We start from the raw sequence: 72,089 nt of genomic DNA, 5'->3' as shown, positions 1-72,089 counted from the left end.
GTTTATGAAGTCACATCTCCTGATCTATGTCTTATACAATGGTATAATACTGAGGGTACATTCAGCGGAGTATATGGATATTCTCTGCAAAATGTGTTGCGAATAGAGTTGGCAGCAAAGACGTAATAAACTTAAACATCATGCAGAACGTAGTAGTTTTTAGTTTTTGACCTGTCTCTTTGTTTATGATGTTATAAACTCGGTACGTTCCGCCCAACGACGTAATCGTACATTAAATGACAATGACGATTCATTACAGTTGGAAATAGGTTCAGCATCTGCTTTGGTTATATAATTCAATGAATTCTTCCTACTACGGCATTTTTGTACATCAAATACACCGTTAATGCTACCAAACATAAATTCGAGGCCTGTTTAAACGTCATACATGATGCGGCAGTCTGTATGCATATCAGTGTTTATGAAGTCACATCTCCTGATCTATGTCTTATACAATGGTATAATACTGAGGGTACATTCAGCGGAGTATATGGATATTCTCTGCAAAATGTGTTGCGAATAGAGTTGGCAGCAATGACGTAATAAACTTAAACATCATGCAGAACGCAGTAGTTTTTAGTTTTTGACCTGTCTCTTTGTTTATGATGTTATAAACTCGGTACGTTCCGCCCAACGACGTAATCGTACATTAAATGACAATGACGATTCATTACAGTTGGAAATAGGTTCAGCATCTGCTTTGGTTATATAATTCAATGAATTCTTCCTACTACGGCATTTTTGTACATCAAATACACCGTTAATGCTACCAAACATAAATTCGAGGCCTGTTTAAACGTCATACATGATGCGGCAGTCTGTATGCATATCAGTGTTTATGAAGTCACATCTCCTGATCTATGTCTTATACAATGGTATAATACTGAGGGTACATTCAGCGGAGTATATGGATATTCTCTGCAAAATGTGTTGCGAATAGAGTTGGCAGCAAAGACGTAATAAACTTAAACATCATGCAGAACGTAGTAGTTTTTAGTTTTTGACCTGTCTCTTTGTTTATGATGTTATAAACTCGGTACGTTCCGCCCAACGACGTAATCGTACATTAAATGACAATGACGATTCATTACAGTTGGAAATAGGTTCAGCATCTGCTTTGGTTATATAATTCAATGAATTCTTCCTACTACGGCATTTTTGTACATCAAATACACCGTTAATGCTACCAAACATAAATTCGAGGCCTGTTTAAACGTCATACATGATGCGGCAGTCTGTATGCATATCAGTGTTTATGAAGTCACATCTCCTGATCTATGTCTTATACAATGGTATAATACTGAGGGTACATTCAGCGGAGTATATGGATATTCTCTGCAAAATGTGTTGCGAATAGAGTTGGCAGCAAAGACGTAATAAACTTAAACATCATGCAGAACGCAGTAGTTTTTAGTTTTTGACCTGTCTCTTTGTTTATGATGTTATAAACTCGGTACGTTCCGCCCAACGACGTAATCGTACATTAAATGACAATGACGATTCATTACAGTTGGAAATAGGTTCAGCATCTGCTTTGGTTATATAATTCAATGAATTCTTCCTACTACGGCATTTTTGTACATCAAATACACCGTTAATGCTACCAAACATAAATTCGAGGCCTGTTTAAACGTCATACATGATGCGGCAGTCTGTATGCATATCAGTGTTTATGAAGTCACATCTCCTGATCTATGTCTTATACAATGGTATAATACTGAGGGTACATTCAGCGGAGTATATGGATATTCTCTGCAAAATGTGTTGCGAATAGAGTTGGCAGCAAAGACGTAATAAACTTAAACATCATGCAGAACGCAGTAGTTTTTAGTTTTTGACTTGTCTCTTTGTTTATGATGTTATATCTCTGGAACTATGTTTGTACCACGATATAATTTCTTGGGTGCATTTAGCGGCATTTATAGCGAAATTTATAGCGATGGAGTTGGTAGCAAATAGGCAATAAATTTAAACGTTGTGGGTGGTGCAGATGGGTTCATGCATCTTATTATTTATGACGTCATACCTCGTGAACTTTCGTAGGAAGGTGGTTCTCAACCACACATCGATTGTTGACTGATAGCATTTGTGGAAGATACACACACACACACACACACATACACTTGTTTATATACTAGCGAACCCAACAATGCTTTGTAATTGCTATATATATCCTAAATTACTTGTCCTCCCTCTCTCTGCCCATCTTATTCCCCCCTCCCTCTCTCTGTGTACATTTCCACTGCTCTGGAGAGCCTGCCTTCTGTTGGCCGTCTAATATACTTTCAATTAAGTGTAATTGTTTAACGAAGTTGCTGAAGTTTCAACTTCAACGTAACTTTCCGATTACAGTTGGCAATTGAGCGTTCTGCGTACAAGCTGGCTGTGTTGTCCGGCTTGAGCAGTTTTAGCTAAACTTGACTGTATCAGAGTTGCTGTGTGACTTCGCTTGTTAAAATGAATCACTGTACCGTCAGTGACTGTGTGGCGAATCTTCTTCGTCTCCCTCAAAGGCGCATTTGTATTGATAGGAAGTCTTTAGTCTGGAACAACCAGACCAGGATAATCTGTTTCGGGCTATACTCGTGACATTATCATCGCCACGACGGGACGTCGAAGCAACCAGCCATCGCCTCTGGTACGCCAGATCGTGTCCTTGCAGTTAAGAAGACAGCTTGGTAATGTATGTCCGCAGCACCGGCAGATTAGGGAATTTTGCTCTGTGATAATCAGAGCTCAGCAGAGCCTGTCTGTTCCCGTCTTTTCTTACGTGGTTCTGTCTTGGTTGTGTAGTGTCACCGCCAGACACCACATTTGCTAGGTGGTAGCCTTTAAATCGGCCGCGGTCCGTTAGTATACGTCGGACCCGCGTGTCGCCGCTATCAGTGATTGCAGACCAAGCGCCGCCACACGGCATGTCTAGAAAGACTTCCTAGCACACGCCCCAGTTGTACAACCGACTTTGCTAGCGATGGTCCACTGACAAAATACGCTCTCATTTGCCGAGACGATAGTTAGCATAGCCTTCAGCTACGTCAATTGCTACGACCTAGCAAGGCGCCATTACCAGTTACTATTGATACTTAGTCATGTACAGTCAAGAGTGACGCTCATCATTAATGGATTAAAGTTAAGTATTCCACCAGCTACGTCCGTTTTTCTGAAGTGTAATTTCCTTGTCCTGTTCCAGACCTCACGCCAGCCTGCGTGAGCTAAAACGCGTGCTTCCTCTAGTATACCGGTGTTGGCTCTCCTGCCAACCCACAAAATTGCCGACGAGGCAACACCGCATTCGTAACCATACTGCCCTGATTTACTTGTGCAATGGCTTCGCCACCATGTCCAGATGTACTGTCCGAATTTTATCGTTTACAGAATCAGCAGACGCAGGCCTTAGTGGATGCCCTTGGACAGCTAATCCAGGGTCAACGTCCAATGTAAAGCGACGCGGCAGCCGCCGCTCCACTGCTAACGCAGCCACAACACGCTGTTGCACCAACTTTTCGTCCATTTGATGCTGCACTGGAAAGCTGGACAGAGTGGTCACGCCAATTTGGATTCCATCTCGCCGCCTACAGAATTCAAGGTAACGAGTGGCAGCCTTTTTTATTGTCCTCCGTCGGGGTGCACACGTACCATGTGATAGTCAAATTATTTCCCGGACGCGACGTCGCAACTCTGTCCTACGACGAAATTTTGTCTGCATTAGATGCATATTTCAAAGAATCAGGCAATGTAGTTGCGAAAAGGTATACCTTCTTTCGTACAAAACGTATGGCAGGTCAGACTAATAGGGAATGGGTTGCAACCTTGCAAGGCCTTACTAGGGATTGTGCTTTTGAGTGTCAATGTGGACTCCCTTATTCAGATACTATGGTATGTGATGCAATTGCACAGAACGTTTCTGATGTTCGTATAAGGGAACAGTTTTTGAAACTAGTCAGTCCCTCCCTTCAAGAAGTGATGGACATAATGGATCGGCAGGACACACTTGACTTTGCTCAGGAATCATTTGAAACTTCGCCAGCCGTGTGTCAGGTTAACCGGCCCGCCGGGTTAGCTGCACGGAGCAGTAAACAGTCCTCGCGCCCGACCGCGCCGCTGCCACCAGGCTCTCAGCCACGTGTACCGCACCGGCAAGCAAATGCAGTGCTAAAATCATGCCCGCGGTGTGCTACTAGACATTCGTGTGAGAATTGCCCATCACGCCAAGCTATTTGCTTTTACTGTAATAAAAAAGGAGATGTTCAAAGTGTTTGCCAGAACAAGCTCAGATTTGAAGCTCAAAACCATTCCAGGCCCTTTGCTTCGTGCTGGAATAGGAATCGAACCAGGGATACTCAGGCACGCGAAACTTCGCTCATGGAAATTCATATCGTTCATTCCACTCCGCCCAGTGCCACTCTCTCTAAAAGTGACTGTGGTCGTCCCACAAATAATGTGCGTCGACGTCGCCGGCACTCCCGTCAAGTCGCAAGTGATTTTGTACCACTGTCAGTTCACGTTGCACGAGACAGTTGCTCTTGTCGTCAGCAGGACAATAAACTTTTTGTGGACTTGGATATTAATGGCAAAGTGATACCATTCCAGCTCGATACCGGGGCTGCAGTTTCACTGATGAATCAAGACACTTACAAACTGCTGGGCACACCTCCGTTGCATGCCGCAAATGTTAAGTTAACTACCTACTCAGGTCACAAGCTCCCTGTGTTAGGACAGTGCAGCCTTCTTGCAACATACAAGGGACAAACAAAACTGGTGTCATTTTACGTCCTTTGTTCTTCTTCTGCAGTGAACTTGTTTGGTTTCGATTTATTTCAGTTGTTTAACTTGTCTATAGTAAATCAGGTCCTATCAGTGCACCAGACTGTGCCTTCAGACAGTGTTTCTCGTCTATGTGAAGAATTTGCAGACATTTTTGCACCTGGCCTCGGTTGCGCTAAGAACTATAAAGCACATTTCAACTGAAAGTAAACGTGCAACCAAAATTTTTCAGAGCGCGCAATGTTCCCCACGCATTCCGTGACGAGGTCGCAAAAGCATTACACGATTTGGAATCGCAAAGTGTAATTGAACGTGTGCAGGCTTCTCTCTGGGCATCACCCTTAGTAATTTTGCCAAAACCTTCCGGAAAATTGAGACTTTGTGTGGACTTCAAGGCAACAGTGAATCCACAATTCAGGTCACAAGCTCCCTGTGTTAGGACAGTGCAGCCTTCTTGCAACATACAAGGGACAAACAAAACTGGTGTCATTTTACGTCCTTTGTTCTTCTTCTGCAGTGAACTTGTTTGGTTTCGATTTATTTCAGTTGTTTAACTTGTCTATAGTAAATCAGGTCCTATCAGTGCACCAGACTGTGCCTTCAGACAGTGTTTCTCGTCTATGTGAAGAATTTGCAGACATTTTTGCACCTGGCCTCGGTTGCGCTAAGAACTATAAAGCACATTTCAACTGAAAGTAAACGTGCAACCAAAATTTTTCAGAGCGCGCAATGTTCCCCACGCATTCCGTGACGAGGTCGCAAAAGCATTACACGATTTGGAATCGCAAAGTGTAATTGAACGTGTGCAGGCTTCTCTCTGGGCATCACCCTTAGTAATTTTGCCAAAACCTTCCGGAAAATTGAGACTTTGTGTGGACTTCAAGGCAACAGTGAATCCACAACTAGTGACTGCAACTTTTCCTTTACCCCACCCGGAAGATCTTTTTGACGAACTATGCCTGGGTAAATACTTTTTAAGTTGGACCTAGCAGATGCGTACTTCCAAATACCGGTGGACGAAGAATCCCAGCGCGTTTTGGTGGTTAACGCGCGTCTTAGTTTGTATCGATTCAAACGACTGCCATTCGGGTGTGTATCCGCCCCTGAATTGTTTCAGCAATATCTACAAACTGTTTGTGCGTCGGTCCCTACGGCAGCAAATTATCTGGACGATATTATGATCTCCGGCAAGACGGAAGAAGAACATTTAGCCAATCTCAGGACATTATTTCAGGTCTTGCGACAAAATGGTCTTCGCTTGCGGAAGGACAAATGTGTGTTTTTTGCTCGTGACTTACCCTATCTGGGACATGTACTCAATGCCCAAGGCATACATCCCAGTCCAGAGCACCTCCGTGCCATACAAGACTTGCCTTCGCCGCAGAATTTGAAGCAGATGCAGAGTGTGCTGGGCAAAATTCACAATTACCATCGCTATGTTCCCCACGCCTCTTCCATTTCAGCTCCGCTTCATCGCTTACACCGTAAAGGTGTTCCATTCTTCTGGACGACGGAATGCGAACGCGCCTTTCGCCAGTTGAAATCGGCGTTGCTTTCCGATACTTGCCTTACGCCATTCGATCCCCGGAAGCCCCTTTTGTTGATGGTGGATGCATCGAATTTCGAGATCGGTGCTGTGCTTGCGCACAAAGATGGTTTGCACGATCGCCCTATTGCTTTTGCGTCCAAATTACTCTCGTCTGCACAAAGAAATTATTCACAAACCGAGAAAGACGCATTGGCTCTCGTATTTGGTGTTACAAAGTTTCATGATTCCTTGTATGGTCGTCACTTTACCATCATCAGAGACCACAAACCTTTGACGTCGCTTTTTCATCCAGCCAAGCCTGTACCTCCACGTACAGTGCAGAAATTCATTCGCTGGTCTATTTTCCTCTCGCAGTATCGCTACGATATCTTGTATCGGTCCGCTGCTAAGCACGGAAACACCGATGCGTTGTCCCATTTGCCTGTTGCTGAGGATAGAGCATTCGATTCCTCCGAACTTGCTTGCATGTTCATTGATTCGGAAACCGATGACGTGGTCGAATCGTTTCCGATTGATTTTCGTCGTGTAGCTACAGCCACAGCTGCCGACCCTGTCCTTGCTACCGTTCTGCGTTTTGTTGCTACGCAATGGCCCTTGTCAAAGTCACGGATCGGGAATCCGTTGGTTCGCCGATTTTTTGCTCACCAGGAGAGACTTTTTGTACGACGTGGTGTTTTGCTGTTGCGTTCAGATAATGATCAGTCCAGGGTCGTGGTCCCACGTTCGTAACAGTCCTCTGTCTTACAGCTTCTCTACCAAGGACATTGGGGTATAGTGAGAACGAAAAACTTGCTCGTCAGCACTGTACTTGGTTCGGGATCGATGCCGCGATTACGAATGTGCTCTTCTTGCATGGTGTGTACCGAACAACAATCAGCACCACTGCGGAAATTCTTTGCATGGCCAAAAGCCACTTCCCCTTGGCAACGCTTACACATCGATTTTGATGGTCCATTCTGGAATGCTCGATGGTTGGTTGTGGTAGATTCATTCAGTAATTTTCCTTTTGTTGTCCGGATGTCTTCCACGACGTCGTCTGCCACCATCCAAGCGTTATCTGCTATCTTTTATCGTCGAAGGTCTTCCACAGACTAGTGTTTCCGACAATGGCCCACAATTGATGTCAGCAGAATTTCAGTCATTCTGCTAGGCCAATGGTATTCAACATCTGACGTCCGCGCCGTTTTCGCCACAGTCAAACGGTGCCGCTGTACGATTGGTCAGGACTTTCAAGTCACAGATGTTGCAGTTGAAAGCGTCGCATTCTCGGGAGGACGCGTTATTGCTCTTTTTGTCCTCGTATCGCTCTCAGCCCCAAGATGGTCGCTCGCTGGCTGAGTTGCTCCACGGTCGCCCTCATCGAACCTAGATGTCTTTGCTAAATCCACCGCATCAGGTTCCTGCGCAGCAGCAGACACCTGCTTTTGCCCCAGGCGACGTTGTCTACTACCGCATCTATCGAGGTTCACGGCGTTGGCTCGAAGGGCGCATTCTTCGCTGCCTCGGCCGCGCTATGTATCTGGTTTTGGGGGCCTCTGGTGAGATGCGTCGGCATCTCAATCAGCTGTGCCTCTGTCGTCGCACGGGATCTGCCGCTCCCCGTCTGGTTTCAGCGACGGTGCCGCCCGGTCAGCGCCCTGGGGACCCATCTACTGGCTCGCCTCAGCCCCAGGTGTAACCGAAGCTGCCTTCCATTTTGCCATATGGCGACGCGCCGCCACCGCCGCCGCCGCCGCCGCCGCCGCCGCCGCCGCCTGTTCTCCCGCCGGCGACGCCCGCAGTGGACACGTCGCTGCAACCGCCGGGCGCCTCCCTGGGTCACGCGCCGCCGATCGCTTCCCGTGACCAGCTGTCCTCCGACATGGAAATCTTGCCCGCCCCGGCCCGATGGAGGTCCACCCTTCGGCCCCTCCTGTCACTCTACGGGCGCATACACCGCATGTTGGCGTGCACCCTGGAACAGGTTTTCAGGCGTTTCCTAGCTCCCCACGGTCCGAATGGCAGGGTGCGGGTGGCACAACCTCGCCTGTTGTTAGGCTCCCCACCTCGTCGCATACGTCAACAGGGGTCCTCCTCACGGCGGGCGGAAGCCTTATGCCACAACCGTGCGCCGATTTCCGGGGGAGGAATGTGGTGTCACCGCCAGACACCACACTTGCTAGGTGGTAGCCTTTAAATCGGCCGCGGTCCGTTAGTATACGTCGGACCCGCGTGTCGCCACCATCAGTGATTGCAGACCGAGCGCCGCCACACGGCATGTCTAGAAAGACTTCCTAGCACTCGCCCCAGTTGTACAACCGACATTGCTAGCGATGGTCCACTGACAAAATACGCTCTCATTTGCCGAGACGATAGCATAGCCTTCAGCTACGTCAATTGCTACGACCTAGCAAGGCGCCATTACCAGTTACTATTGATACTGAGTCATGTAAGTCAAGGGCGACGCTCATCATTAATGGATTTAAGTTAAGTATTCCACCAGCTACGTCCGTTTTTCTAAAGTGTAATTTCCTTGTCCTGTTCCAGACCTCACGCCAGCCTGCGTGAGCTAAAACGCGTGCCTTTCGGCTTCCTTTAGTATACCGGTGTTGGCTCTCCTGCCAACCCACAACAGGAAGTTCATTGTCTGAATTCTCACTACTGTAGCAGCAATTAATGCTGGGTTGGCTGGGTGTTTCTCTTAAGATTTGAGTTGCAAGGAATTGGCTCCACATACCTGTTGGTCATAAACGTCACAAGCTAGTTTATGGACAACTTTACCTTCACAGCATTTTTTGAGTATTCAATTTGACATATTGTAAATGTTTAGGGTGTTTTGCTTATTATTTTGAGTTCAGTCATAATAAATCAAATTGTTATTTCATTCTGTGAATCGGCAAACCAACCCTTTCAATTCTCACTTCGTTAATGAAACTTTCCTGTATCAAAATTATTTCTATCAAATTAAATTATTTCAGGCGCCAAACTCTTTTCTACTCCACTTGCAGGGTCGATTACAGTCAGGTCGCGTTTCTTCTTAATGCATGTGCAACAGCAAAAGTCAGAGTTAGAAAAGGGGGGGGCTTAGAGCATCATTTCCGAATGAAGATTCTAGAAGAATTTAGTGTTAAGCACACTGCTAGCCCCGGCACCTTGCAAACTTTCAACGGGTTCTGCACGGAAGATGGCATTCCGATCAAAGGACAACAACGCCAAAGATGATGACGTCAGGGCACCTATCAAACGGACAGTGTTTTCCGAATAGTCCTACATCCACAGTCACTGTGTACACATTCAAAGTCCTTGCAGTACGGTACAGACGCCTATAAGGCTCTCTGCGGTGTAGGGCCATGGGAATAGTGGAAGGACAGTCGCAAACTGACGTGGCCCGCTGGCACAATGTGAATCATGTTTTTCGGATGTGGCGACAGTTTATAGAAATCGAGACTGTATACTGGATATCAGGGAGCGGCCAATCACGTGTAACACTAGAAAGAGAGGACCGTGGGGGAATGACGGTACCGCTTTAGTACTGCACAGCAACTGGCATCTGACCTTGCAGCATCTATTGGACGTGGTATACAGAGGAAAAGAGTTTACAGAAGGCTTCGGAAGAGTAATCTCTATTGTCGGAGACCTGCTGTATGTTACCTCTGACGTGTCGTAACAGAAGAAGATGTCTAGAGCGGAGCCGTCAAAATGCCACCGGGGCGGTCGACCAGTGAGCCAATGTTCTTTTCAAAGGTGAGTCCCGATTTAGCCTGGACAGTGATTCTCGACGAATTCACATCTGGAAGGAACGTGAAAAACGATTTCGGGACCCAAACAATGTGGAAAGAGACTGATGTCGAGGAGGGTCCTTAACAGTGTTGGCAGGTATTTTGCTGACAGATCGAACATCTCTTCACGAAATTGTGCGGTTAAATCGGCAAAGTTTAACTGGTGTCAGGTACCGTGGAGAGATCTTTGGATATGTGAGGTTGTCGCGAGGTGTTATGAGCCCATACTTTATATTGCTGGACGATAATGCTCGACATCACAGAGAAGGGTGATTGATGTTTTCCTGGTAGCGGAAGATATTGCACACATAGCGTGGCCTGCTCGCTCTATCGATTTGAATCCTAAAGAGCACTTCCGGGACGCACTAGGGACACAGGTTTTATTACGTCAGCATCCACCAACCTCTCTCCAAGACTTGCTAGCAGCGCTGCAGGAAGAATGGGCGTTATTGCCTCAATATGAGATCGATGACATCATTCACAGCATGCTCCGTCGTTTGTCAGGCCTGTATTACTTTCAGAGGTGGTCACACCCCATACTGTGCGCAACAACCAATTGTCGGAATGTATGTGTACATCCGTTAAGCTGGAAAAAACCAAGAATATATTTGTCTACTGTTATGCATGATGTAGTTTTTTATATTCTGTATTCTTTATATTGTTTCTACTTTACTGTCTCCCGTTTATACTATTTTGTGGCAAAATAAACGCAACCTTGCGTAATTTCGGTAAGTTGCTTTACTTTTGGACAGCATTGAATTACTTACATTACAAAAATATAAGCCCATCTGCCAATGTCCGTCCGTTAGAGTATACTGTAAAAAATTGAAGTAAATCGTTCAAGAACTTTCTAAATTTGTGGTAACTACATTTCCGCTTTATACATTACATATATGTGTGTATATGTGCCCAAATATACAGCTTAAGTGTGTCTGAACATTTTTAGAGTGCTGTGTAGAAATTTGTAGTAAATCGGTCAAGAACTTTTAGAGATTTTCATTTAAAAAATGTGTAAAATCTTATGGGACTTAACTGCTAAGGTCATCAGTCTCTCAGCTTACACACTACTTAACCTAAATTATCCTAATGATAAACACATACACCCTTTGCCCAAGGGAGGACTCGAACCTCTACCGGGACCAGCCGCACAGAGATTTTCAGTAACAACGTTTCTCCTTTATATATTACATATGTATTTATATTTTGTATACATAACCGTTAAATAATTTTCATTATGAAGAGATGTGACAGCAGAACTGTTAAACTACGCACAATTTTTTTCATTTTCTTTTTGACATCAGAAATGCCATTATCATCCATAACTACGAACACAGTAACGGAAAAAAAAATCAGTCGAGTCGTTCTCAAGTGATGATCTTTCACTATTGACTTTAATTTCCGACTTTTCTGGTAGATTTTCCAAAAAATTTCCAAAGACAAAAATCCACCAAAGCCGATTCATAGCTGAGGATATTCCATTATGCGGCAACTGAAGTTAATTTCTGACTTTTCCGTTGTATTTTCCAAAAATTTTCTTTAGTACGTAACTCAAGTAAAAAGGATCTCATTGATGGTGGCAGCAAAAAGAGTAAGAATAATCGCTATTTCGAGCAACAGGCGAGTACTCAAATGGGGCACTGCACTTTTCTGTATGCTCTTCAAAGCGTCGATTGCTACTGAATATGTTGATTACTCATCTTGTGTTCAGTAAGTACCCGAAAGGTGAACAACACACGACTGAGGCACGAATTGGACACATATAAGGGTGACACAGACTAAAGGGAATGTTTGAAATGAGTAGTGGCAGCCGTGGACAGGTGGCAGCACTGCGAGTTCGTAACAGTTAGCGAGTAAACAGTGTGCCATTTCAGTAATCATGGATCAGTGGAACGGACAACAGCATGCGTTAGCCTTAAAAATGTTTTATAAAAACTATGATAGTTTGGTAGCGGCGCAGAGAGAGTTTCGACGTTTTTATAATTTTCAACGTTATGATGCCGTTCCGTCGAAACACGTGGTAAAATGTTGGATTAACAACTTAGAAGAGACTGGATCTGCCCTCAAGAAGAAACCAACAGGACGACCAGGACGTGTGCGTTCTCCAGCAAACATTGATGTTGTACGCGAGTCTGTCTAACGGAGCCCACGACGTTCAACTCGTAAGCAAGCAGCAGTGGTTGGAATGTCTCGGGGGAGTGTTCACAGAATTCTTCACCTTGATTTAAAATTTCATCCGCAAAAAGTACAGATGGTGCAACAATTGAAGGACAGCGATTGCCGGTTACGATTGGGATTCTGTCTACAAATGATAACAAAAATAAACAATGACAATGAATTTCTAAACAAGTCGTTGATGTCAGATGAGGCACATTTTCATCTCACAGGTTATGTAAATAAACAGAACCACCGTTACTGGGCAAACACAAATCCTAGTGACGTCTATGAGCGCCCTATACACGCTAGTAAAGCGACAATATGGTGCGATGTTCTAACAGATGGGATTATCGAACCGTTTCATTTCGCAAATGAACAGGGAAACACAACACCAGTCAGGGAAACACCGTAACCGATCGTTACGTGGAGATGTTACGAACTTTCGTTACACCTGTATTGAACAACCTTCCAAACGTTCAAAAAGCCTGGGTTCAAATAGACGGAGCGACATCACACACTGCACTGCAATCAAGGGCATATGTGCGAGAATCGTTTGGCAACCGTGTGACCTCACAGATCGGTAACATTCTCTGGCCCCCTAGATCACCAGATTTATTTGTTTGTGATTTTTTTCTTGTGGGGCTACCTCAATAGCCAAGTCTACACGACTCGACCAAGAACCCGGGCTGAGTTAAGACAGAGAATTAGGGATGCAGTTCACATTATCCCAGCTGAGATGTTGCAGCGGTCAGTGAGGAATATCAGCAGCAGCTTCCACGAATGTATTCGTAAAGGAGGACGCCATCTAAAGGACATTGATAAATGCCATTAATGTTTCGTAAATATCAATGTTGTAAGGTTTCAATGACTATGAATGCAATTTCTTTCCTTTATCACTTCCAGTTTTATTGGATTGCGGAAATGTTCCCATTTTTCTGTGTCACCCTGTATTATGTAATAAGATAAACCTCCTTGAGCGCGGGAAGAGATGATATTTTATTAATGATGACTGGTTTTCGTGGACTGCTGCTTGACCAGTTGACTACCGAAACTTCGTCTCTCTACGTGATCGAGATAAATTATTTTATTACAGTTGAATGTAGATTGCTGTTTTCGTATAAGTATTATCAGAAATTATTAACAGAAGCTAGGATTTAAAACAAATACCTAATCCTTAATGATAACCAGTACGCCGTTGTATATTGACACTGGGTTCTAACGAAAGCATCGAAGGCCAGGATTTGTTTGGGCAAACAACACTCATCAATTACTACAACGAAATTATTGATAATATCAGGAGACAGAAAACTGGCGTTCTAAGGATCGGAGCGTGGACGTCAGATCCCTTCATCGAGCAGGTAGGTTAGAAAATTTAAAAAGGGAAATGGATAGGTTAAAGTTAGATATAGTCGGAATTAGTGAAGGTCGCTGGCAGGAGGAAAAAACTTTCGGTCAGGCAAATACAGGGTTATAAATACAAAATCAAATAGCGGTAATGGAGGAGTAGCTTTACTAATGATTAGGAAAATAGGAGTGCGTGTAAGCTACTACAAACAGCGTAGTGAACGCATTACTGTGGCCAAGATAGACACGAAGCCCACGCCTACTACAGTAGTACAAGTTTATATGCCAACTAGCTCTGCAGATGAAGAAAATGAAGAAATGTATGATGAAATAAAAGAAATTATTCAGATAGTGAAGGGAAACGAAAATTTAATAGTCATGGGTGACTGGAATTCGGTAGTAGGAAAAGGGAGAGAAGGAAACGTAGTAGGTGAATATGGATTGGGGGTAAGAAATGAAAGAGGAAGCCGCCTGGTGGAATTTTGCACAGAGCATAACTTAATCATAGCTAAACACTTGGTTCAAGAATCATAAAAGAAGGTTGTATACATGGAAGAAGCCTGGAGATACTGACAGGTTTCAGATAGATTATATAATGGTAAGACAGAGATTTAGGAACCAGGTTCTAAATTGTAAGACATTTCCAGGGGCAAATGTGGACTCTGATCACAATCTATTGGTTATGAACTGTAGATTGAAACTGAAAAAACTGCAAAAAGGTGGGAATTTAAGAAGCTGGGACCTGGATAAACTGACTAAACCAGAGGTTGTACAGAATTTCAGGGAGAGCATAAAGGAACAATTGACAGGAATGGGGGAAAGAATTACAGTAGAAGAAGAATGGGTAGCTTTGAGAGATGAAGTAGTGAAGGCAGTAGAGGATCAAGTAGGTAAAAAGACGAGGGATAGTAAAAATCGTTGGTTAACTGAAGAAATATTGAATTTAATTGATGAAAGGAGAAAATACAAAAATGCAGTAAATGAAGCAGGCAAAATGGAGTATAAACGTCTCAAAAATGAGATCGACAGGAAGTGCAAAATGGCTAAGCAGGGATGGCTAGAGGACAAATGTAAGGATGTAGAGGCTTATCCACTAGAGGTAAGATGGATACAGCCTACAGGAAAATTAAAGAGCTCAGGTGGAGACTCAGTTCTAAGCAAAGAAGGGAAAGCAGAATGGTGGAAGGAGTACATAGAGGGTTTATACAAGGGCGGAGTACTGGAGGACAATATTATGGAAATGGAAGAGGATGTAGATGAAGATGAAATGGGAGATACGATACTGCGTGAAGAGTTTGACAGAGCACTGAAAGACCTTAGTCGAAACAAGGCCCCGGGAGTAGACAACATTCCATTACAACTACTGACAACCTTAGAAGAGCCAGCCCTGACAGTACTCTACCATCTGGTGAGCAAGATGTATGAGACAGGCGAAATACCCTCAGACTTCAAGAAGAATATAATAATTACAATCCCAAGGAAATCAGGTGTTGACAGACGTGAAAATTACCGAACAATCTATTTAATTTGTCACGGATGCCAAATACAAACGTGAATTCTTTACAGACGAATGGAAAAACTGGTAGAAGCCGACCACGGGGAAGATCAGTTTGGATTCTGTAGAAATATTGGAACACGAGAGGCAATACTGACCCTACGACTTATCTTAGAAGCTAGATTAAGGAAAGGCAAACCTACGTTTCTAGCATTTGTAGACTTAGAGAAAGCTTTTGACAATGTTGACTGGAATACTCTCTTTCAAATTCTGAAGGTGGCAGGGGTAAAATACAGGGAGCAAAAGGCTATTTACAATTTGTACAGAAACCAGATGGTAGTTATAAGAGTCGAGGGACATGAAAGGGAAGCAGTGGTTGGGAAGGGAGTGAGACAGGGTTGTAGCCCTCCCCGATGTCATTTAATCTGTATATTGAGCAAGCAGTGAAGGAAACAATAGAAAAATTCGAAGAAATAAAAGCTTTGAGGTTTGCCGATGACATTGTAATTCTGTCAGAGACAGCAAAGGACTTGGAAAAACAGTTGAACGGAATGGACAGTGTCTTGAAAGGAGGATATAAGATGAACATCAACAAATGCAAAACGAGGATAATGGAATGTAGTCGAATTACGTCGAGTGATGCTGAGGGAATTAGATTAGGAAATGAGACGCTTAAAGTAGTAAAGGAGTTTCGCTATATGGGGAGCAAAATAACTGATCATGGTCGAAGTAGAGAGGATATAAAATGTAGACTGGCAATTGCAAGGAAAGCGTTTCTGAAGAAGAGAAATTTGTTGACATCGAGTATAGATTTAAGTGTCAGGAAGTCGTTTCTGAAAGTATTTGTATGGAACGTAGCCATGTATGGAAGTGAAACATGGACCATAACTGGTTTGGACAAGAAGAAAATAGAAGCTTTCAAAATGTGGTGCTACAGAAGAATGCTGAAAATTAGATGGGTAGATCACATAATTAATGAGGAGGTATTGAATAGGATTGGGGATAAAATAACTTTGTTTCACAACTTGGCTAGAAGAAGGGATCTGTTGGAAGGACATGTTCTGAGGCATCAAGGGATCACCAATTTAGTATTGGAGGGAATCGTGGAGGGTAAAAATCGTAGAGGGAGACGAAGAGATGAATACACTAAGCAGATTCAGAAGGATGTAGGCTGCAGTAGGTACTGGGGGATGAAGAAGCTTGCACTGGATAGAGTAGCATGGAGAGCTGTATCAAACCGGTCTCAGGACTGAAGACCACAACAACAACAACATCTTAAGAATACCATAGGATATGGATCTTACAACTGCTAGAAAGAGACATTCCGTCTCTCTCTCTCTCTCCCTCCCTTTCTCTCTCTCTCACTCACTCTCTCTTGCTCTGCATGCTGTGCGTGTGTGTGTGTGAGAGAGAGAGAGAGAGAGAGAGAGAGAGAGAGAGAGAGAGTGTGTGTCTGGGTGTGTGGATGTGTGTGTGTGGGTGTGAGTCTGTGTGTGTGTGTGTGTGTGTGTGTGTGTCTGTGTGTGTGTGTGTGTGTTTCTGTGTGTATGCGTTGCGCGTGCGTGCTTGTGTTTATACGTGTATGTTCCTGTATGTGGTTTAGGGGGATGGGCGAGGGAGAGGAATGCGCCTTTAGCCAGAAAGAGCGTCACAGGAAGGGATAAAACTGAAATGCTTTCAAAGAAAAGAACAGCTGAGACAAACCGTGGCAGTTTCCACGTGTGGAATTACTGCGCTCGAGACAGAACGCTATGTGATGACACTGCAAACACTTCTCCGAAAGGGCTTACGTGAAAAGAGAAACCTAGATTGCTGTTCGCAACTTTGCATCAGTCCAACACTTCTTTGTACTGTATGTGTACACGAGCATGTGTGAGTGTGTGTGTACGTGTGTGTGTGTGTGTGTGTGTATGTGTGTGTGTGTGTGTTCGTGATTCCGACTAGGTAGGCGTTATTTACTCTTTACGTATCTCTCCCCTCCCCGCCGCTCAGTCTTCCGTCTTAAAGGGGCCCGCGGTGGCGCATTTAAAAAAGGGTCTCGAGTGCTCGCTCCCCGGAAACACCGCACACAAAGGCGTTAGCTGGCCGCTGGCGTACGTGTAGCCACTCCAATTACGGCTGCTGCCGGCGAGACGCGGAGCTCGGCTGGGCTTTCCTCGGTCCGGCCCGGCGCAGAGAGGTCCTTCACTTAAATAGCTTCATCAGTGAAAGAGAGCCGACCGCGGCCGCCCGCTGCCACGGTGTGGCAGGGTGGGGGGGGGGGGGGGGATGCGATGTCGGCGTGCAGCGCTGGCGGCAAAGGCCCCCCCTGTCCAGGGGCCCGAGGTCGGCTCGGGCGCGTATCCTCGTCTTGGGCGCTGGACGGGCTTTCAGCGGGCTTATTCGGCAGACAGCCACTGTCAAACCCAGCGGCGCGCGAGGCGACAAATCCGCTATCAGCGGTGGCGTGTAACCCGGCCGCCTCGCGCTTGCTCCGCTGGTTTTCTTTTCTTTTTTTTTTACTTTGCGGTTCAGCAAACCCTTTATGGAAGCGACGGCGTCGCGTATAGAGACAGTTCTCGCTCCGCTGTTCCGTCGGGCGGAGATATCTTTGTCTGCGTTAAAGAACGGGCCGCTTCTCTTGCCGCTGTTGTGTTGCCTCGGTTTAACAGCGATGGAGACGCCCGGAGAGGCCGACGAGGATCAGCTTATCGGAAAGGACTTTACTGGTCGCGGCAGACGGCTGTCTATCCGTGATTCCTGAAAAGAAAAAGTAAAAAGCACATTGAGCTTCCACACTTCATGCAGCTTGATATGGTCGTGGGTCCCTTGACGACTCTTACGTCTGTCCTACGGAAATCCCACCTTTTTAAAAAAAAAAAAAATAGTTGAGTTTCGTATTCAGTTCCATTTACCAGTATCTGCCCACACGCTTATAGCGAACAGCTTATACAATATATTCCGTAAAGGTCTTTCATTGCAGGAACATAGAGGTGATTAAACGAAGACTGAATGTGTGCTGTAGGTTGAAGTCTGTTGATGCCATACACGGAGTTACCTTGGTGTTGTTCATGGACGATTTTACGTTCTTTTTTGGTAAAATTCTTCGCTAGTTACCATATATCGGCTTCATACGAGTTGTAAGCATATAAGCTAGTATCATCTCTGAGATCGATAGCTATGTCAGCGCGTCTTGCTTCGCCTTTGTTTGTGGCTTGGTTATTGGGAACGGTTGGAGACGAGTGAGCGAAGTTTTAGTTGATGGTTGGCTAACTCGACGTACTGGGGAAGAAGTTTAATTTTGTGATGAATGTATACTCTGTAACGGTAAGGATGATTCGCCAAATGTGTAAAGCCAAATCGAATCGGGCAGACGCGTGAATGTAACCACTGGATTCATTATTGTGCCCATAAACGACGAGCTGCTTCACTGCAGGGACTGGAGGTGACTGCAAATGAATTTATGATCAAGCTAACATTGTAGTAAAGCTCTGTCACACCCGTGTTACCCAGTCGGTAGTGTAGCACCCTCTTATCCTCGTGTAGGTATCTGTTTATTCTTCCAACATTCCAGCTTCGTTGATGAGCAGTCCTACGAAGGAAGATGCAAACGTGGATTGGAAAGTGCAGCAGAGTGGCAATAGGTACAAAAAAAAATGGTTCAAATGGCTCTGAGCACTATGGGACTTAACAGCTGTGGTCATCAGTCCCCTAGAGCTCAGAACTACTTAAACCTAACTAACCTAAGGACATCACACACATCCATGCCCGAGGCAGGATTCGAACCTGCGTCCGCAGCAGTCGCGCGGTTCCGGACTGCGCGCCTAGAACGCAATAGGTACAGATTGGACTTCAAAATGAAAGTTACACATTATTACGCCAGGTCAAGTTACTTTAAGTGAAAGCTGTCGTACACTTCAAAGTTACAAAGATCCATGACAGTGTTTTTCAAAAGTGTCACACAGCTGTCTCTGTAAACAAAGGTCGGAGCGTTCTACCAGTCATTCATGGATAGAACTCTGATCCTAGCCCACAGAACCACTCGACAAACGCTGTCAGAATGTCCCTATCGTTCGAAAATCTCTTTCTCCGGATGTTCTTTCACCTTACCTTGGTCAAATTGTTGAACCGTGTCGTTACGGGTGGACGCGACATTGCATCGGTCCGCATTCCACGCTTATTTCACGGAGAATCTTGAATCTACGGTAAATTGAGAGGTGCCACTCACAAGGATCATACCTTAGCGCGTAGCTCAACTTCTTAGTTGCTATAACGCTCTTGGTACCCGCACAGCAGCATAATTCCGCATCGAAACAACATGGAATATGTCCACTCTTCTCACACTGCGCGACTCTCGTTGTGCAATGGTCTTAGCGTGGGACGTCATGTGTAGCCTACTTTCTGAAGTTCTTGTGTAAATACAAAACTTTTAAAACACGATTCAGCACCGAAATGACGTACGCAACTAGCAAACGAATGGCTTGCTCCCATTCAACCCCTTATCAGGCAATTAAGATGTGGGGCCATCAATGTTATCCACAGAAAATGGTTTCTGGATCCAGAATACATGGCTCCTCATTACTTGCCAGTCCTGTAGACAAGGTCTGATGCTACTGTCCTGTCACCTTAGGAACGTAATCTTCCAACCTTCGTCTTTCCGTATCAGTCGGTTAGTGGCTAAGGTGAAAGGAATTTGTTGCAAACCTTATCAATTTAGTGATAAAGACCGTCATTACTTGAAAGATTATGATTCTTTCCAATGAGTAATACACCTCAAATCCCGCGTGTGCTATTACCATGTCAAACATATTTCTAGATCGGCTTATGTCACGCTCACTAGTGGATAGTAAATTGGAGGGCATTAACACATTTTTTGTGGGACAAATAACAAAACTGCTAATCCTTTCCCGTTTATTCTCAAGTGAGAGCCCCTCTGCCATTCTACCATATCTCATGATAGTTGGCTGAAAACAACTTCTAATCCATAACTGGATGCAACTCCAGTACTTCACTCTGCTGCATGGAGTAGGAAGCGTAAAAGAAAAATAAAATAATGTTTAATTGCTTTTTATGTACAGTTGTATCTAGTAATATAGTCATGCTCAGGGAACGATTGCATGTGTAATGGTGTGTTGTTTTACGAGCGTTGTCGTATGTGCTTTCAGAGAGACTTGCCTATCGAAAACAAGTCCTCGGGTTTTTTTAATAAAATTTCTACCATTTGACTGGAGGTTTATTATTATTCTTTAATTTTACGCTACTGCGATTTGGACTTTATAGCTGTATCAAATGCAGTACTAATGGCTATAAAGCAGGAATCACGATAGTGCGATACAAATGAACGATAATAAACTTGCAGTAAAAATGGAGGAAGTTTTATTCAAAACGTAGTAAACAGCGTTTACGGTTGATTGGTTATTACTGTTTCCACGTCCTTGACATGAAACGGCTATAGCTTGCAACGTGCAGAATAGCCCTCTTCCCTCTTAGAAGCTTCCCGTATTGCCTTTCATGTCATTCAGTCATACTTTCAAACGGGGTACATGAAAGGAGCCTCCACGAACATGGCATTGATTTCCGACCAAGATAAGACTTGCAATCGGGCGTACCCTGGGCGTCAGGTTTCTCTGGCGGCTGATCCTTTCACACCAGAAACATCATCTTGGTCCTTTTCAGGACCACAGTTGACCATCATATCGATGAATATAGAAGGTATATCATCACCAAAAGAAGAACTGTTACAAGAGCTGTGCAGACAAACCAAATGCGATGTACTCTGCATACAGGAGACCCACAGAAGCTCTGAAATGCGCAGACCAAAATTAAACGGAAGGCGACTGGCTACGGAAAGACCCCACCCAAAATACGGAAGTGCTATATTTGTCCAACCAGATACACAGATAATATCATCAGCTTTTACTGAAGCAAATGATATTGAAATCTTAACTTTGGAAATCAAAGGCTGTACAGTCACATCCGCATACAAACCACCGGACGGTGATCTCAAAATCAATCTACCTGATAACTTTTGTAGTCAACACACACAAATAGTGACTGGTGACTTCAAGTGTCACAGCACCACGTGGGGCTATGAGCATGATGATGAGAATGATACAGCATTACAAGAATGGGCGGATGTCAATCATCTGAGCCTTATACATGAGCCTAAGCAACCTCCATCTTTCAACAGTGGTAGATGGAGACGCGGATGCAACCCTGATCTGATAATTTGCAGCGAGAACATCTCACAACAGTGCATAAAAACTGTCTGCAACCCTACTCCAAATACACAGCATAGACCGATCATGTGCGAAATTTACGCAGCAGTTAGACCACAGACAGTTCCGTTCAGAAGGAGATTTAACTTCTGGAAAGCCAACTGGCCGAAGTTTTCAGAAACGCTGGACGCTGCAGTTATCAATACTGAACCTTCACCTGACTCGTATGAGGGCTGTAAAGAGATGCTCCAGAATTGCAATTCCTCGGGGTTGTCGAACATCATACATTTCTGGTCTAACTTCAGAACTCAGTGCTGTAACAGTTCTGTCACTAAATGTAACTGGGTTTTCTCTTTTGATGCTAGTCAGTTGTCAGGATGAGCATTACTGCAAAGGGCATTTGATTCTAAAGCGTTATGTCAGGGTGAAAATACTAAATAAATTAATTTTTCTCTCTTAACAACATGTGAGCAGGGTAGGTTCTTCCTTGGCTCGGGTATGAGGTAGAATGAAATAGCAGTTTTACGTAAGATAACTTTTATTGCAAGTTTCGTACAACTGTTTCCTTACTCGATGTTCTGGCTCGGAGAACGGCAGCTGTGTCGTTTGCGAAGCCTTCTGCTGCGGCAGCGGCGGCGTCTGATTACGCGTGGCAGTGTGTATCTCGTGTCGCCGTCTCGCCCAATTGACTGGAGACGCGCAGCGCAAGGTGGCCCGTTTAATTATTGCGAGCGAAGTCGTGCATCGGATGGCGATACCTTGGATGTGGCGTCCCAGTGTTTCTCTTCTCTAAGCGGCCGCGTGTGTTGTGCGTCGGCCAGCGGAGCGGCGCTGCGGGGGAAAGCCAGTGTCCCGGACTCGAACAACGGACTCCCGCTTGCCAGTTTTCGGCTGTAAGATCTTCATCCCAGCTCACAGGTGACTGCCGATGTGAGGCCGTCTCCTTCCCGTCATCACGAGTCACCCGGGTACGTAAAAATCAGAGTTCAAATACCTTTTAACTTCTGTCTTCTGGCGCCGAGGCTGCTGCTTGCTATTCCATTACAGCGGCGGACTTGGTGCGTCTGTGTATGATGTATTCTCTTCTTGCATGACGGTCTTCAGCACCGAAACTGACTGAAAACTACTGCTACTCTCTTCTCTTTGCTTTCGTCTCTCGAGCCCACTGCGCCTCGCGTATTTATTCACATCAGTTTGCTGGAGGTGAACGACTTCACGGTCGCCCGCATCTCGTGGTCGTGCGGTAGCGTTCTCGCTTCCCACGCCCGGGTTCCCGGGTTCGATTCCCGGCGGTGTCAGGGATTTTCTCTGCCTCGTGATGGCTGGGTGTTGTGTGATGTCCTTAGGTTAGTTAGGTTTAAGTAGTTCTAAGTTCTAGGGGACTGATGACCATAGATGTTAAGTCCCATAGTGCTCAAAGCCATTTGAACCATTTGACTTCACAGTCATTGCCTCTTCTGTCACGCTAAAAAGCTTCTCGACGGTCATTGGCTCTTGGAATGTAGGCGAGGGCCTTTGCTCACATGTGACAACTGAGAAACACGTGAGTCGGTCGGGCGATGCCCTGACGGGTGAATCGACAGCGCCCGCTTCTGTGGGTGGGCTGATGGCTTCTTCTGTCACGTGAAAAGCTTCTCGAAGAATCTTCTTGACGTGAGCCAGTCGGGCGATGCCATGAAAGCTGAATCGACAGCTTCTCCTGAACGTCCTATGCAGACTTGCAAGCGCCGACCGTTCCCACTGCTGCTTTGTCCTTTGTTTGCCAGTGTGTAATTCTTCTAAACTAAACTAAGTTTTTAATTTATTTTCTAATTTCTCTAATTTATTTACTTACCTTAAGTACCACTCAACAGTGCTCAATTTACAGAGTATAAGGTACTATTCGAAGAAGATCCATTCCGCGAGACAACGCTATCGGCTGGGATTAAACTTATTGCATCTCTGAAGGAATCCAAAAGGAATTCTTGGGTTAAAACTATGGAAGAACTTGATCTCATCAGAAACAGTCATAAAGCGTGGAGATTATTGGGATACCCCAATAATGACCCAACCAGATCTACAGCACACTGCAGACCAGATAGTACACCAACGGCTCATGGATGGTAAAGGAAGCCATAGAATCAAAGTTCCGGAAGTACAGCAAGAGGCCCAAGAACAAACGAGGGATCTGACTCTCCCATTCGAGATATCTGAATTAAACAATTCTATTAAGGAGAGCAAAACTGGTAAAGCATCCGGTCTAGATGACTTCCGTATGGAGCAAATCAAGAATTTCGGCCCAGAAACAAGAAAGTGGATCCTGCAGCTTTTCAACAACTGCATGAACCAGTGCCAAATACCAAAGATCTGGCAAATGAGCAGGGTGATAGCTCTTCTGGAAAGGAAGCAAATCATCCCAAGAATTTCAGACCACTTAGCCTTTTGAGTCACCTTTATAAACTGTTCGAACGTATGATTCTGAATAGAATCCTACCAGTAATAGACCCTCTTCTCATACCCGAACAAGCAGGATTTCGACCAAACAGAAGCTCCAAAGTCAACTTTTGAATCTCACTCAGTTTATAGAGGATGGTTTTGAAACCCGTCAAGTAACGGGCATGATCTTCGTGGATCCTACAGCAGCGTATGATACTGTCCATCATCGGTTACTCCATCCAAAACTCCTCCAAAGCCGCACGTTTTTTGTTGAATTTCAAGGACAACGCAGTCGCTGGAGAGCGCAGAAAAATGGTCTACATCAGGGAAGCGTCTTGGCTCCACTTCTCTTCAACATCTATACCAACGACCAGCCATTGACCCCAGGCACAAGAAGATTCTTATATGCGGATGACCTAGCCCTTGTACGCAGAGCTCATGCTTTGAAAGAGTGGAAAGAAACCTGACAACAACACTTAGAACACTGTCAAGCTACAATCGGAACCAACTCAGACCAAACCCTTCGAAGACACAAGTGTGTGCCTTTCATTTAAGGAACAGGGAAGCTAATCGTGAGCTACATATTGCATGGTCAGGCATCCAACTCCAGCATCATCACGCACCTAAGTACTTGGGAGTCACTCTCGATAGAACTCTGACATTCAAAACTCACTGCAAGAACACCAAAATGAAAATCTCCGCTCGAAACAACCTAATTCGCAAACTAGCGGGTACACAGTGGGGATCGCATCCACAAACTATTCGCTGTTCTACAATGGGACTGTGCTTTCCTACTGACGAATATGCTTCTCCAGTCTGGTACAGGTCATCTCATGCCAGACAAGTATACATTGCTCTGAACGAAACCTGCAGGTTGATCACGGGTTGCTTAAGACCTACCCCAACTGAAAAGCTCTACTGCCTGGCTGGAATAGCGCCACCATGGATACGCAGAACAGTGGCTGCCAACAAGGAGAGACTGAAAGTGGAACAGGACAGTGCCCATCCACTGCACGGACATAATCCACCACAGCAACGGTTGAGATCGCGAAAGAGCTTCCTGAGAATATCCGAGAAGTTCACCATTTCACCAGAGAAGGCAAGGCTGGAGTTATGGAAGAAGTCGACGCCTCACCCGCAGACGCCAGAAGCTGAACTACCACCCGGCCACAACGAGAGCTGGCTGGTGTGGAAATCTTTAAACAGCTTGCGATCAGGAGTTTGACGATCCAGAGACAAACTGAAGAGATGGGGCATCATAACAGAAGATACGTACTGTGATTGTGGACAAGAACAAACCACAAGCTACATGCTCCAGTGCCTTTTGTGCCCTACATCCTGCACGAAGACTGATCTCCTGCAAGCCACTCCCAGCGCCTTGGAGGTTGCAAAGTACTGTGCACATGTAATATTAATACAATTTGTGTATATATATGTACATATTTATTGATGTGTATGGCTACTGCAAATTTGTATGTTTCTGATTCGAGAATAATAAATACTTTCAAACGGTACCAGTTCGGCGAACATTGTTCTCCATTGACAGCAGTAGTAGAACGGTTGTGGATGCGTTAGGAAATGAGTTTTTCCAGAGCACAGTCGATAAATTATGCCCCTACTCACTTTACGGTTCTAGGTGGATGAGAAGTTGTGATAAGTGAATATGAAACCATTCACACACATCGATTGTATAAAAATGGTCATCATCCTCTGACGACTAAGTTTTCTGCAAAGGACGCCACCAGTACCGGAAGCTAACGCACCAGAAGTGAGAAACATGGCGAGATCCTTGTGCCGGCACAGCCTGATAACTGAGCAGCGTCGCAGTGGCAGCAGTGGACATCTCATGTGTCTGGGTTACCATAACATCAAGCGTGACGTATATATTGGTCCGACTTGTAATTATTCGCTTCATTTTGTGTTTCCTTGTTCTTTCTTGGACTCTTGCTGTTCTCGTATTAAACTATATCTGGTTATGGATAGTCACTGTCTTCAACTGTTTATATCACGCTTTTATAGGTCAATATCTTGTCTGGACACCTGTTCGATACAAATTTTGCAATTGATTTTAAATTAATTTCTAGTTGGGCTTGATTTTTTTTCTTGTCAGTCTAGTTGTAGACGTGGAGATAGGGGAGGAAAGGTTAATAATGGCTGACGTCTCAGGTGCCCTGCAGGCCCAGCGTGTTGTATGGTTAGTACCGGAATGCGTTACGGCGGTGTGAGAGCGGAACGACATAGCTCGTTAGAAAAGTGTAGGAAGTCGAGATTGGAACTTCTTCCTCGTCTGCCTGTTCGTATATCTGTCTGATTTTTCAGTACCGCTCTTTCAATTGATTTTAAACTAACATCTCGACGAGCTAGACATGAACTTTAGCTCATAACTCGATGAAAATGCAATGTCAACGCACTTTCTTTTCTGATGTGTGGTGAAAGGAACTCTATATACCACTGCCATTTGCGCCTTTACCTGTTCGAGCTGCAAATGGTTCCGTGTGACCTGGAATCACTCTAATTTTTACCTTCACAGTCTTTTCACGAGATATTCATAGGAGGAAGCAATAAACTGGGCGAATTATGTGAAGAAAAACTGGAATGAACACGAAACTTTTAATAACTGTGGAAATACTTGCAAGGTTTAAAACGAAAAACGTTTGGCATGTGCAATCCATACTGCATACATGAATTGTTCACCTCGTAAATGTTACACTACTTACTAATTAATGTATGAGTAGTTCACCTTCTTACTATTATCTGTTATGGTTGTAAAATTGTGTCTATTGTAATTTGTTCTGAGTGATGTGTACACACATCAGTATGTCTTCTTATTTATTTAATAAAAAATTTACAAAATAATTTCTCATATTAATATAAAATGACTCTTGCCACATCCTTCTGTATTATGATGCAAAGGATCCTTGGTAACTGCAAATGACTCCCACTTTCCTTGTTTCAAGTCTAACAACTATATTCATACCTGTTAAAAATTCACAATCACAAATTTTCTAGGTTACCTGTGTGGGGTTAGGAATCTCTATGACGCTAGAAGAAATTCTTTTATAACTTTTAGCCCGATTTGAAAATGCGGTAGCTCAAAAACACATTTTAATTAATAATTTTTGTCTTATAATGCTGACAGGAAACTGGACATTGTCTGATCGAGTTCGTAAGAGATCATCTGTGTCTGAATCGTGGAAATGTCATTCATAGACGCCACAGTCCAATGGTGGAGGCGATAACGAATATACTCCTCATGGCGTTAGATTTTGAGCTTCTGCAGGTGCGTCAACAGTGATTACAACGACGGCAGAAACAGTGCCACAGTGGCAATGTGCCTTCAGAGCAGCAAGCCACGTTTGTAAGTAGGCTGTTTAAGTTTTTATATTGGTAACGCCACGTAGCGCTCTGTATGTGCTGTGTGAGTCTGTGGCTGGTTTGCATTGTTGTTGGAATATCTGCCATTGTAGTGTTGGGCGGCTAGATGTTAACAGCGCGTAGCGTTGCGCAGTTGGAGGTGAGCCGCCAGCAGTGGTGGATGTGGGGAGAGAGATGGTGGAGTTTTGAAATTTGTAAGACTGGATGTCATGAACTGCTATATATATATTATGACTATTAAGGTAAATACATTGTTTGTTCTCTATTAAAATCTTTCATTTGCTATCTATGCCTATCAGTAGTTAGTGCCTTCTGTAGTTTGAATCTTTTATTTAGCTGGCAGTAATGGCACTCGCTGTATTGCAGTAGTTCGAGTAACGAAGATTTTTGTGAGGTAAGTGATTTGTGAAAGGTATAGGTTAATGTTAGTCAGGGCCATTCTTTCGTAGGGATTATTGAAAGTCAGATTGCGTTGCGCTAAAAAAAATATTGTGTGTCAGTTTAAGCACAGTCATGTATAACTGTTCAAAGGGGACGTTCCACGTTGCACCTCCAGCATTTCCAACATCAACTGCAACGACAGTCGTGAGGGAGTCAAGTAATGTTAGTTCACTTCGTATTATATTCTTAGGTGTTATCTCTTATGTAGCAAAGTATTGTGGTCGAAGGTTACTGTTTCATGTACCCTGCGATAGCAAAGGAAACTAGTATTACATCTTTCCTTTGTAACGGGTGTGATAGTCAGTCGCAAAACATTCACTAGCCGACGGCGAGGCCAAAGAGAAGATGCCGCTGGACGGGACCGCATCGCCGGTATTTAATTATTTTACGTTGTTAAAAAACGAACAGTTGCTGTACTTCAACAGTGTCGTAAGTCATAACATCGAAATAAGGCATTCTATGTCCATCGGCCAATATTGAAGATTTTTGCCTTTGACTATGACAGAAAGTTAGTTATCTATTGTTTGTTTGTGTTTGTGTGTGTGTGATGTGTGAGTGAATGTGTGTGTGATTTATTGTGTAAACTACTTTTCTTGTATATCTTATCTTTAATTTGTGTGCTCGTAAACTTTCAAACTGTGTTAGAGAAAGCACTCTGAAGATATTAATGAACGTTTCTGAAGAATTATAACAAGAGAATGGCAGTAAAAAAGAAAAAAAAGAGACTGAGACAACAACTTCTCAGTCTGGTAACTCTTCAATTGGCTTCAAAGGGGCTGATTGCACTTCACTTGGCAACAGCGCTCTGGACGATAACCCATCCAAGTGCTAGACAAACCCTACAGCGTTTAACTTGGTGATCTGACTTGGACTGATGTTGCCACTGTGGTAAGATAGTTGGTACAAATGGTTCAAATGGCTCTAAGCACTATGGGACTTAACATGTGAGGTCATTAGTCCCCTAGACTTAGAAGTATTTAAACCTAACTAACCTAAGAACATCACACACATCCATGCCCCAGGCGGGATTCGAACCAGCGACCGTAGCAGCAGCGTGGTTCCGGACTGAAACACCTAGAACCGCTCGGTCACAACGGCAGGCTAAGGCAGTTGGCACAGACTTGAAGTCGATGGTCCTAATGTATGTTCATACCCTTCGAGTTCAACAAAAATACTAAAAAAGACCTCAAGGAATATCAAGACTTATATGCGGTAATTTTATTCGTAACAGGATGGCTGAAATGTATGATATTTGGAATATCTTCAAAGCAACAAAATAACAGAAATGGTAAATATTTCCATAATTACAGTAAACGGACACGATGAAAAGGAGATTTCCTTAACGGATGAAGGGATAAGTCACAAATACAGCCATGATAGACGTTTGCATTAAAACGTATCTGTAGATAATTCCCTGTTTAAAACAAAGTAGTGCATACGCTACCAGAGCTTACAATTCACTCTCAGTAGATTTCGGTAATTAAAATCGTTTAACCATTTCAGGAAAAGTTATTGTTGACTCAAGCATGAATGAGGTGGCTATATTCTAAATTTTAAGTGACGTCCCACAGTTTTTAAATATATAACTACCTGTATAAATTGCCGTTTCGATAAAGAAAACCCTATCAGCTTTAATCAGAGAGGTCACTATCATGTTCATAAAAATATTTCGTGAAGTGGTGTTACATTTGTGGCAGAGGATATTTTTCTATAAATTACAAAGTTTCACATTTGTGAAGGGCATCTTTGGCTGATTATTGCAATCATGCTGTATGATTATCTATCAGTGGATATTATTACCTAAGAAACTGTAAGATAAAAGTGCATCACTGACGTATGCGACGTAAATGGATTTGTTTTGTTATGGACCTGATGATGGACTGTATGATCCAAATTGTTAGCCAATGAATATGTTTTTAGTTCTTTCAAAACGTATTTTGCTTTACGGTGGTCGTATTTCCTACCTTGATCGCTTCTAGGCTTAATTTTTATTTTTATTTATTTTTCGTTCACTACAGTATTTATTGGAGCACTTATCACTCCTTTTAGCTGAAATATCAACAATGTTGCGATAGATAGATCTCAACAATCAGAGAAATATCCGACAAACTCAACCATTTGCAGATCTCTGACCTCTATGGCCTTAGTTAGTCGCCGTTGGGAACTGATTCCTTCAAACATGGTTTCATTGTTGATATGTAAACGACTTCATAAGGCTAAAAATATAATTTTTGCCAAAACAGGCAGTCTGCTCCGTCGTTCTCAAATTAACCGCTCCCTACTTAGGGCTAGTTTGGCCTTCGCCCGGAGCTTTGAAGTCACGTATAAAGGACAGGAATTCTTGGTAGGCCGCATCAAACTAGTCAGAAGACAGCTGAGTTAAATATAAATAAATAAAGGACAGTATCTACCTAATACGCGAGAGACTGGATTTGAATCCCTGTCCGGCACAACTTTTCCACTTTCCCCACAGATTTAAATCAATGCCCACCGGCAGCTAATGTCATTAATTTCTTTGTGTCTTAATTCATTGTGGCTGCATGATCAAAATATGGTCTCTGCTTTCGGGAATATCCGAAAAAACAGGGACTACATACACAGGGTGTTCATTTTAAATGAAGTTACTGAAATACCTCCAAACCCACACATCACATCAAAAACTATTACGTATGATTCCAATTTGTTTGTCTCGGAAGCGGACAACCACCGATACCACATTCCACCTGTTACTCCTCCACGTATGTGGGTGGTGTCGGGCAACTTTGCAATCTTCAATAGAAAACCACGTTTTTTTTAAATTGAAGATTACGATTCTACTGCAAAACCTACATACCTTTTGTCTGAGGCATTTTTTTCGTTTCACTATAGATGGTGCTGTAATCGGAGGAATAGAAGTGCGCACACAATCGTAACTAACGACATACTGATCAATGGCATTGAATATCCAATGACACGTGGAACCTTGTCACACCATAGCTTAGATACTACATACCTTTTGTTGATTCATTTAGCTTTCTGTTTTGTTCAACATCCCATCGTTGACCTTCTGTAATTAGTGTACGATTAATTCGGTACTGTAATGAAGTGTAATCTCGGTAATATGCACAATATGAGCAAATGATGTTTTGCCTTTCTCTTATAATCTCTTTGGTTATTTTTAAAAATAATTAATTTTATTTAAATAATTTTGTGTAGAACTACCAATATATACAAATGTTCTGTTTTATTTAAAATGTTTTTAGCTGTTATCTAAACTACTGACCTTCACTTAGGGTTCTTAGCTATTTTGTATGTAAAAAGTGTTGTGGTTTCCCTCGGAAACGGAACTGTGTAGCGCGCGCAAATTGTGGTTGGCCTAGGTAGAAAAGATGGAACTGAGAGGCAGTCGGGGACGACCTACCAAACTATCAACTACTCATGTAAAAGTTGTGTATTGTGCTGGTTCGGAGAGAGGCTTTTCCTGACGCTTTCCAATGTCTCGGATAGATGGATAATGAGCTGCAACTATTCTGAAATTGGTATCTATCATCGCCACTAAGAAATGACAGAGTCCAGCAATTCTACCTGAAAATCCACCTACCAACATGCAACCGCCTCCACATTGCGGAATCTCTGTAATGGAACGCTACAGTAATGTACAGTGAAGGACCAACTCATAGGATCTTATAGTGCACTCAAATATAAGGTAATTTATAAATCAATTTATATACCTACCTTGATTTTTTCCTTATCATAACACCTCTCAGGTTCCTCTCTGTTTCAACTAAAGTGATTACCGAGTGACCTTTATTGAAAGCATATTAAAATTAATATGTCAATAGAGTGTGCTAAATTTAATTTTGTTTGTTGAAAGGATCTTACAAATATCTCATATTTGTGTTTCACCGAAGTAAAAGTTCAGAACTGCAACTGTTGAGAGTTATGTGTTCATGCTTGTTAAGTACTTGTTTCTCTAGTGTATTGGAAGTGTTTTTAGTTTGCTCTGCTTCAGTGGTCAAGATTAAGGCCCCCCCCGCCCCCCCCCCCCCCATTGAAAGTAGTTCAGATGCACCAAGTTACTTAAAATACAGAAATTTTTAATTACTCTTGCTATTCAAGTCAAATTCTGTACAATACTGGGTTCCTCTCGTGTATTGAAAGTGCATATTAATGGCGTAATAGGATCCATAGTTTATCCTTTATGTTCATGATAAATAACAATTAATAGAAAGACCACTATCTATGAAAACAGTAACTTTTTTTATTCAAAATTCAGTGAGAAGTAATCTGTTAGTGAACTCCATTTAATTTTAATTCTAAGTAGAGTTAATTCTAAGTAGAAAAGTTGTATTGAGAGACTTAATATATGCACAGTAATTAATTTTGCTTAGAACAATATCCATATTTCATGTCAGAAAGGAATATATTCGAAAAGTAATACTGAACCTATGTCCAATTTACGATACTAAACTGCACTTTAATAGTAATATTATAGAAATCATTCAGTTTGACCAATCCTTGAAGGCAAAAGTGTATGTCATTTTCTGTCGTCCTTACGCAAATAGCTTTGTTCTCCTATGACTGTTAGCACTTTCTTTAAAGTCAGCATCTGTTAGTTACAGAGTTCATTGCACTCTCATACGATAAAGTATGGGCTGTGTCTGCCCAATAAAGTTACTCATATCTATTTTTTTCAAAAAGAATATTACTTATTCTTATGCCTAATTAGGCTGGCGACCGTTTTCTTTATCCTTTGAACAGTGTGGATAGGTTAAATATTGTTTATTACTGTTTAAATATTTACGTACCTCTGACTTTAACTTCCGATAAGCCATCTCCGTTGGGTGTATCACGGTCAACACAACTAAAATCCTTTCGGACGGTAGCACTGCTCTGCTTCTTCATACTATAATTACTCGAATAAAAGTAATTTCATTATACGAAATACCTCCAGCTTTGAGGTTATAGTAGCGGATAGTAGTGTTATACGTGGCTTTTCCGTGACAGGACTATTTGTCCTGTTGGGGCATACTACGTAATAAACCAAATTTGGTATCTGATTACACAAGATACTTACTGCAGTGTTTAACCGAGCGAGGTGGCGCATTGGTTAGACACTGGACTCGCATTCGGGAGGACGACGGTTCAATCCCGCGTCCGGCCATCCAGATTTAGGTTTTCCGTGATTTCCCTAAATCGCTCCTGGCAAATGCCGGGATGGTTCCTTTCAAAGGGCACGGCCGACTTCCTTCCCCGTCCTCCCCATATCCGATGAGACCGATGACCACGCTGTTTAGTCTCCTCCCCCAAACAACCCAACCCCCAACTTACTGCAGTGTTATAACCTCACATCCATGCTGCGAGGGTAGGACAAAGCCAGTATTCTATATCTTCTAATTGGAAATACGATTCGCAACGTTGTATTCCTCTGATCCAACGAACAAGGGACTGACTCTTCGATGCACCGTCATGGCTGTGTAGCGAATTACGACGTATCAAAACAGCCAGTACACTGCGAACGGAGTTCACGTATCGTGCAGACGTATAGCAGACAGCGGTTCTTAACATTACAATACTTGCGTAGTGTTTATTCTCTGCACCCCTACGCATCATTTAGAGAACAGACGGGAGAGTGGACGATGAATGTAGAAACCTCAGAAGAAAAACTGAAATGATCGTGATTTAGGGAGAATGTAGGAGAGATGTTGAGGCTGCTATTGCCTTGTATGCTGAGCATTTCCCAGAAAAAGCACGCTCTTGTTAGTTATTTCAAAAGGTTGTAACATCTGTATGTCTGATGACAGTGCGCAGACCGGCAAGAGGAAACGAAGTAAACGTCTTACAGGAGAAGCTAATAAAACCGCTTTGCTAGCGACAGTGCACCACAACCCACGGATAAGCGACCGGCAGTTACACCGTTCCGGTATGTCCGTAGGTCGTACATTCGGAATACTGCGTTGGCATAAGTATAATCCACGCCACCTGTCACTGCATCAAGAACTTCATGGCGCCGATTTCCGTAATCGTGCAAGGTTTTGTGAAGGGGGACGTCAACAAATGCAAACGACATCCACGTTCTTTGACGACGTACTATTTTCCGATGAGTCAACATTCACAAACCGTGGTACCGTTAACCGGCGTAACATGAGTTGCTGGAGTATAGACAGTCCACACTGACTACGGCAAGTTGACCATCAACATCCATGGTCAGTTAACGCGAGGTGTGGCATCATGGGGAATAAACTCATTGGTTTGTATCATATCGGAGGCACATTTAGTGAACCGAAATACCGAAAATCTTTGGAACAGAAACTACGGGTACTATTGCAGGACGTTGTCCTGGACCTTCGACAACGTATGTAGTTTCAGTATGATGGATGCCCAGCGCATTACGCAGTTGAAGCACGGGAGGTATTGGACGGTGCTCAAATTGATTGGTGGAACGGCAGAGATGGCCCCATCTATTTGCCTGCTAGATCTCCGGAGTTGACGTCGCTGGATTTCCATCCATGTTGTTGTTGTTGTTGTGGTCTTCAGTCCTGAGACTGGTTTGATGCAGCTCTCCATGCTACTCTATCCTGTGCAAGCTTCTTCATCTCCCAGTACCTACTGCAACCTACATCCTTCTGAGTCTGCTTAGTGTATTCATCTCTTGATCTCCCTCGACGATTTTTACCAGCCACGCTGCCCTCCAATACTTAATTGGTGATCCCTTGATGCCTCAGAACATGTCCAACCAACCGATCCCTTCTTTTAGTCAAGTTGTGCCAGAAACTCCTCTTCTCCCAGGATATTTAAAGGATAAGGTGTATCAGTAAGTGCCAACAGCCTTGAAGACATGATCGACCGCATCACGAAGCCTGTGCTGCAACCCTGCAGACATGCTTCAGTCCTGTGTTCGATCATTTCGAAAGCGTATCGCTAAGTGTATTGAAGTTGGCGGTACTACGTTTGAAGACTTACTGTAATTGGAAAAGTAGAGTATCGCTCGCCTCGAGTCACGGCCACAGTACCGCGACAAGTAGTCCCCTTTTCGATATGTCGGGGGAATGCAACTTTGTGAATGGGGTTTCCATTTCGAAGCTATGAAACACTGGACTGCCCTATCCTCTCAGGGTGGAGGTTGGGTCCCTTGTGGCATTGGATATTCAAGAGCCATTGAGTAGCACGACATAAATTACGAATGTGTGCCCATTTCTATTCCTCTGGTTACTGCTTCCTCCCTGGCAAAATGAAGAAAATACTTCAGACAAAAAGCAAGTGGATTTTGCCATACAAATGTAATCTAAAATAAACAATTGAGATTTCGAAGTTGCTGCCCGCCAGCCACTCACGGGGTGAGGTGGCGGGTCGAGTTTTGTATCATGTGTTGAGTTTAGTATCGTCCTCCTATGAGACAAATAAATTGGAATTACAACTTCATTTGATCCTATCTGTAGCTTTCTAGTTTTTTAATGTCTTCAGTTAAAATGAACACCCTGTATAGTTAAGGCGAGAATGGGTCATTGATCACTTCAGTATGGATGCACACCATGCTCGATAATGGGCAGGGTGCATTACACCAGTCACGGATAAGTTGAGAATTTGGGTCTGACACTAGGAGTGCTTGGTTAATCCATGCAGTTATCACCACTGAGTCTCGATGGTGCTGTGGTCAGCACAGGAGATCTAGATTCGAATCCCAGTCTCTTCAACTTTCCCCAGTGATTTAAATCATTGCTCACTGGAAGCTAATGCCTTTAATTCCATTGCGTCTTGTTTCATAGTGGCTCCAGGATCCAAATGGTGTCTGTTTTTTCGAACATGTCCGAAAGAACACACACCAAGTGCGTAAATAAGTGATTGCTTTGCTTCCGTACCCACTACGATGGGAAAGTTGTGCGTGCCCTAGCGTTCGTCCCTCTGATATTTAATTACTTTCATAATTCCATGTGCTGATGATATTTGAGAATCTATAAGACTAGGCAAGCATTAATAATATTATATAGTTAAATTAAGTAGTTATGTCCAGAAATTGGTTGACTAATGTGGGGACAGATTGAGCTTAAAACTCAGTCTCAGCATCTGAATCGGCAGTCTTAGCTGTAATATGGCAGGACACCCTATGGACAAGTTGTTCTCGACTTCCTAGGGCTACCTGCACTAAACGACGACATCAGTGTATGTTGGTGATTTTTCATGCCATCTCTCGTTTTGTTTGGTTATCACCGAGAAGGACAGGTACTGTAAGTTTAACAGTTAAGCATTTTAGTCGTGTTTTCACAATCTTTGGGACCCTGAAATTTGTGTTTAGCGGCAATGTGGCAGCTTTTGTGTCCCATTAATTTAAAAATTTTGTTTTACCAGCACCTCTAAGATGTTGTAACGGTTTGTGGGACCGTAAAAGGTCGTCAGGATTTCACCACAGGTAAATAAGCCAGGGATATAACTGAAGGTCACCACTGGGATCCAGGATGCTGAGGAATCGTCTCATACTTTGACTCTTTCTCATCCACGCAGGTTCCAGCATAAGGGGAGTAAGGGAATATGCACACGTGACGTACAGTGCCTGTTGCTGTGAGTTCAAAGAGAGCATGGCCACGACAAGGCGACCTTAAGCTACGGTGGAGACGAAAATAGGGCTGCGCTCAAGTAGACATGAGGAAGAGGCTTACTGGCAGCAGGGGGCAATCGAAGGTCCGTGTTTACCGAGGACGTGTGAGTGTTCTGTTGGTCCGAACATAGCTGGATGTCGCCACCTGATCTGTGGAGTTTATGGGTACCATCACTTCAGCTGAAGTCAGCATCTTGACCGTTGAAGGAAGGGAGCCTGTTCGAGGAACTATTGTCAAGCCGGCCGTTGTGGCCGAGCGGTTCTAGACGCTTTACTCCGGAACCGCGCTGCTGCTACGGTCGCAGGTTCGAATCCTGCAGCGGGAATGGATGTGTGTCATGTCCTTAGGTTATTTAGGCTTAAGCAGTTCTAAGTTCTAGGGGACTGATGACCTCAGATGTTAAGTCCCATAGTGCTCATAGCCATTTGAACGATTTGAACTATTTTCAGCCCGCATTGTGGACAATATGTGAGACCTTTTTGTAATAGCACTATATCCTGGTTCATTCCAGGTCTAATTAATATTAGTATAGTTCCTCCGGTCCTCTGTTGTGAGCCTAAGACGCTCGTTTGTGTGCAGATACTTGGCCGTGTATGGCCGATTCCCTGTTATGTGTTTTTGTTTTGTGGGTAACGTATTTGTTATATACAATGTTGCTGACTACGCGCCACGTTACACACCAGCATGGCTGGCTTGTTCAAGAACACAAGACGCGCCTTCTATAATATAATTCTGTGTGTTAACTGCCTGTTTTTTTGTTTTTTTTTTTTACTTACACCATGCTTGCCTAGCCTTCTTTATAGTGTCTTGCATTTTATTAAAGTAGTGTTTAAGGTACTTACTGTTACGGTTAACTGTAAACTACCTCGCTGACAATTTTTCTAGTGTCTTGTACTTTGCGAAATTACTGTTTATTCGAAGCTCGCCATCCTTTAATTACTTTCGCTATTGTTGGTGGTTAGTACTTGCCCATTTGGCTTCATTTACTGTATACTGTTTAATGCTTTCAGGACTTGTCAAACTTGTTTTACGTACTGCTTTTATACTTCAGTAGAAAAGTGTTTAATCTTGATGTATATGTGTGTTACAGCGCAGATTACCATTATCCTACTCTGTGCTGTCGACCGCTAAGCTGGGAGAGCTATGGCACTATCTGGGCCTTGTGACCATCATGCTCATTGTTATGCAGCGATGCGTTAAGCACACTTCACGCTATGTATGGTCAAACAGCCTTGCCAAGAAAATCGGACAACATGGCAGATGAACGCTTGAGTTTCACCTTACTCACAGACGTAACAAGCAGAACCATCCGGCTGTAGCTGTTGACAAAAGAACTTCGTTTTCCAGGCGAAAAGTGCTTCCCAGAAGGGAGTGGAGAGGGAAAGCAGTCACCTTGCGGTACCGAGAGAAACGAGTAATTGAGCCATTTCATTGGCTCACAGAAGGATGTGTAGGCTCATAAGCGAAACATAGTCTTGTGAGCGAACCAGAATCATTTCTTTCTTGGCAGCTACTGACCGAGGACTTCTCAATCGACGGGCAACGCAGATTGACTTCATTAACTTATACCGGTCGCTGTGGCCGAGCGGTTCTAGGCGCATTAGTCTGGAACCGCGCGACCGCTACCGTCGCAGGTTCGAATCCTACCTCGGGCATGGATGTGTGTGAAGTCCTTAGGTTAGTCAGGTTTAAGTAGTCCTAAGTTCTAGGGGACTGCTGTTAAGTCCCATAGTGCTCAGAGCCATCTGAACCATTTTTTAGAAGGACTTCTTCCCCACCAACGTCTGTCAATAGCAGATCGTAGCATATCCATTCTCCTGAATGACTTTCTAAAGTTTGGTGAAGTGATGAGAGATTAGGCCAACTGGTGCAAGACATACAGACTTTCTTTTGTCAGCAGACTTGTTTCATGCGGCCCGCCACGAATTCCTCTCCTGGGCTAACCTCTTCATCTCAGAGTAGCACCAGCAACCTACGTCCTCTATAAGTTGCCGGATGTATTCCAGTCTCTGTCTTCCTCTACAGTTTTTGCCGTCTAGTCTCATGGAAGTCATATCCTCATTAACAGATGGCTTATCATCCTGTTCCTTCTCCTTATCAATATTTCCCACATATTTCTTTCTTCCCCGATTCTTCGGAGAACTTCATACCTTACCTTATCAGTCCACCAAATTTTCAAATTTTGTCTGTAGCACCACATCTCAATTGCTTCGATTCTCTTCTGTTCTGGTTTTCCCACAGTCCATGTTTCACTACCACACAAAGCTGTGCTCCAGACGTATTTCTCTGAATTTTCTTCCTTAAATTAAGGCCGAAATCTGATATTAGTAGACTTCTCTTGGCCAGATATTCCTTTTTGGCCGTAGCTAGTCTGCTTCTGATATTCTCCTTGCTCCATCCGTCATTGGTTATTTAACTGCCTAGTTAGCAGAATTCCTGAACTTCATCTACCATCTACCATCAATGCTGATGATCAGTTTCTCGCTGTTCTCTCATTTCTACTACCTCTCACTACCTTCGTCTTTCTGCGATTTACTCTCAATACATACTGTCTAGTCATTAGACTGTTCATTCCGTTCAGCAGATCATGAAATTCGAATTTTCTTTTACTCAGGACAGCAATGTCATCAGCGAATCGTATCATTGATATCCTTTCACCTCGAATTTTATTTCCACTCCAGAACCTTTCTTTTTTTCAATCATTGCTTCTTCGATGTACAGATTGAACAGCAGGGGCGAAAGGCTACACCTTTGTCTTAAACCCTTTTTAATACAAGCACTTCGTCCTTGGTCGTGCACTCTTATTATTCCCTCTCGGCTGTTGTCATGTTACATATGACCCAACTCTCCCTATAGCATACCCCTATTTCTTTCAGAATTTCGAACATCTTGCACCATTTTACATTGTCGATCGCTTTTTCCAGCTCGACAAATCCTATGAACGTGTCTTGATTTTTCTTTAGTCTTGCTTCCATTATTAACCACAACGTCAGAATTGCCTCTCTCATGCCTTTACCTTTCCTGAAGCCAAACTGATCATCATCTACCATATCCTCAATTTTCTTTTCTATTCTTCTGTATATTATTCTTGTTAGCAACTTGGATGCATGAACTGTTAAGCTGACTGTGCGATAATTCTCGCACTTATCAGCTCTTGCAGTCTTCGGAATTGTGTGGATGATATTTTTCCGAAAGTCAGATGGTATATCGCCATACTCAAATATTCTACACATCAACGAAAATAGTCCTTCTGTGTCAGTTACCCCAACGATTTTGGAAATTGTCATGGAACTTTATCTATCCCTTCTGTCTTATTTGATCCTAAGTCCTCCAAAGCTCTTTAAATTCTGATTCTAATACTAGACCCCTTATCTCTTATAAATCGCCTCCTATTTCTTCTTCTATCACATCAGACAAATCTTCCCCTTCATGGAGGCTTTCAATGTATTCTTTCCACCTATCCGCTCTCCCATCTGCATTTGACAGTGGAATTATCGTCGCAGTCTTAATCTTACCACCTTTGCTGTTAATGTCACGGAGGGTTGATTTGACTTCCCTGTATGCTGAGTCTGTCTTTCCGATAATCATTTCCTTTCGATGTCTTCACATTTCTTTCTGAAACCATTCCGTCTTAGCTTCCCTGCACCTCCTATTTATTTCATTACTCAGCGACTTGTCTTAGTGTATTCCTGAGATTCCCGGAACATTTTTGTACACCCTCCTTTCATCAGTCAACTGAAATATTTCTTCTGTTACCCTTCGTTTTTTAGCAATTACCTTCTTTGTACCTACGTTTCCCTTCCCCATTTCTGTGATTGCCCCTTTTACAGTTGTCCATTCCTCTTCAACTGTACTGCCCACTGATCTATTCCTTATTGCTGTATCTGCAGCATTAGAGAACTTAAAGCTTATCTCGTCATTCCTTAGTACTTCCGTATTCCACTTCTTGGCGTATTGATTCTACCGGAGTAATGTCTTAAACTTCAGCCTAATCTTCATCACTACTGTATTGTGATCTGAGTCTATAGCTGCTCGTGGATACGCCTTACAATCCAGTATCTGATTTCGGATTCTCTGTCTGACCATGATGTAATCTAACTGAAATCTTTCCGTATCCTTTTTCAAGTATACCTCCTCCTCTTGTGACTCTTGAACAGGGTATTCGCTATTACCTACTGAAACTTGTTACAGAACTCAATTAGCCTTTCTCCTCTCTCATTCCTTGTCCCAAGCACATATTCTCCTATAACCTATTCTTCTACTTCTTCCCCTACAACTGCATTGCAGTCCTCCATGACTATTACATTTTCATACCCCTTTACGTATTGTATTACCCTTTCAATATCCTCATACACTTTCTCTGTATCTTCATCTTCAGCTTGCGACGTCGGCATGTGTACCTGAACTATCGTTTCTGTTGGTTTGTTGTCGCTTCTGATAAGAACGACACTGTCACTGAACTGTTCACAGAAACACCTACCTATTCATAACGAACCCTATACCTTCCAAAGCATTTTCTGCTGCTGTTGGTATTACCCTGTACTCGTCTGACAAGAAATCCTTGTCTTTTTACTCTTCCCTTCGCTGATCCCTACTATATCTAGTTTGAGCCTTTTTATTTCCTTTTTCAGATTTTCTAGTTTCCTTACCACGTTCAAGCTTCTAACATTTAACGCCCCCACTCCTAGAGCTTTATCCTTTCACTGACTATTCAGTCTTTTCCTCATGGTAACCGCCCCCTTGGCAGTCCCCTCCCGGAGATCCTAATTTGGACTATTCCGGAATCTTTTGCCAATGGAGAGAACATCATGGTACTTCTTCTATTACAGGCCACATTACCTGTGGATACACGGTACGTGTCTTTAATGCAGTGGTTTCCATTGCCTTCTGCATCCTCATGCCGCTGATCATTGCTGATTCTTTCGCTTTTAAGGGCAGTTTCCCTCCCCTAAAACAAGAGCGTGCCCTGAATATCTGGCCGCTCCTCCTCCCTCTTTGACAAGGCCGTTGGCAGAATGAGGGTGACTTCTTATGTCGGTAGTCTTCAGCCGCCAATGATGATTATTATTCAAAATTTAAGCGGCGGCGGGATTCGAACCCGGGATCGAAGACGCTACCCCCTTACGGACTACTGTAGAAAAAATGACAGGAGCTAATAACAGTTGTAAACCTTGTAATATCACGGATGGTTCTCAATTAATCCTTGGACAAACGCCCCCTAAGACTCGGTGCTGTTTTGGGATCCAAAATCTCTTACGCTTCACCACCATTACCCGCTGCTTCTTCGTAGTGCGCGCACTCCCGTAATGTGTTCTCATGAGTTCCCACGGTGACGCAAACGCCACTATCATTCATCTTTGTTCTATTGCGGATAACCTTAGCATCCCGCCTCCGAGATTCAGGGAGATGCGCTGCCCAGGATCGAATCTCCCAAGAGTATTAAAGACGAATGCAGGTGCGTCAGTCACGTGGAACTGGTATTCAGCTAGTTTCTCACATGCGAATAGGTGAGTGGCTAGCTTGTACTCACGAACCGACTCAGCTACAGCGTTCATAAAGATTTAGAAAACTTTCTCACACTTTCACATTGGCTGACAACAGACGCAGACTGTTGAAGTACTCAAATCCCGTCCCAGGAGACAATCCCTTTTGATAGGAGGGGTATGTGGCCACCGTCTACTACTAACATTTCCAAAGCAAAAAATTAACAAACCGACACCATGGAAGTCCAGGATAAGGGAAAAGACAAGCCAATGGTACTCATTTATGTCATGGATACACTGGAAATCGGGTATCTGACTTAATTTTGAATGCTGTTCTGCTCGGCAGCTGCCACTTAACCTATACAGCTACAGATTAACAAAGAGCTAAAATACAGATCCACAATGCATTTAAACTGAGTTGGCAAAAGCCATGGGATAGCGTTATCCACATATACCGATGGCGGTAGTATCGCGTACACAAGGTATAAAAGGGCAGTGCATTGGTAGAGCTGACGTTTGTATTTAGGTTATTCATGTGGAAAGGATTCAACAGCCACAAGAGTGGAGTTAACAGACTTTGAAAGCAGAATGGTAGTTGAAGTTAGACGCATGTGATGTTCCATTTCCGAAATCGTACGGGAATTTTGTATTCCTCTATCCACAGTATCAAAGATGTGCCGAGAATACCAGATTTGAGGCATCACCTTTCACCACTAACAAAGCAGTGACCGATTTCCGTCACATAACGAGCGACACCAGCGTCATTTGTGTGGAGTTGTCAGTGCTAAAGAGATAAGCAGCAATGCAGGAAATAACGGCAGAAATCAATGTGGCACAGATACCATGAAGCCATGGAACCAGGTAGTTAATAAGGCACTGTGCAAGCTGTTGTGGGCTGTGTTTACATGGAATGGACTAGATACCTTGGTCCAACCAAATGGAATATTGACTGGAAATGGTTATATTCGTGTACTTGGAGACCGTTTGTAACCGTCCATGAACTTCATGTGCCCAAACAAGGGTGGAATTTTTATGGATGACAATGCGCCATGTCATCGGGCCACAATTGTTTTCGACTGCTTTGAAGAACATTCTGGCCAATTCGAGAGTCCCACATGAATCACATCGTAAATTTATAGGACACAATCGGTAGGTCAGTCTGTGCCCAAAATCACAAAATCCTGTACTGGTAACAGTTTCGCAATTACGGACTGGTACAGAAGCAGCATGACTCTAAATTTCCGCAGGGGAGTTCCAAGGATTTGTTGAGTCCATGTGACTTCGAGTTGCTGTTCTACGCCGGGCTGTAGGAGGTCCGACACAATCCTAATAGGTACGTCATGACTTTTGTCATCTCAGTGTAATTTGTATTTGGGCGTAAACAAAGAAAGTAATTACTGTACGATAATCCGCAGGAGTTGAAAAGTCAGCTGATTGTGAGTACAGTGAAAAATACGATTGAATAAACGTAACATTTCCTCTAAATAAACATATAATTAAAATATATTCATTAGAGAGGGTGCATAAAATTCAAAGCCATTAATATGCTGTACCCCGATGGACGATGTTAACGATAAGCAGCTGAATACTCTCGTAAATCGAATGTATAGGTTTGTGCTTACTGCCACGTGCATAATAGACCTAAAGGCTCTCGCACATATATGCCACAATGGATAGCATATAAAAGATTAAACACAAATCGTGAGTTCCAAATTATATTATGATACGCATTGGAAGCATCACATCAATTTCATAAAAGGTGTTTATACTGTTACCATGACGTGGTTTATAAATTCCATTCTATACCAGAACGGGATAACACAAACTCATAATGCAAGACAAAAATTTGAAGATACTTTGTCAAACACTCTGAAATAGTATTGTGAAGAATAGTTGCCTTCAAGCTTAACGATATCACCAAGTCCTGTGAGACGTGTACTGAACAAGAGGAAAGTTGAATTTGGGCAATTTTCTCGTCTAGTTCCACTTAAACGTAACACACATTTCTCAGATAGTGTTGCGACGGATTTAACGGTTCGTCTACCACGACTGCAGTGAGATTTTATTACAAAAATTATAAGTTTCTGAAGAAAATTGTAAAATTAAATTGCGCCAATGAAAGTTTAATATCTCGTTAGCAAGGCGGATACATTTATACTTCGTGGATGACCTAGGTGAAAGGTAATGGAAAGAACTTACCGAAGCTCGGGGTGCATGCTGCTTACCCCACTCCACACCGGGTGCGCCGGCTTCGTCCAGCGGCTCACAGAAGATGGCCTGATGCATACGGAATCGAACTGATAGTGGGACCGCGCCTTGTCGTTATCACAGAATCGTCCTAATTTACGGTATATGCAGCGCTTGCCTAGGAATGAAAGTTAGAAGTGGGAGCTAAGATCAAGTGTTTAGGAAAAAGCAGCATTTTTTTGCTTGGGCCGGGTGCGCCACGAGCTGTTTGTGTTTAACTTAGTTTGTAGGCAGCGACTGTTGCAATGGAAAGATTACAGAATGGTGTTTCGAGGCTCGTGGCGTCGAGTGTTTATGTGGGAATCTTTCTCAATTCCAGTTGTTAATTCACACTACAAATAAGCGAAGTAATTCTCAATTTATTGTGCTTGTTGATATTTGCCTAAAAGGCATGAAAAAGAAGACAAAGAACAATTTTGGGTTTCAAACAACTTTTCAAGGAAAATGGTTCAAATGGTTCTGAGGACTATGGGACTTAACTTCTAAGGTCATCAGTCCCCTAGAACTTAGAACTACTTAAACCTAACTAACCTAAGGACATCACACACATCCATGGCCGCGGCAGGATTCGAACCAGCGACAGCAGCGGTCGCGCGGTTCCAGACTGTAGCGCCTAGAACCGGTCGGTCACCCCGGCCGGCCTTTGCAAGGAAGAATCTTACTTACAGCGTCAACGAAAACTTTACTTCCCAAGAACGGGTTGCATTTGAAGCGTCTAGGACTTCGTATTCCGTTAGTTAAACTTTGATCCTGCGGTAACCCTCAGCAGCTCCAGCTAGCAATAGGTGCAGATGCCGAGAAAATTACTGTTTCTAGGGTTTCTACTATGGATATCACCCCAGTATGTGTAAACCATCACTTGTAAAATATTAATAGTATCCAAATTTACATTCGAAGTTCTCGTGTACACCTTGCAATCCCTTCCTAGAAATCCCAAATTTTCTTTTACTTTGAAGGACGGTCACAAGTAGGTAGACTGGATATTTATTTGCCGATAGTTTCAGGGGATGAGTGGAATTTTCATGTTACAAGAGCGAAGCAGTCACGTATGACATCTGTGGAACAGTCGACTTACGGCAATGACAGCAGTATCTCTGAACTTGTGTATCTTAGGCTCAGCTGAAGAGCGGCGAGTAGCCCATTGTTGGACATGGAGTAAGCTGGCTGAACTTTTACCATAGTGCATACTGGAGGAGGATGTTGCTCAAGAAAACTTTTAGGAATTATTAATCTGATGGAGGGACTTACAGACTCAGCATTCATGGAACAGAGAGAATGGATTTGGATTACATAGTTTTAAGGCAATAATTTTTGCTGGTATGTACTGATATTGTTAGCGATTTTTGTCACTGAACAATCCACCTCTTCACCTCAGTATAAGTCACTGCGGATTAATTCATTTAAATTTGCTGAACCGTGAAGGGATTGCCTTGTAAGAGTTTTGTAAAGAAATTAAATTTTTTGGTTTTCTGTGAATTTTATGTTCTTGTGAAATAAGATTTTAAAATACTGCGTTGTCATTATAAGGAACTGATTATTATTATTTATTTATTTTTGGTATGAGAGAAGCGTATCAGTCTTTCTCCCAGTCTCTTTAGTATATTTTAGTTGGATCAATTCCTTCATGCTGTGCTGTTGCTGCTGAATATGCTGTAATTCTTTTGGTAAGATTCCTTTAATATTTTGTTGGTTCTTCCGTTTCTCATTTCATGCTTCCATTGCGCATATTCTAAGCATTTTCTTTTAATTCATTGTTTCAATGGACCAGTTAACAGTGTGTGTTTCATAGTATTACTACATAATTTCAGTGTTTCAATTCTGTTTGTCCAGCGCAAGAGTTTGATTTTGGTAGTGGGTTTTGAGTAATAGTTTTGCTTTAATTTCCTGCATAGTGAATGCGAGTTAGTTTTGTCTTTATTTAAATGTGTGCACCGAGACACGCTGTTCGCAATAGTTTTAACTTTTTATAACGAAGGACAGTACATTCGGTTCTGAGTAAAAGAGACCAAACTTTTTAATTCCCACGAACGAACGAGAAAGGACAATAACTTTCAGTCTTTCCATTTCATGTGTTTACGAAAATATTAATAAATACAGAATAGCAAGTATTATATCGATTTATTTCCAGTGTAAGTTTCGTGAAAGTAGAAAATAAAGAAAGGAAAATGTTTCCACGTAGATACACTGCCTCACGACCCTCGGATTGCCTTCATGTATTCTTTCAGCTATATTTACTGTTGTCTATAAACTGCACTAACAAAATAGCTCATGCCTCGCACGACGACTGTCAAGAACACTGTCATTTTGTAAACGATTGGCCATCCGATAATCCCTTCTTTATCACTTTCACTTCTGGCCTTGCCTTGCATATACCATGAATGACGAATGACGAGTAGGCACAATCTCGTTATGGGGTCTCCTATCATGTTACTAGCGGTAACAAAGACACCTTCGCGCCAAACTGGTGCGAAGTGATGCTCCAGTTCTCCAAAGGGAACCCTTACTTCACAAAAGCATCTCAGTGATAGAAAGAGTAGTAAGGAGAAAAAGAGACCGTGAGATGAATGTAATGCCCAGCAGAAACACGGATCGTACCTATATAATTCGTCTGCTACAGGTTGGAAGCCGTTAATTTCTTAAGTCTGTGCTACGATGAAATGACAGGAACCTAAAAGCTATCTTTCAATACTGCTGGTGAAAATATGTGTGTTTACAAAATAAGAGCAATTAATGGTAGTCGCCACCAAAGCAGGACCTATCTCAGTACGCTCAAGTCCCCTGTCACTTCTTCCTTCGCTCACAGCACTTTTACATGTAGTTTTCCATCAGGTTACTTTCCATCTAACTTCCAGTGGACAACACGGACTTGTCCACCGCTAATAAAACTTGTCACAGCATAGTCACAGTGCGACGTGGAACGTCAACTATTTGCCAACAAGCCATGAGAACTCGAACTTTAACTACACTAACCGTCTCTGTCTATTGTTATATCAATTTCTTGCGTTCTTCACATATGAAAGTACAAGTTAACACGTTCTGTGTACGTTAAACAATTACGCTGACAAAACACATCTTGATCTAACTGTTTGTGTTAGCTGTCACTAGTTTCTAGTTGAAAGTTACAGTGCTATTTCTTAAGACTCTGACTACTGATTTATTTCACAACTTCTTCGTATCACTTATAAATTGCATCTAATACCGTAGCTCACCAGTCGCTATGTACCAACGTTATTTTATCTTTGACAGGAAGCTTTATGTGTCAGCAGAACGCGTTATTACGCCCTCAGTATTTCATATGGTCCGTAGAACGTTACATAAGGAAGATAAATAAAGTTTTAAAGTTCAATGCTCTGGTTCTAACGACATTATTTGTTTGTTGCTTTCATATAATGTGTTGTTGCGAACCGAAACGTCAAAATTATTTAAAGCAAAGAAACTTGCAGCAGAAAACTAGAACTGTATCCGCATCATAGGCGTCCATTTGACTTACTAAAACTGAAAATTACTGCGTAAAAGTATTCCTCCAGTTCCGTTCCCACATAGACGTAAAAATTACAACTCGAGAATGTGTAATGCACACACAGATTATTTATACCTAAGGCAAAGTTTCAGAAATTTTTGCCTTGCTTAAAAAGCAACAAAGCTTTCTCAGTATATTAAGAAATAGCCTTAGAAGACAATAAAAAATTGTCGTGAGTGAAAATAATAAAGAAACAAAATGCATTTATCAGAATTCGCAAGTTATTTTATCTTAATGGCGGAATTCTGAGAAGCTCATATGTAGTAATTAGGAGATAATCAGTCAGCAGAGCATTCCATCTAAGGTGTAACATTTTAAATGAAAGTATGAAACACCGTGTCAAAACAATGTGAATAAAAGGAAATCAGTGAAACTTTTAAAATGCTTCAACTTTCACATGATAGTTACATGAAAGGTATCGAGCCAGAGACGACCTTACAACAGTAAACATATTGTGTTATTACATATTTAATCACAGCTGCCAGCTTTGTTCAGTATTTGTCGATAATTATGCGAATACAGCGTTGTTTGTTTTCCAATTCGCAGCGTCGTGGTTGAAAGATATACAAAGTCCGAGCAGGTGTTTAAACAGGCAAATTCTCTATCCCTCTCAAAGGTTACATAAATGGCATTCTGATATTACGAATTGCTGAAATTTACACCGAGTACGATAGGGGATGAAAAAATTTCAAACGTATTATTTAAGTGCGATGTACTCATTTTTCATCTCTGCAAAACGCGGTCGAATAGACGAGCGCGTTAAAGCGCTCGCTTCCGGAAAACTTTGAGACGCGCCGGCTACAGATCGGATCCACTCGGAGAATCTACGACGAGGGCCTGTGAGTTGACCAGTATGGATGTAGTTATTAGGCGATTTCCCACGTCCCGCTTGGTGCATACCGGGCAGCTACTCGCTTCTCACCTAGGTTACGTGCTTCACAAATATTTAGGAAACATTCTCACATTAGCACTTGAGATAACGCGAGGTTCAGACGAATGAGGTGCACAGATTCTGTCCCAGGAGAAAGTCGTGGCATCGGGAATACCGTCCAGCCCCCGCTACCATGAACATTTCCCAGACCGAAGTAATAGGGCGAGCCCACGGAGACTCCTGGTAAGGCCCAGAAGATGATATCCTACTTACTGCAGATGAAGACAGCATATCGTGACTTTTTTGAGTAACCCTGCGAAATGATGTTTTTCAAAATAACACCAATAAATGGAGAGCATTTCTGAGAATGCTTAAACCTTTTACTCATAAAAGATACCAGATCAATGCTTTCAGAATGACAAACGGTAACAATGAATTCCAATAAAGCGGATCCTCCACGAAATGTCAAATTCGCAGTGGTAGTCGAACTGCTTCATTGGTCAACGTTACCTTTGTGTGACAACCACCCTCCCCCACCCTTTCCACCCATAGTAAACACATATTTTGAGTACATTGTCAACATTTGCAAGGAGAATGAGGCAAAGTAGAAAATGGTCGTTTTGTCGCACCACCTTCATGTGGCGGGAGTGAAAGCCAAATAGCAAAGAATTATTGTATACTTTTGCAACGCTCCTGCATACAGATAGCGCCGTTACATGCAGACGGGATAGCAACGAATGAGTTTCTGTAAGACACTGAATTAGTTTAGCTGGTGGCTGATAGCGGGTTTCCGACATGTGTGATAGAGGAAGTCAAATTTTGTAGACAGCGCGTCAGATGACCTGGACTGAAGGCAAGACAAAGTTGAGGAGCAGAGTGAGGAAGTGCACCCATAGACATCTTCAGTCCATCAGTTCAAGGGAATATAAAAAATTTGGTAATGCTTGCGCCGACATAGGTACACAAACAGTCAAGCCTGTAATACATCAGTTCACAGGTTTCAACTAACTCAGCCCTCGGGTTGCCTACTAATGTATCGGAGAGATATGTCAATGTTTGTTTTACCTTTAATCTCTCTATGCATAAAAATAACCTCAAGCAGTTTCAACAAACATGATAAAATATTCGGAAAACTAAAAGCGTTCGTAAAAACGTATCCCAGCACCAAAAGAGGTGAGGTTGGGTGGAAGATCTAAACTACAACGTCTTAAGTAATTTCATTCATAAATGGCACTCTTTCGACTTAACGTATCCAGAGACATTGTAGATAAGGTATCCCTAGAGCCTCTAGATGAGGTAGGAATGCAAACATTATCGCAAAGGTTCGTAGATAGATGACAAGCTATTCTTCCCGTATACGCTAGCCTATTTAGTAACGCTACCGATAATATTTCATTCTGAAGGGTTCGGCGTCGGGGAAGAGGCGGTGGCTCGAAAAGAACAAAGTGCGGCAAAATTAGTACTGAGTAAACTGTTCTGAAGGTGTTATACTCCTGCTCCTCCGCCCTCTTAGACAAGGCCGTTGGCAGAATGGGGGTGACTTCTTATGCCGGAAGTCTTCGCCTATCAGTGCCGGTTGTTAATCAAAAGCCGATTATTAATCAAAACTTCAGCAGTGGCGAGTTTCGAACCCAGAACCGAGGATGTTTTTATTACTAGGCAAAGATGATAACCCCAGTGTTCTAATAGAACACTTAAATAAGTAGGTGACGGGAACAGTGACAAATAAATACTTGACTATGAGGAGAATACGACCCCTACTTTACAATCTTTTTCCTAATGTGAGCATTCGTTTCGAAAATTGATTCAGTTTTACACATTACACTCAGATGCAGCAATAATGCTATCTAAACTTACTTCACTCTGCATAATGTCACTGATTACAGTACAAATAAGTTTATCACTCCTAAGACAAATCGTTTACAGCTGAAAGCGATGTGGAAAGCTTGTTGTCACAGGTTTTTGTGGAATAGTGATAACCAATGAAAGATCACAGGTAGAAGTGTTTAATTAGCAAATTGGTCATGGAAATAACAGTCTTTTTTCTACTCTACTTGAAAGGGAAAGTGATATTCCAGTGAAGAAGTATATAGGGAGGCAACATGCGCCAATATTTTTGCAGTGACAAGAATGCTTCAAGTGAGACAAATTGACTGGGCACACGTCTCCAGTGGATCGTGGAGTGCGGAAACGAACGCTTCCAGTTGATCAATAGACTGCCTCTGGCTAAAGCAGTCAGCGGTGAATAACGCCCCGCCCAGGAAAGAGTTATCTCTGGCTCATTGAATCTCCAGATAGGAGGAGGTACTGTGTCACTGAACGGAAAAGAACGGGCCTGGAGACAGGGTGGGGGGGGGGTCGGGGGGGGGGGGGTTAATGGGGAGAGGAGGGGTAGCAAAAGCTACATGAAATGCACTAAGAGAATGAAATCAAGCTTTTTAGATGGAAAAATGAATAGAATTCCTACTTCCATAAAACGTTTGCAAATGTGTTGCGGTGTTGTCTAATCGTTTATAAATCTGACTTTTCAGCACAGTTGCGAGAGGCATTCAGCAGAGGATACATCACTTAAGATACGCTACGTAACGTCAAACTAAATTCGAGAACGTGTGTTGAAAGAATTGCCAATGATCCGGTGTTTCTCATATTCCATAATGACAAGAGTAAACTACAAGTTTAGGACTCTGGGTACTTTCACATAGGTATGAGCTTTCGAATGGCTTTCTTCCAATACATCGGTAACATCATTGTTGCCTTCATCACCCACAAGTGAAGGGATGTTCAATTTTCCATCCAAAGAACTGTAGTATCTATCTGTACTATATCACTGGTTCACCAGAATTTGAAATATTAGAGTGTATTAATTTTTCTACTACCTGTACTTAAATTTCGTTACACATTTGATCGATAACTCTTGTCCTTAACTTTAACCGTCTCAGAAAAGTAAGTTTTAGATACCAAACTTCCGAACTCTTACCACGCGTTCCGAGTCTTTATTTGATCGAGTGTTCCCAGGTTTTTTTTTTTTACTGCTTTAATTTTCGCCAAGAGAAATAAATGCGTTACGTGACTGACAAATTTCGTGATATGTACGTTTACAACGGTAATATTTTTACTACCCTGTAAAATTCGTGAAACTCTACTTCTCTGAAATAATTTAATTTAATAGTTTATCTCCTTCCAAACTGAGAGTTGAAATCTGTTACCTCTGCTTATATATATATATATATACTCCTGGAAATGGAAAAAAGAACACCGTGAATTCATTGTCCCAGGAAGGGGAAACTTTATTGACACATTCCTGGGGTCAGATACATCACATGATCACACTGACAGAACCACAGGCACATAGACACAGGCAACAGAGCATGCACAATGTCGGCACTAGTACAGTGTATATCCACCTTTCGCAACAATGCAGGCTACTATTCTCCCATGGAGACGATCGTAGAGATGCTGGATGTAGTCCTGTGGAACGGCTTGCCATGCCATTTCCACCTGGCGCCTCAGTTGGACCTGCGTTCGTGCTGGACGTGCAGACCGCGTGAGACGACGCTTCATCCAGTCCCAAACATTCTCAATGGGGGACAGATCCGGAGATCTTGCTGGCCAGGGTAGTTGACTTACACCTTCTAGAGCACGTTGGGTGGCACGGGATACATGTGGACGTGCATTGTCCTGTTGGAACAGCAAGTTCCCTTGCCGGTCTAGGAATGGTAGAACGATGGGTTCGATGACGGTTTGGATGTACCGTGCACTATTCAGTGTCCCCTCGACGATCACCAGTGGTGTACGGCCAGTGTAGGAGATCGCTCCCCACACCATGATGCCGGGTGTTGGCCCTGTGTGCCTTGGTCGTATGCAGTCCTGATTGTGGCGCTCATCTGCCCGGCGCCAAACACGCATACGACAATCATTGGCACCAAGGCAGAAGCGAAGACGACACGTCTCCATTCGTCCCTCCATTCACGCCTGTCGCGACACCACTGGAGGCGGGCTGCACGATGTTGGGGCGTGAGCGGAAGACGGCCTAACGGTGTGCGGGACCGTAGCCCAGCTTCATGGAGACGGTTGCGAATGGTCCTCGCCGATACCCCAGGAGCAACAGTGTCCCTAATTTGCTGGGAAGTGGCGGTGCGGTCCCCTACGGCACTGCGTAGGATCCTACGGTCTTGGCGTGCATCCGTGCGTCGCTGCGGTCCGGTCCCAGGTCGACGGGCACGTGCACCTTCCGCCGACCACTGGCGACAACATTGATGTACTGTGGAGACCTCACGCCCCACGTGTTGAGCAATTCGGCGGCACGTCCACCCGGCCTCCCGCATGCCCACTATACGCCATCGCTCAAAGTCCGTCAACTGCACATACGGTTCACGTCCACGCTGTCGCGGCATGCTACCAGTGTTAAAGACTGCGATGGAGCTCCGTATGCCACGGCAAACTGGCTGACACTGACGGCGGTGGTGCACGAATGCTGCGCAGCTAGCGCCATTCGACGGCCAACACCGCAGTTCCTGGTGTGTCCGCTGTGCCGTGCGTGTGATCATTGCTTGTACAGCCCTCTCGCAGTGTCCGGAGCAAGTATGGTGGGTCTGACACACCAGTGTCAATGTGTTCTTTTTTCCATTTCCAGGAGTGTATAATAATGTTAGTTATTAAATCCCTTGCATATGCCTAACATTAGGTACCTGTACGGCTTTCGTTTCACATAAACGGAGAGTAGGATTTATCTCTGACCAATACCGTGTCAAATATTACTGACATTTAAAATGACGCCTTATTTCTCTGTACAAGGGAATATATATATATATATATATATATATATATATATATATATATATATATATATATATATATATATATATATATACGAGGGTGTAAATTTTAATACAGATAGTTAATTCTAGCGAGAGTCCAAGAGCGCAGTAATACTTTCTTAAGCTAAAACATCCATTGCTTCATAATAAGCCAGGTTTTGTGACCATTCGCCCCATAAAGAAGCTCAACATTTCGACATCAGAGGACATTAAGATAGCAAAACTGGAATTACAATACATCAAAAATTTTAACATTCAGAATGAATATTGTTACTGCAACGAATTGCCAGCGTTTTCATTACTCAGTTTTTCTCACATCTCAGTTATATCGAAGGTTGATATTTTTTTTCATTGATTGCTGTTACTGGTTCCCAGAATATATATTTCTCTTTTTACGTGCGTAATTCGATAATTAGTATCCTTGCTTTTTTTGAGTCATCAGTCTTCTGAATGGTTTGATGCGGCCCTCCACGAATTCTTCTCTTGTGCCAACCTCTTCATCTCACAGTAGCACTTGCAACCTACTTCCTCAGTTATCCATGTCACACGCTTCATATTTACGTCTACGTGCACACACTGCGAAACACTTTACCAATTCTGTGACAACGTAGTCTAGTAGCACATTCATTTAGCCAATAGTGTGTCTCAGTCTTGAAAGTGAGCGTGATGTACGATTGTCAGGTTTTCCCAAAATGTTGAATGTCTCCATTGGTCAAAGAAGGTACAGCAGTCAGCAGCAATATTTGTTTAATGTATCAGACGTAGACGTTGGTCAGTGAGTAACCTTCTCAGTGTTAGAGATAACACCGGAACCACTTAGAAAACAGTCACATACATGTTAACACAAAAGTACAATTCTATAAATTTCACGAATAAGTGGAAGTTACGTACCAGCTGATTCGACAGAGGTACAGTCGTGGACAAAACGAGCGCGACCCCTCGCCTTTGCGTTATGCTGATCCGCACAGCTTTGAAGTCTGCTACACAGCATAACAGGCAAGGCGACGAAGTGCTACCAACGTACTGTGCACAGGCGTGAAATTGAAAAACTATCCGAACTTTGTCAGACTGTTTTTAATCATGTGTAAGACTGACTATATTAACGTTGATTAGTGTGTTAAGGTCGTAAATATAAGATATAAATGGAAGAAGGAGCTCTAATTAGTATGAACTGTGCTAATAAAAATTAGTTTCAGCTTATCGAGATAACACAACTGTTTTAATAAGACAAAGTACCCCACGTCGTTACGAATTAGCAAAATATTTCGCGCTTTCGGCCACAAAACGGTCTGTGTCATCGTTCAGACCAGACACACTGGATTACCGTTGCTGAACTACCATGAAAGTGTGCAAATGGAAATGCGTGAAGATTTATAACGAAATTCTGTTAAAAATCATTCGTTACCACACTTAAGTCAATTCAGTTATTGACAGAAGCAGAAAAAGTAGGCAGTAACAGGTATGAAATTCTACAAGAGTTTCATATTGACATCCACACAAGGCGCTGGTTCAGAATGAAGGTAGCAATAAAACGCATTGGGTGCGCGAAAATTTCTTAAAATGGCTTTACTGATAGTCTGTCTGCCTGCATCGAGAGTAGAACCGAAAACAAACCAGACCTCCCTTGCAGTAGGTATTACCTTTCACTACATTAGCAGACAACCCAGGCAAACAGCCCTCTATTATTACCCCAGACATGAATAAGCTGGTAATTTCGCAATGAAAATGGCAAAATGATATGCAGTTTCTGTTGCAAAGAGCTTTCTGGACCAAAAAAAAAAAAAATGAATTTTCTACCTTTATGTCACGGCTTATGTGTCGATAATTCGGGATGTTTATCGAAATAACAAAATACTGTTATTTTCGAGTAAATTTAGTGGGATAATTCTGCGCCAGCCCAGGAAATAAAGGGCGGTATAGCTGCCAAACATATTCTACAATGTTCATTAGCCGAAGTGTTTCTTACGCTAGCTAGCAATGGGAATGCTCTCACTTCTCAATCGCCGTGGCATTAATACTCGGATATGAATTACTACGTGTATAGGCAAATGGATTTTATTTGCATTCCTGTAAACGTGATTTGGATCGAAAGCGTAGCTACGATTAACATGCTGATGTATCGACTGCAACTATAACATTTCGAATAAAGAGTAGGGTGAATTATTCATTCGTTGTTAGGATTTCGTCACCTAAATCGGTAAAAATGGAACCCTACTAGTCTCACTTTCTTGACCGTCTATCTGTCTACCCAACCCTTGAAACCCTTTTACCACGAGTACGGGTAGACAAAATAAGCGGAAATGTGCCGCACTTCCTGCGATATAAAGTTCCTTGGTGGTGTAAAAAACTGAGCTTCTATGTCAACGCAATGTAAAGATACGGCCGTTTAAGTAAAGAAAATTTACGCGAAAGGTCAAAAAATGGCTCTAAGAACTATGCGACCAAACTGCTTAGGTCATCAATCCCCTAGACCTAGAACTACTTAAACCTACCTAAGCTAAGGCCCTCACACACATCCATGCCCGAGGTAGGATTCCAATCTGTCACTGAAGCAGCCACGCTGTTCGTGACTGAAGCTCCTAGAACCGCTCGGCCTCCGCGCCCGCTGAAACCCTTTTCACTATTAATAGAATTTCGTTATGAATCTTCACGCGTTGCTAAATCTGCACACTTTCATGGTAGGTCAGCAACGGTAATCCAGTGTGACTGGTCTGAACGATGACACAGACCTTTTCGTGGCCGAATGCGCGTAATATTTTGCTAATTCGTAACGATGTGGGGTACTTTGTCTTACTAAAACAGTTAAGCTGTATCCAGAATGACATTTTCACTCTGCAGCGGAGTGTGCGCTGATATGAAACTTCCTGGCAGATTAAAACTGTGTGCCCGACCGAGACTCGAACTCGGCAAAGGTCCCGAGTTCGAGTCTCGGTCGGGCACACAGTTTTAATCTGCCAGGAAGTTTCAGTTAAGCTGTAATTCATTTTTATTGGCACAGTTCACTAATTAGCGTTTCTTCTTTCATTTATATTTTGTATTTACGTGTTGTGTTTAACACACTATTCAGCGTTAATATAGTCTTACACATGATTGAAAACAGTCTGACAAAGTTCGGATAGTTTTTCAATTTCACGCCTGTGCATGGTATGTTGGTAGCACTTCGTCGCCTTGCCTGTTATGTTGTGTACCAGACATCAAAGCTGTGCGGATCAGCATAACGAAAAGGCGAGGGGTCTCGCTCGTTTTGTCCACGACTGTACAATCTATGCTGGAGTAGAGGTTGTGGGGAGGGACACAGGGCAGGTCACGGCTGCAGAGGGACTCTGCAAACATTTTGTTTTCCTTTGTCACAGGCGGTACATGTATCCATTGTCCCGTCACGTCGAATGCAGTCACTCGGCAGTTTAGTCCTCTTCAGCAGCCGGGTAGCGACCCTCCTGCCTCCAAGCAGGAGTTGACCTTGCTGCTGGAAGGCGTGGTCTGGCCCAATGCTGGCTGGCTCAGAGTGCCTTCCCGGATCAGAGAGTCCAACCGTGGCCCACCACAGACTGGAACTGTAGTCCTCCGTGGGAAGCTTCATGTGTAACACAGCACCGTCGTCCAAGACAGCTGTGACCGTAAAGAGACTGGTATTATTTGACTGCTCCATGTTTATACTCGGCAGTGCGCATATGTTTTTTGAATGCGCCTCTTCAATCCACGCACTGGCACACATTGGGTTAGCGCCAGTGCGCTGATTTCGATGGTGGTTTGTGGAAAAAGTTACTCGCAGTCCTGCTGAGCACACCGTTTCGTCAACTCTAGAGCCCGACGTACTTTGCTACATCACGTTCCACAACAAGCCCTTCCCTGACTCATGTTTACCACGGCTGCAATCCATTGCCGCAGAATACAATAAGACTACATCATACGGTGACGCCAAGAGAAGTCTACTAGTATCAAACATAGGCGTTATTTGGGGAAGAAATTTCTGAGAGTGTACGTTTGAAGCACAGCATTGTATGTTAGTGAAACATGGATTATGGGAAAACCAGAACAGAAGAGAATCGAAGCATTTGAGATATGGTGTTACAAAGAATGTCGAAAATTAGGTAACTGATAAAGTAAGGAATGAGGAGGTTCTGCCAGAGCAAAGAGGAAAGGAATATATGGAAGACACTGACAAGAAGAAGGGACAAGGGTGACAGGAGATCAGTTAAGACATCAAAGAGTAACTTCCGTGGTACTAGAAGGAGCTGTAGAGGGTAAAAACTGTGGAGGAAGACAGAGACTGAAATACATTCAGCAGGTAATTGACCATGCAGGTTGCAAGTGTTACATTGAGATGAAGAGGTTGCCACAGAAGAGGAATGCATGGCAGGTCGCATCAAACCAGTCAGAAGATTGTTGACGCAATAGTAAGGAAGAAAGAAATAGTGACGTTGCTACCCAGCAGATAACCCAGTTTAGATGTTAGTGGGATTAGTCCCTGCTGGACTCCAAACGCCAAGATTTCAATTTGTCCTCAGGCCGTTGTTTATAGTTATCTCACAGCTGTCCTCAGTGTACGTCGTATATGACAATGACGCCCTCTGACTAGGGCGTTATAAATCTCATAGAAAGTTTGAAGTGGGACACACTTGCAGATAGACGACGCGATAAACGGAAGGACTGCTCACTAAATTCCGAAATCCGAACTTCGCCGAGGATGTAGAGCGTGTATTATTACCATCAACTTTCAAATTGCGCACTGATTACCATTCAAAGATAAGAGAAATTAGAGCTCGTACTGAGGCGTTCAGACAGTCGTTTATCCCTCGTGCGATACGCAACTGGAATAGAGGGGCGGAGGGGTGGGGTGGGGGGGGGAATATGACTTTGGCTCGAATTGTGCCCTCTGCCACACACCGCTTTGTGGCTAGCGGAATATATATGTAGATGTAGATGTACATGAGTCATGTTACAGTAATGCTTTAATTATACACCGATCAGCCAGAACTTTATGACCACCGACTTATTACCGACACAAACACGTTCAGGTGACAGGAGCGTCACATGGCGAGGAATGACTGCTAATCAGACACACACACGGTGCATATATAATCAGTGAGCGTGACGACTGCGTGTAGATGGAGAAGGCGCGCAATGTATCCGAGTTTGACGGAGAGCAGATTATGATGGCCCGGAGGCTCGGAAAGAGCATTTAGGAAACTTTACGATTTTTCGGGTGTTCGGGGAGTACAGTGGTGCCTTCTGTACCAAGGTTAAACCACGTCCTGATGTCGAGGAGTTGGGTGTCCACGCATCATTGCAGACGTTGGGTGCCGTAGGCTGGGCGGACTGGTAAAACGGGATAGGTGGTGAACTGTGGCAGAACTAACATCAGGCTTCTATGTTGGGCAGAGTACAATTTGTCCGGACACACAGTGCACCGAAAACTCCAAACGACAGGCCTTCGTAGCCAACGACCCACACATGTGCCAATATTAACGCCACGACGTCGGCAACTACAACTGGAATGAGCACGTGACCACCCGCACTGGACTTACGCGCAGTGGCAGAGCGTTGCATGATCATTTAGATCCCGATATCTTCATCATGCCAATGGGAAGGTTCGAATGCATCTTCTACCAGGGGAACAGCTCCTTGACACTTCTACCGCTGGAAGGAGGCAAGCTGTCGGGGGCTCCACTATGCTTTGCGGAAAATTCACACGAGCATCTATGGCCCCAATGGAACTCCTGCAAGGCACCTTGACGGCCAAGGAGTATGGTACACTGGTTGAAGACTACGTAAATCCCTTCATAACGATCATGCTTCCTGACGGCAGTGGCATTTTTGAACAAGGTAATGCGCCATGTCACAAAGCCAGGAGTGTGATGGAGTAGATCGAGGAACACAGTGATAAGTTCAAATTTTTATGCTGGCCCGCTAGCTCACCAGATCAGAACGCTATCGAAACCAATCTGGAATTTGATAGAATTTGTATCATCAGAGCTCATGGCTCCCCTCAGTGATGTTTACGGGAATTAGGTGACACCCCGTGTGTGCAGATGTGGTGCCAAATCCCTCCAGCGACCTACCAAGGCCTCATTGGTTACATGCCGCGACGCGTTGCCGCTTTATCCATGCGAAAGATGGAAAATACCGGACATTAGGTAGGCCATCATAATATTCTAGCTAATCACTGTTTGCAGCTGATTGTTATCACAAAAATGTCTTCTTGAAGGAAATATACACAATGAATAAAAGGTGGCTAATATTAAACAGTAAAACTTCTTTAGAACAAAAATAGTAGTAATACGAACTACTTTGTGTAGGTGGCTAATGGTACATAATTGCTATTCATGTTATGTCAAAGAAGATATCGTGTATAAATGTATTTAGTAATATTAGACATCCATTGGTTTTCATAAAATTTAACGACAACCTTAAAAGACTATACTGAAACCATAATTTGCATACACAGTTATGCGAACCTAGTGGTGCTTGTGTGAACTAGTCACTCACTTTTGTATCTTAATTCAGACAATTATACATTCCTACCAATACTAAAAACAAACATAAGGTGTAAATATATTCTGACTTAAAGCAAATTACACTACTGGCCATTAAAGTTGCTACACCACGAAGATCACGTGCTACAGACGCGAAATTTAACCGACAGGAAGAAGATGCTGTGATATGCAAATGATTAGCTTTTCAGAGCATTCACACAAGGTTGGCGTAGGTGGTGACACGTGTTGTGGATTGGCAAGACAGCCAACCCACTATAAGGAAGCCGAAAGGCACGCGTTCAAGCTCACGCAGGCTGGCGTGAGGTCTGGAACAGGACAAGGAATTGAGACTAGCAAAAAACGTACGTAGCTTCTGGAATACTTAACTTTAATGCATAATTGGTGAACATCGCTCTTGACGGTACATGTTTTACAGCATCAATAGTGACTGGTAATGGCGCCTTGCTAGGTCGTAGCAAATGACGTAGCTGAAGGCTATGTTAACTATCGTCTCGGCAAATGAGAGCGTATGTAGACAGTGAACCACCGCTAGCAAAGTCGGCTGTACAACTGGGGCGAGTGCTAGGGAGTCTCTAGACCTGCCGCGTGGCGGCGCTCGGTCTGCAATCACTGATAATGGCGACAGGCGGGTCCGACGTATACTAACGGACCGCGGCCGATTTAAAGGCTACCACTTACCAAGTGTGGTGTCTGGCGGTGACACCACAACACGTACAACGTGCTGACATGAGGAAAGTTTCCAACCGATTTCTCATACACAAACAGCAGTTGACCGGCGATGCCTGGTGAAACGTTGTTTTGATGCCTCGTATAAGGAGGAGAAATGCGTACCATCACGTTTCCGACTTTGATAAAGGTCGAATTGTAGCCTATCGCGAATCCGGTTTATCGTATCGCGACATTTCTGCTCGCGTTGGTCGAGATCCAATGACTGTTAGCAGAATATGGAATCAGTGGGTTCAGGAGGGTAATACGGAACGCCGTGCTGGATCCCAACGGCCTCGTACCACTAGCAGTCGAGATGACAGGCATCTTATCCGCATGCCTGTAACGGATCGTGCAGCCACGTCTTGTGACGGACCGTGCAGCCACGTCTCGATCCCTGAGTCAACAGATGGGGGCGTTTGAAAAGTAACAACCATCTACACGAACAGTTCGACGAAATTTGCAGCAGCATGGACTGTCAGCTCGGAGACCATGGCTGCGGTTACCCTTGACGCTGCATCACAGACGGGAGCACCTGCGATGGTGTACTCAGCGACGAACCTGGGTGCACGAATGGCAAAACGTCATTTTTCGGATGAATCCAGGTTCTGTTTACAGCATCATGATGGTCGCATCCGTGTTTGGCGACATCACGGTGAACGCACATTGGAAGCGTGTATTCGTCTTCGCCATACTGCCGTATCACCCGGCGTGATGGTATGGGGTGCCATTGGTTACACGTCTCGACAACCTCTTGTTCGCATTGACGGCACTTTGAACAATGGACGTTAGATTTCAGGTGTGTAACGACCTGTGGCCTTTCATTCGATCCCTGTGAAACCCTACATTTTAGCAGGATAATGCACGGCGGCAGGTTGCAGGTCCTGTACAGGCCTTTCTGGATACAGCAAATGTTCAGCTGCTGACCTGGCCAGCACATTCTCCATATCTCTCACCAATTCAAAAAGTCTGGTCAATGGTGGCCGAGCAACTGGCTCGTCACAAAACGCCAGTCACTACTCTTGATGAACTGTGGTATCGTGTTGAAGCTGCATGGGCAGCTGTACGTGTACACGCCATACAGGCTCTGTTTGACTCAATGCCCAGGCGTATCACGGCCGTTATTACGGCCAGAGGTGGTTGTTCTGGGTACTGATTTCTCAGGATCTATGCACCCAAATTGCGTGAAAATGTAATCACATGTCAGTTCTTGTATAACATATTTGTCCAATGAATGCCCGTTCATCATCTGCATTTCTTCCTGGTGTAGCAATTTTAGTGGCCAATAGTGTACTTCCAGTTTAATAAATAATGGAACAAAATTCAACTGAAGATGATTAGTGAGCATAGTAACAGCTAGTTTCCGAGTAATTCAGGAGCTTACATGGAATAAGGTGTCCTCGCATCCGAACTAATACTAGGGTTCATGATTTCTGGTACTAATTGATGTTAAAGGCTATAAAAATTACATAAACAGCTTTAATGTTTTAAAGTTCAATTACAGAAACTCACAGGCCACTCTATATGCGTGTCGTTGATTCCAAATCCGTGCGTCTTTGGCGCTCAGTTCTTTAGGTTGACCACCAAAAATCTTCAGATGCTTTACAAACACGCAAATCTCTCCTGGTCACCTGATACCAGGACCTCTGATTCCTCGAGCAAATCCATGCACCCAACCTTCGCCCATTGATGCTACATCTTCATGTGTGAGGACATCAAGGGTGCACCATGCTCATTTGAAATCAAATGTTTGAATAAATTTTACTTATCAGCCGCACCTCTCCACTTTAGAGCAACATGCTCGAAAAATGTAACATGCAGTCTAACTGGCTGCCAGGTTGTCCCACCTAATATACGTAACAATCTGCAAATTAAATCTTCTATACACCTGATGCCTTGTCGACATTTCTTTTTTTAACACTGTTCCTCAAGATTCGTATTATGTTTTGGTGTTCAAGATGGAGTCAAGTTTCGAATGTGTGGTTTTCTTGCCATGCTTAATTCGTTTGATATATGTGGAGGGGGGGGGGGGGGAGTTATTTGTTACCTGCCACTTCTTTGAACATACGCTCTAGGAATAGTAACAACAAACCTATCCGTGGTACACAAGGCTTCTCTTACAGGGTCTACTGGTGGAGTTGGTAATACCAGCCGAGCGTGTGGCGAAATATGCCATTATTCTAGAATTTCTCTCTATAGCTGCACAATAAGCTTTAAGATTTATGAGGAGTGCTCCCGACGTTACTTTCAATTTGACAATTTCGATCCCCTAAGTACGTTGTGTTGGGTATCATCTGCTAATAATGCAGTTAGGCCGAAAGTGGTACGTACATTTCCTTGTATTGTTTATCGTAGCTACACTTTCAGGCTTTTAGCTGCACTTTCAGGCTATTTTTGATGTTATTTTGATTGTGCTACTCTACACGTTGTATATTTCCATGCTGTAATGGTCCATCTAGAGAAAAGGTTCAGTTGTAACGGAAGCAAGCGCAGCTGCTGTGTCATTATGGTCAACGGCGTATTATAGGATCGGTGCATTGTATTTGCAGGTAGTTCTACCTTACAGTGGCCGCTGCTGCAGTAACACGCTGGCCGGTATAATTCCCCTTGTGGCGGAGATAGGTGTTTGACTTAAGCATTACTGGAGAATTTTGTTTGCAATAATTCGAGCGGGATTACACAAATAGAGCGGCGCGGCGCATTGTCCGCGGCGATTGTTATGCTAAGCGAAGGCTTTGTTCCGCCTACGGGCCAGCCGAGCGATTGTTCCTCTCCGCGGTTCCGGGCTTTCCATTTGTTTAGCTCAGAAGTGCAGGCCATAGGGAACCTGGCGTGCGTGAGATCCGCCACTAGTGTGTATGTGTGTGTGTGTGTGTGTGTGTGTGTGTAAGATGAATTTTACCAGGACGGAAACAAGGCATAGTATGCAAGAGTCTCTCTCTCTCTCTCTCTCCCTCTCTCTCTCTCTCTCTCTCTCTCCCTCTTTCTCAGTCGCGTGCACGCACACACACACACACACACACACACACACTTACACACATACACTTTACGACCCCTTTGGCACTACTCGTATATCTAGTGTTATCAGTGCTTATGATGTGATTCACTGATGACATTGCTCTCCTTAACGTTAGTGAAGAATTACAGAACCCATTAAATGGAACAAACAGTCTGAGTATATTTTATGGCTTGAGAGTAAATGGAACGAACTCAAAAGTAATGAGGAGTATCAGGAAATAGGTTAGTGATAAAATTAGCATAAAAACTGGTGACCATAAAGTAAATGGATACTACTACCTTGAGAGCTAAATAAAACGTGGGGAATGAAGCATCTACCGCACAAAAAGCGCCTATCAAGGGAAAAGTGGACGTCCTGACCAAAATAAGTCTACTGATATCGAATATCAGAGTTAATCTAAGAAAATTCTTAGAATGTAAATTTGGAGCACGACATCGTAAGGAAGTGAATCGCAGACAATAGTACCACTGGGAAAGAAGAGAATCTAAGCGTTTTAGATGTGCTGCGATAGAAAGATGCTGAAAATGTAATGAATCGGTGAGCCTTAAGTATTTCGAAAATACAGTTCTTGAAAGGCGAAGAATAATTCCCAGGACGAATAAATTTGCAACAGTGAAGAAAGAAAAATACGCCAGCAGGTGGCAGTTAGGAGTGACAGGATGTTGATGAGGCCTCATAGGGTGGCGTGCAGGTTATGTGGCATGGTGTACAGTATAAAGCTGGAGACAGTACTGTCCAACAACGAGTTACAGTTCAGACAATGAACGACATTTGTTACAAAAAGTCACAAGCACTCTGAACACTTAGTTTTTTTTCGTAAGTTTTACTGAAAATCCTAAAACAGGTATCAAAGCTGATACAAGAAACAATTAAAAACAATAAATATTTTTTCAATATTTTAAAATATGAAGTACCAGACAAGACTACCATATTTTCACAATGTGGGCACAATGTAGCCCACCTTGGTACTGACAGAGTTTGGATTTAATAGTGTAAGACGTCTTGGTCTCCTGATCTTCATTGCTTACATATTCCGCCCTCACAATCGTACTCCGCACATCAAGACGCTTCATTCGAACCCAAACTCGATAAGATAAAGTCAGTGTTGTATGAATTCATGTAAACGAGATGCAAATAACTAGTAAATCGCAAATGCGCACAGAGATTGAAATACTCGAGGCTGGCATACACACACACATTCCAGACACAATGGACACAGGAGCTTTTAGTTCAGGAGAGGCAGATCGCATGCCGGGAGGCTGGTCCGTTCAGAAGACAAATTAACCTATCTATGTGGGCCGGAGACCACCCTAGACCAGACATCGTTTGCCAAGTGAAAGGAAGAACGACCCCGTGTTTGGCTTAAAAGCAAATTCCGCTACAGTGTGGGAGCGCCCAGCCTATGCATTCTTTACAAACATAGCATGCAGTTTCAGAGGTTTTCACAGGGAGACAGCAAACGTCTAACGCTAATGCTACATATTTCTGGATTGGTTGCCTGAAACAAAACGTTATTCTCCCGTCTTAGAAGAGCAGTGCTGATTGGCAGACGATATTCCTGACGCCTGGAGCTGAAGCAGTAATGGAAGAGACCGAAAGGTATACCCCTTCATGTCTGGCGTGAAGAGGTGCCATTCCGTTGTCGCTCTTGGAGCGAGAACACGTAACGAGAACGTGTGCGCTCGTACGTGTACTCAAAGACCGAGGAACAAGTCTCTCCTCAGTACTTCACTGGGAGAGCACCTCTGTTGAGGGCGAATCGGAGTAAGACTATATTGAGTCCTTGCGATTAAGTGTTGTTCACTGTGTTGGTCGCCACACTTATTGAGCGGTGTGAATGGACAGAGTTATAGTTAAACGCATGCGAGCGAATTTTTGAGTGGCATTGCGGTGGACTGGTTATCTGACCAGAGTACCATGCCAATAGTTAGACTAGGAGCGAATAGTCCTTGACTTCATCAAGGAGTAGGGAGTGTTTGATTGGCGAAGGTCAATCCAGATAGAACGAAAGTTATCTTATTTGTCATCAGCGAGCGGTGCAGACAGCAGTTCAAAAATGGCTCTGAGCACTAGGGGACTTAACGTCTGAGGTCATCAGTCCCCTTAGAACTACTTAAACCTAACTAACCTAAGGACAACACACTATTACAAGTTGTTATTAGCTGACCAGTTTCGATAATACATGGCCTTACGTCTTTCAGTACACAGTTCACCAATTACGATTAAAAATGAATATCTAGGTCTTAAAACAGCTCCCAGTACATTTCGAACGTTGATGAACTTTTTTGACAGGGTTAAAAGATGACAATTTGTTTCTCTGCTTGGATGACATGGTGCTATTGATCTTCTCCTTAAAGGAAAAAAGTCTGTGGGTGATATAACTTTGAAAGACTTAGACTCCATAATTTAGAGCTACAGTCGGGCAAATACCAATTTTTGTGAAAATAACTATTCTATTTGGATCATATTCTACAGCAGAAGACTATAGTTTGGACCAACACATGGTCAAAATGATGTATGGGCAACTACAGCTCGAAAAAACAAAGCAACTAAAGGCATATCTAGGCTTTGTGGGATACTACGGGTGTTTTATAAGGAACTTCAGCAAAATTGCAAAGCTGCTGCGTGAATCATTAAAAGAGGAAGTACTTACGCCTGAGGTGAAGTCCAAGAGAACACCTTTCAGTACCTGAAAGAGAAGGTGATCTGTCGGCCGTTGCTGCATTATTAGGATTTCATAATCATCAAGAACATAAACACTGGAGCAATTTTGAGGGTACATCTACATTTACATCTACATCCATACTCCGCAAGCCACGTGACAGTGTGTGGTGGAGGGTACCTTGAGTACCTCTATTGCTTCTCCCTTCTATTCCAGTCTCGTATTGTTCGTGGAGAGATGGATTGCCGGTATGCCTCTGTGTGTGCTCTAATCTCTCTGATTTTATCCTCATGGTCTCTTCGCGAGATATACGTAGGAGGGAGCAATATACTGCTTGACTTTTCGGTGAAGGTATGTTCTCGAAACGTCAACAAAAGCCCGTACCGAGCTACTGAGCGTCTCTCTCGCAGAGTCTTCCACTGGAGTTTATCTATCATCTCCGTAACGCTTTGGCGATTACTAAATGATCCTGTAACGAAGCGCGCTGCTCTCCATTGGATCTTCTCTATCTCTTCTATCAACCCTATCTGGTACGGATCCCACACTGCTGAGCAGTATTCAAGCAGTGGGCGAACAAGCGTACTGTCACCTACTGCCTTTGTTTTCGGATTGCATTTCCTTAGGATTCTTCCAATGAATCTCAGTCTGGCATCTGCTTTACCGACGATCAACTTTATATGATCATTCCATTTTAAATCTCTCCTACTCCCCATTGAGAATGACATGCTGCGTTCTGTTATCTAGGAACCCTTCAATCCAATAACACTATTGGTCAGGGATAAATCGGAAGCAACTTACCTCGCGTACAACTTGAGGACTCTGAATGAAGGGACAAGAGGATACAGTATGGCTGACAGGAATATGTCATTTGTTGGACAATAAAAGTAGTATAGACCATATGTACTTAGCAAAAATTCCTTGATATATAGCGATTATGAACCGCTAACATGGGTAGGTAGTAAATCACCTCCTTCATTCAGACTGATGAAGTAATATCACTGATATAGTACGAGAGTGGCAAAAGGAACTAAGTCGATGAGGCATTCTTGCGGGTGAGAGAGGTCGGGCCAGGTGGTGCACGACCAGGACAACATTAGTCTTGATCAAGATGCGACAGGAGAGGAAACCATAGTGCGAGTCAGAGACCCACAGTGCCGGCGGAGACAGCAGGGCTGTTGAAATACATGAAGCGGCGGCACAGGAGGAAGCTGTGAGCAAATAAAAAAGTGCCGAGTACAGAATGGTGTAAAGAAGGATGTAGAAGAATATACTCGGAAACGCAAGAGCTGTAAAAAGTGTAAGTGGATATGGAAACACATAAAGATGCCGTAACAGATCAGGAAGACGGTCGAACGAGTGTCCAAAAGGTGTGATATTGATATAGAAATAGTATGAATCTGCACAATGCAACAGGATAACACGTGAATTATTCTTTGGAAGAGCTTGTGACATTCCGGGGATACTACAGAAAGGTCCGGCTGGACTGAGGTATATCAGTTATGTGGGAGAGCTAAACGTCGATGTTGGGTCCAACATTTTGTTGCATCAATAACCTCCCCACCATCCACATACCATTTCCCGTGGAGCGCATACAACAATGAGGCAAACAGACGGAATCCAGAAGGAGACGGATCCAGGCTGTAGGCTGGATGAGAAAGAACGGTCCAATGAAGTTTTGTGAGCTCCTCTCGCCTGTTCAGACTTGCGTAAGGCCTTGCACATCATAGAGAACAAGAAGTTCGTTTGCATCTTTCAATGACGACGAATGAGACTGTCCGAACGTTCCTAGATTGCTGCAGACACAGATCTGTGCCGCCGACCGGCACAGCGCGTGGGAAATCGGACAGATTTGAGTGACCTTACTACAATGATGACAGATGCCTCACCCAGCGACTCTCCGCCCTTTTCATTGTTATTATTATTATTATTTTTTTTTTTTTTGACTGCGCGGTTTCCGTAGACATTTTGCAAGTTCCTATGAATATCTGATTTAGTTCTCTGCCATAAGAATCTCAATAAAACCTCTCTGCTTGGACCGCATCTCCGGTACAGCCGCCATTTTGAAGGCTACGTATAGCGCCACCATCTACCGGAAATACATTAAACTATTGGGTGTGAGGGGGGGAATCTTCTTCGACGTCTCACAACAAATTTGGCATTTTTAAATCGAAACTGGGCGACAAAGGATGTGTTGCATTAGTTAATAGACGTCCCTCGTCCAACTTGGGCATATACAGAGTGTTTACATGCTGATTATAGAAACTGTCAGGGATGATGCAGTTCGGCAAATGTGTCCATCTGAGGTAAGGGACCCTGGTCCGGAAATGATCGAGTCAAAACTTATAAACGAAAATCGTTATGGTACCTCTGACAATGGAATACATGTATCGTACTGCTATGTAGGCAACTTTCAGACGTGATAGTGTGGGCAAAACAAAAAATCTAATAAATATGGATTATAAAAAGCATACAGGTTAGTGATATGAATACTTGCTCATCATCGATACTATGGAACACATATCTTCTACTGCAAGCTCTTTTTGGTTTCCACATATTAAGAGGAGGTAGTACAAGAAAAAAGTCCAGTAAACATGTGCTCTAAAATGAGTTCTGTAAGAGCTGTGGTCACTTGTTAAGTAGGAGAGATGTGTCAGGCAGTAGTAAAGATGAATAAGAGCAAGTGTTGGTTGAACACTAAACTTTGAGAATCGTATTCAGACATTTTTCACTAAATCACCGTGTCGCACATAAAACATACTAGGCATTTCAAAATGATTTACCAGATGAATAGTATGGCGGGCTACAGTGAGATGGGTATACCTCCGCTGTCCGTGGTGTCTTCAGACACATCTTCGCTGGACGTCGGGGCTCAGATCGAGGCGGGACGCATCACTGAAGACATTTCTACTACTTTCTACTACAACCAATGAGCTTCCAGGCCGAACACGTGAATGTATGGGACACCTAGTTGACTGTCACACGACCTGACCATCAGAAGTAATGCTCTAGGGTGCCATTTCTTTTCATAGCAGGAACCCTTTTATTGTCATCTGCGGCGCTCTTACAGCACAGCGTTGCGTCGACGTTTTGTTGCCCTCCATAGCAAGCTAATCTGGGGCTACATTTCAGCAAGACAACGCCCGTTCGCACACGGTGACACTTTCTACTGCTTTTCTTCCTGCTTGCCAAATCCTATCTGGTGAGCAAGGTCGCAGGATCTCCCCTCAACTCAGAGTGTGGGGAACATTACGGACAGGGCCCTCCTACCTGGTCTGGATTTTTAGAATCTAACGCACCAACTAGATGGAATTTGGTATGATCTGAATTTTAATCAGTGACTTTTAAGCATTCTTAAGTCTAACTCAGATAAGCATTGGTTGTAGTTTGAGGGGATTTCCTCAAAATTTTCTAAACAATTTTTCTCGGAAAAACGTGTTCCTCAGCTAAAATACAGGGTGCATATAATAAAAGTTAAAATTTCAAACCGCTGTAGAAATAACACCACTGGTCTGAAAGACGTAAAACTGCAACGGAATATTATCGGTGAAGGTGGAAAACGGAAGGCAGGAGAAAAATAAATAGTTACAAAATGTTTCAATAGGTGGCGTTGTAAGCATCATAATTTAATAGTGGTCGACTACAAATGACAAATGAATTATACGACAACGTCTAAGGTGTACGTTTGACGTTAAACAAACTGTATGTATGGGTGTACAGGTGTCACTGTTTCTTACGTAAGCCCATCCACCACGGCAAGGTCATATCACATCGGATAGGAAAAATCAGTTTTTAAGTGACCAGAGGCCAAAAACCGCATAAAAAGCGTCAGTCACGTCGGTTTCTAACTGTCCTGAGGCCAAAAACCGCACAAAAGCATTAATATTATCGGTTTTTAATTGACCTGAGGCCAAAATCACAAAAAACATCAATCAAAATCAAATAGGATTATTAATTTCCTTGTAACTATCACAAAACATGTTCAATATGCTGTGCACCGTTTCTGCAACAAGTTGAAATCGGGAAATAGCATGTTCCACAACTGATCGAAGTGTTTCCAGGGTCACATTCAGAATATGTTGCGCAATGCATGCCTTCTGTGCAGCTAAGTTGGCAGTCGTAGCACAGAACACAACATCTTTCAGATAGCCCCACAGCCAAAAGTCACACGGATTAAGATCAGTTGTTCGGGGCGGCCAGGCTGTAGGGAAATGGCGGCTGATAATCCTAGCATTTCCGAAATAGTGCTTCAGCAGCTGCTTAACGGGATTTTCAATGTGCGGAGGTGCGCCATCTTGCATAAAAATGGTCCCGTCCACACATCCACGCTGTTGGCAAGATGGAGTGACGTGGTAACGCAAAAGACACTCATAGCGCTTAAGAGTGACGGTACAGGTAACAGGACCGGAAGCACCTGTCCCTTCAAACAAGTATTGACCTATGATAAATGATGCCGTAAACCCGCACCACACACTGATCTTTTCAGGATGTAGTGGTGGTGGTTGATTTGCGTGTTGATTTTCCGTTAGCCATATTCGACAATTCTGTGTATTGACATATCCTGTCAGATGGAAGTGGGCTTCGCCTGTCCGCAGAATCTACCACAGCCAATCACTGTCCACTTCCATGGGAGCAAGAAATTCTAAAGCAAAGGTCTCTACTGCTGGCAGGTTAACAGGAAGTAACTCGTGCACATGGTTTATTTTGAATGGATAGCAAAGAAGTATGTTTCGTAGGGTTTTACGGACCGTGCTCACGGGTATGTCCAATTTTCTGTGGCAATTCTCCATGCACTACACGTTTGCACACCACCACTCGTCTCCTGCTTGACTGCTGTGGCCACTGCTTCCACTGACGTCGACTCAGTGCGTTTCTTTCCTCTGCCAGGTTGCACACCAAAAGAATCCCTTTTTTTCGAATTTCCGAATCATTTTCTCCAGATCTACGGCAGACATCGGACGAACGCCTTTTTTCGAACCCTTCAGTGTCGGGAACTTCTGTAGAGCAACGTGTGTACAGTCATCAATATTGTAATGCAGTTTTATAAGCAGAGCGCGATCCTGCATTCGAACAGTCATGGCGAACGTCGCAGACGCGAAAGGAGGAAAAGCCGTGTACCCGGCGTGTTTATACCAACTTCAATGGGTCGTTTGAAAATGGTTCAAATGGATATGAGCAATATGGGACTTAACATCTGAGGTTATCAGTCACCTAGAACTTAGAACTACTTTAACCTAACTAACCTAAGAACATCACACACATATCCATGCCCGAGGCAGCATTCGAACCTGTGACCGGCAATGAGTCGTTCGCATGACAGGTGTTTTCATTTACGTATTCTGACACGTACAGTTCCATCTATGGATCAATTTTCACACCACTTTTTTTTCCTTCTTCCATAAGTTTTCCCCCTTCTCCGATAATATTCCGTTGCAATTTGACGTCATTCTGACCAGTTGCGCTATTTCTAGAGCGTTTCGTAAGTTTAACTATAATTATAATCACTCTTCATGTTACCACCATAATCCGCTTTTAGTGATTGCTGAATACTGAATGATGCTCCATCTACCAAGATGGATTGTGACAGTGTATGCTTACTGTTGTAACTGACAATTCGAACGTTTTTACAACACAACTTTATTTACGTGAGTCTACATGGAAATGACTGAACAACAACGAAAATTCACAGTCACAAAGGCAGTAAGAAGTTCCTACCAGAGGCAACAAAGGATAACTTCTAAGTTTCCCACAAGAGACCTTTGTAACACACTGACACTTAATTACAAGTCCTATTCCGATGGCGAAGACGTAGTTTTCCGTGGAGATGTCCTTGATGACGGTATTCGGCGTGGACTGACATCCGGTGCTGGTTCTAGACTTTAAATACTATTGGTCAGCCAATCAGATTTTGGTGTAGTAATACTTCCTGCAGGCCATCTCGAACTCTCTGCAGGAAGTAGTACGCGGAATGTCTGTTTCGAAAACATCCGATGTTTACCATTGCTTACGCCGTTGGGCATAGGCAACCTCGGTCCTGTGTAGTGTTGGATTTGTTGCCGGCCCGCAGGGGCTAACTTGGCGACGGTGTAACACTTACGTCTACTTGAAAATGACTCTTCCTACTGAAAGTACTTGTTCACAAAAAGATGTTTCTGATGGAAAAAGAATTTCTCCGGTTACGCATTTTCTTTGTGTTCCTGACGGGT

This window comes from Schistocerca serialis, chromosome 6 (assembly GCF_023864345.2).
Source record: "Schistocerca serialis cubense isolate TAMUIC-IGC-003099 chromosome 6, iqSchSeri2.2, whole genome shotgun sequence".
NCBI lineage: Eukaryota > Metazoa > Arthropoda > Insecta > Orthoptera > Acrididae > Schistocerca > Schistocerca serialis.
The sequence above is the reverse complement of the archived record's forward strand: the minus strand, read 5'-3'. Positions refer to the sequence as shown.